General features: G+C 34.4%; 1 protein-coding gene and 2 long non-coding RNA genes across 4 annotated transcripts; all 3 read right to left on the bottom strand.

Annotated features, from left to right (window-relative positions):
- Positions 1 to 20,347: 20,347 nt before the first annotated feature.
- Positions 20,348 to 21,262, bottom strand: LOC107861657. Its single transcript, XM_016706969.1, has one exon. It carries the CDS (start codon positions 21,260 to 21,262, stop codon positions 20,348 to 20,350), a length of 915 nt encoding a protein of 304 aa, XP_016562455.1.
- Positions 21,263 to 32,097: 10,835 nt separating this feature from the next.
- Positions 32,098 to 40,584, bottom strand: LOC107847718. 2 transcript variants are annotated; one of them, XR_001667630.2, is made up of 5 exons: positions 40,280 to 40,584; positions 38,537 to 38,606; positions 32,929 to 33,388; positions 32,727 to 32,851; positions 32,098 to 32,619 (listed from the first exon to the last, which is right to left on the bottom strand). It is a non-coding gene; the product is annotated as an uncharacterized LOC107847718 (long non-coding RNA). The 2 variants fall into 2 exon arrangements; XR_001667626.2 differs by having other exon boundaries at positions 32,727 to 33,388; positions 40,280 to 40,580.
- LOC124886558 lies at positions 34,055 to 35,711 on the bottom strand. The gene is made up of 2 exons (XR_007043922.1): positions 34,697 to 35,711; positions 34,055 to 34,606 (listed from the first exon to the last, which is right to left on the bottom strand). It is a non-coding gene; the product is annotated as an uncharacterized LOC124886558 (long non-coding RNA).
- Positions 40,585 to 72,089: the final 31,505 nt, after the last annotated feature.

The following is a 72,089-nucleotide window of genomic DNA, read 5'->3' as shown; positions in this document are numbered from 1 at the left end:
AAGATGAGTAAGTTTGTATCTGGTGTGTTTGATAGTATGGTCAAGAAGTGTAGAACCGCAATGCTGATTAGTGAAATAGACTTGTCTAGGCTGATGGTTTATGCTCAACAGATAGAGGAGCAAAATATTAAGGAAAGAAAGAGAGAAAACAAGAAAGCTTGGATAGTACTTTTAATTTCAATTAGCCAAAGTCAGAAGGTTATAACCGTCCTCAGTTTCATCAGAGGTCTTTATCCCCGGTACCTTCTTCAGCCAATGCCTCAGTACCTAAATTCAAAAACAACAATAGGGATAGGGCAAAAGGCTCTAATTCCCAGTTCAGTGTTAGCAGTGCTCGTACCAATCTTTCATGTCAAAAGTATGGCAGACACCATCAGGGTGAGTGTAGAGTAGATAGTGATGTATGATTCAGATGTGCCAAGCCAGGCCATAGGATTCGGGAGTGTCGGGTAATTACTTAGAATGGTAGGGATGTGTTCCAATAGGGCCTATCCCATCAGTCATCAGTTCCATCCGATCGCTCAACTCACCAGGGTGCCACTTCCAGTGCTACCAGTGGTCAACATCTAAAATTATATGTTCTTCAGTCCCGCCAAGATCAGGAAAATCTCCTGAAGTAGTTTCTGGTATGTTGCAGATCTTTCACTTACATGTTTATGCTTTACTAGACCCTGGAGCTTCTCTTTCTTTTGTAACTCCTTATATAGCTGTCAATTTCAAAGTCAGTCCCAAAAATCTAGTAGTGCCCTTTTCAGTGTCTACCCTAGTAGGCATCTCTATTGAAGCCAGATAGGTTTACAGGAACTGTCCGATCACAATATCTCAAAAAGTTACTTCAGTTGATCTCGTGGAGTTAGAGATGATAGATTTTAATGTCAATCTTGACATGAATTGGCTCCACTCATGCTATGTATCAATTGATTGTAGAAATAGAATAGTTCATTTTCAGTTTCCAAATGAACCAGTCCTTGAATAGAGGGGTAATACTACAGCTCTTAGGAGTCAGTTGATTTCTTACCTTAGATCTAGAAAGATGATATCGAAGGGGCGTATTTACCATCTTGTACGAGTCAAAGACTCTGACTCAGAAACTTCTACTCTTGAGTCAGTCCCATTCGTAAATAAATTCTCATATGTATTTCCTGAAGATATTCCCGAAGTTCCACCCGAAAGGAAAATCAATTTCAAAATTGACCTTCTCCCAGATACTCATCCTATATCTATTTCACTATACAGAATGGCTCCATCTAAACTCAAAAAACTGAAAGAACAATTGAGGGATCTCTTAAATAAGGGATTCATTAGACCCAGTATCTCCTCATGGAGAGCACCTATTCTATTCGTGCGTAAGAAAGACGGTTCTCTTAGGATGTGCATAGACTACCGTCAGTTAAAAAGGTCACAGTCAAGAATAAATATCTAATTCCTAAAATCGATGACTTTTTAGACCAACTTCAGGGTGTCAGGTACTTTTCAAAGTTAGACCTCAGATCAAGATATCATCTGCTTAGAGTCAAAGAACGTGACATTCCAAACACAGTTTTCCAAACTCGGTATGGTCACTTTAAATTTCTAGCCATGTCCTTTGGTCTTACAAATGCCCCAGCAGCCTTGATGGACTTGATGAATCGAGTGTTCAAGCAGTACTTGGACATATTCATCATAGTCTTCATTGATGACATTCTTAACTATTCTCATAGCTAAAGTGATCATGCAGACCATCTCAGCATAGTGCTTCAGACTCTTAAAGCTCATCAGTTGTTCGCTAAATTTAGTAAGTGTGAATTCTGGCTAAGATCAGTAGCATTCCTTTGTCATATTATTTTCAGTGATGGCATTAGAGTTGATCCTTAAAATACCGAGACGATGAGAAACTAGCCTAGACCCATCTCTCCATCAGATATTAGAATTTTCTTGGTTTTAGCTAGCTATTACCGTCGGTTTGTTTAAGGGTTTTCTTCTATTTCATCCCCCATGTCCAAATTGACTCAGAAGAAAGTTAAGTTTCATTGGTCAGATTCATATGAAAAGAGTTTTCATGAGTTGAAGACTCGACTCACCTCAGGCCCAGTCTTGACTCTACCAGACGGTTCAGATGGTTTTGTTGTGTACTTTGATGCATCCAGAGTAGGTTTGGGTTGTGTCCTCATGCAGAAAGATAAGGTCATAGCCTACACCTTCAAACAACTTAAACCCCATAAGAAGAAGTATCCGACTCATGATCTTGAGCTAGCAGCAGTAACATTCGCCTTAAAGATTTGGAGGCATTACTTGTATAGGGTGTATGCAGATATGTTCACCGATCACAAAAGCCTTCAGTATGTATTCTCTTAGAAAGATTTGAATTTGCGTCAGAGAAGGTTGCTAGAGTTGTTAAAATATTTTGACATGAGTGTTCTGTATCATCCGGGCAAGGCCAATATAGTGGATGATGCTCTCAGTAGAACGTCTATAGGTAGTGTAGCTCATGTTAATGATGGTAAGAATAAGTTAGCTAAAGAAGTTCATTAGCTTTCCCGACTAGGTATCTATTTACTCGATTTAGCAGAAGGTAGTGTATGGGTGCAGAGTAGCTCAAAGTCATCTCAAGTCTCCAAGGTAAAGAAAAAGTAGGATAGAGATCCCAGTCTAGTTAAGTTGAAAGAATTAGTCAGAGATCAGAAGATGGAGGTTTTCTCCCAAGGGGGAGATGGCGTTTTGCGTTGTCAGGGTAGATTATGTATGCCTGGTGTACATGATTTGAGGTAACAAATTCTAATATAAATACATGGGGCGTGTTACTCAATTCATCTAGGAGCCACTAAGATGTACCGTGATTTCTGGGAGATCTATTAGTGTAATGGGATAAAGAGAGATATTGCAGAGTTTTTAGCTAAGTGGTCTACATGTCAACAAGTTAAGGTTGCGCACCAAAAACCTAGTGGGTCCATGCAGGAGTTTAGTATTCCCATGTGGAAATGGTAGAAAGTGAACATGGACTTTGTAATAGGTTTGCCTCGTACCCGTTATCAGCATGACTCTATTTAGGTTATCGTAGATAGGATGACCAAATTAGCTCATTTTTTGCCAGTCCATACCTCTTATTCAGCCGAGGATTATACCAATATCTATCTCAGAGAGTTAGTTAGGTTGCACGGTGTTCCCTTATCTATTATCTCAGATAGAGGTACTCAGTTTACCTCTTACTTCTGGAAAGGGTTCCAAAAGGGTCTTGGTACCCATATCCATCTCGGTACATCCTTCCACTCTCAGACAAATGGTCAAGCAGAAAGGACCATTCAAACTCTTGAGGATATGCTGAGAGCATGCGTTGTTGATTTCAAAGGTAGTTGGGATGACTATTTACCTTTGATTGAATTTACATACAATAACAGCTATCATTCCAATATTCGTATAGATCCATTTGAAGATCTCTATGGTAGGAGATATAGATCTCTAATTGGTTGGTTTGAAGTAGGAGAGGCTGCAGTAGTAGGGCCTTACTTGGTGTTTGATACGTTAGAAAAGATTCAGTTGATCAGAGAAAGGCTTAAGGCTGCCCAGAGCCGACATAAATCGCATACAGATGTGAGGAGAAAGGATCTCGAGTTTGAAGTCGGTGACTATATGTACTTGAAAATATCTCCCATGAAGGCAGTGAAGAGATTCGGTAAGAAAGGGAAACTCAGTCCCAGATATGTTGTTCCCTTTAGAATTCTCAGTCATTTTGGAAAGGTAGCTTACGAGCTTGAGTTGCCTTCAAATTTAGCCTCAGTACACCCAGTATTTGTGATCCAGTTATAGTTGTTCCCTTATAAAGTGTATATAGTTGTACACCCCAGTCGAAATTCTTGATCATCAAGTTCGTAGACTAAGAAACAAATAAGTTCCACTAGTCAAAGTTCTTTGGTGGAATCAGTCCGCTGAGGGAGCCACTAGGGAAGCAGAGGCAGATATGTGGACCAAGTACCCTCATATCTCTCCGCAAATCCAGAGTCAGTAGAAGGTACCAATCTTCTTAAGATTTTCTTTTCTCCATCATGATAAGTTTCAGCTGCACATCATGTTCATATCAGTCGTGTATTCATTATATCAGTTCAGTCATGTATTCCATGCATCAGACATATATGTTCAGTGTGTAAGCTCAGTCCATAAGTTCCCTCAGCTTAACCAGTTTCATTCGGGGATAAATGATCCCATGGGAGAGATATTGTAACACCCCGTATTTCCATAGCATAATCTAATTCCCAATACATGAGTATTCATATATGAAATTTTTTTAACACTAATTATTTTTCAGTTTAGAGCCTGTCATTGAGTTAGAAATTGAATTAGCTTTCCAATGATATAAAATTTGCTCAAATCCGTTAACCAAGTAAGAAGTTATGGTGAATTTAAGTTTTAGTCGTAAAACATCATCATCTTAACCCTCAGTGCGTTGTGTAGTCAGCCCAAATGACAATTGTTAATTTCTAGTGTCACTCCGTGATAATGACGCATTGCGGAGCAGGCCAATTTCCCGTTTGTCAATTTACAGTTGGCCTCCGCGATCATGGTGTGTCGCAGAGATGGCCAAAATCGTATCCACAGGCTTACCACAATGGTGGCGTGTCTCGCCGTCTGTCCAGGTCCCATTTGTCCATTTTTCAGTGGCTTGGAGCGATAGTGGCGCATCGTGCCAAGGCCAAAAATTGGGATGGTTAGTTTTTAGCTTACATTTTAAATTCGTTTAAGGGTATTTGTGTCTTTTTCCTAAGCCCTAAACTCATCCTAAAACACAAAATTTAGCCCAATTAACCTAAATAATCATTCATTCTTCAATAGCTCTCAAATTAAAATCCCCTCTTTCAAGAACAAGAAACCCTAGCTCTCAAAATTCAAGGCAATTCATCAAGAACTCTCCATTTATCTCTTCAAATTCATTAACCCAGGTATGTTAAATATTCATCCATGGAGTCCAAGCAACCCCTTTTAAATTATAAAATTATGATCTTTTCAAGTTATCATATTTTAAAGTATGATTTCATCCATAAATCTCCATGTACTATTGATATTATACCATGTTACCATAAAATTATTGTTATTATTCAATCTTCCATGTTTTAATATTATTATTTACTGAATTAAATCATGATTTAATGATATTATGATGAATTCATTCTATTCCTAAAAATTCCATGACATTCCTATGATTGTTTTAAACCATGAACTACAAATATTTGATAAAATGCATATAAGAGTGATTTAATTATTAAGAGCCTTCATGTTTCGATCTCCAAGTGTTACTGTCATTTCACTATAATTGTTTTGAGTCCCTGGGGTAATGAATACCCAAAATTCATATTTGTTTATTTAGTCTAGTCTCAATACATTATAGAACAGTCTTCAGAATATACTATGAGCACTTCAGAATAGTCAAATACTAGTCAGTTAAACTCAAAATAGTCTAGTATCTCAGTTTCTTTCAGTTGGGAGTGGGACTTAGCACCGAGCGAGTGTAGGGATAGCAGCTTCCCTGTCAGATAGGCAGAGCCATTAGTAACAATCCCTATACTCCAGAACTACATAGCCAGCATGGGATTTGAGTAGTCACCCATTAGATTATGCTGGACTATCTCGCAAGGGTCACCTGTCAGTTCAGGCTTGACACCCTTAGTCCTTTGGACATTATATCAGCTTAGTGGATCCACACAGCCATCGTTAGTACCCGTGGCATGGTATTAATATCCTTCCAACTGGGGTTACAGGTTAGACCCGGATTAACTTAAATTGGGGAATGTCGGTTAGATGATACCACCCACAATCTCAGATATAGTCTCAGTTACCGTCCCAGCTCAGTTATTCAGTCTTAGTGTTATTTGACCAAAACATACAGATTTTAATTTACAAATTTTACTCAGTCCATGTTATATGCTTGGTCATGGATCCCTAGTGTCCACAGATTTTCACGTATCTTCAGTAATTACAGACTGTCAGGCATACTCAATATTTACAGTTTTGTTTATATTTTTAGTACCTACAGATTTTATGTTTCTCTACTCCATAATCTATGTTTTACATGTATAATCAGTTAGTTATTATTATTAGTTCTGTTCATGAAACCATGCATATCAGCCTACCTTATTTAGCATACCAATGCATTCTAAAAATATTGATCGCATACCTTTTCTTTTAAGCTATGATGCATTATATCATAGGTTTTGATGCTCAGTTCCTAGCTAATGATTAGACTTATCAAATCCTCAGTAGTAGCAGTGGTAAGCCCTCATACTTTGAGGACAAGCCCACTTTATTTTATATCTTAGTTAGAAGTTAGTTGGAGTTAGTTGGGGCTTGTCCCATCAACTCATATTCAGTCAGTCAGTTTTAGAGGCTTTTCAGACATTAGAGTCAATTATTCAGTATTCAGATATTACAGTTAGTTATCCAGTTTATCATTATTTTAACAGATTTAGTTATTTATTTCTATAGACTTATATTCCAATTTTAAATTCAGTTATTAAAACCTTATGGCATGTCAGTATTCTTCCGTATTTATGATCATGTTACTCAGTGCTCACAGCAGGTACCAGCTCATGGGTTAGCTTGTGGTCCCTCGGGACTGTAAGCACCATGTGACGACTAAGGTGTAGTCTCGAGTTGTTACAAAGACCCATACCTTCACTGCTTCACTATATAACCCCCATTGAGGACAATTTAAAGCAAGTTTCACATAACCTATTTATTGACTAATGAACCAACCGTTAAGGCATACCATGGGTATCGTCATACCCTTACACGTTCAATCTTATATCTATGCCTTAATAATCACATTAACTTAGGTGAATGCCTCGACCCCTTTTGTTCATTAAATCAAATCATAGCCAACAAAGCTTTCAAAATCAATGTTCACTGTTTAATGCAATGCAATATCATAGGTGAGTAAGTTAAACTGATTGACAATTTCACAATCCAAAGCCATTTACACAAGTGGGTTGAGGAGACACAATTATTCAAAACCAATCCAATTTTAAAACACCAATTTTGGGGGAAACCATGACCCCCTTAGTTTATTCATCATTCCCAAGCACTCCATAAGTTCAAAACCACCAATAAAGCATAAACAATGCATAATAAATCATGAGAAAATAATTTAAGAATTAACCATATCAAAACCCTCAACCACTTTAAAACCCACATTTAAAATCATCAAATTAAACCATTTAAATATATATTTTTCATATTAGGGAAGAGTATCATGCATGAAATATCTAAGTTTATGGAGAGAAATCAATCCTTGGATCCTTAGATGAACTACTTCTTAGAAACCCTAAGTATCTTGACCTTGGAGAGTTTAGAAAGAAGGGAGCATTTTTTATTCCATTATGAATGAGAAATAACCCCCTTAAAGTGCTTTATGGTCATGAGGTCTAAGTAATGGAAAAGAGAAATTGACTAGAATGCCCTTTATGAAAGACTGGAAAAACATCGTCCAGTCGCTACAGGTCTTCTAACGACTCGTTATGACTCTTTACGACTCGCCTCCTCGAGTCGTAGTCAAGATTGTATCCCTGGTCACCCCCCACTGGTCTGGATACACGTCGTACCTTATGCCTCATAACCAGTCCCTACGACTCGCATGCACAAACCGTCATCACGACAGAAACTTTTGAGGAATACATTGATCACCTTAAGACTCATCATGGGATCTTACGACTCGTGAGGTTCTAGTCGTAGTCATAGCAGAAACTCCAGGCCGACCTACTGATCAGATGACGATTGAGCCCTTAAGACCCTTCAAAACTCCCTAGGACTCGTAAGAAGAGTCGTAGTCTGGACAGTGAGGATAAAATTTTAGAAATTTTCAAGGACCAAAAATCCTAGTTGTTACATATATCTTCTTCAAAAAAAATTCATCAGCAAAAGATCTTGACGATGATCGATTTGTGCTAATTACAGGCGAAACTGATGAAGAAGATGAACTTTCCCTTTTGAAAAGTTTTCAGACACTCTGGTGTCTTTTTATATATATTTAGATAGTTTTTTTTTTCAGGTATGGTCAGTTCAAGCTTATTGGACCTCTTTTATGGTTTGAATAAAGGGATAAATATGCAAATGGCTGCTCAAACAAAACTAATTTCATCAAAATGGCCACTGATTTGGCAATTCTAAAATGTATCCATTTTGTCCTTTGGTCGGTTGTTGCTGCCTTTTTCTTTTTCTTTTTTTTTTATTTTTTTCTTATTTATTGTTTAATTTCTAATGTCAATTGTTTTAGTATGTAACACTATAATTATCATAACATACTCATTTTTCTTATTTTATTTTCTTTAACAACATAAGACACATCTTATAACTTATACAGAATTTATACAATAATGATATAAATTCTATGCATATCATATATATATATATATATATATATTCTATACAACAATTTAAACAATCTTTAGCTAGAATAATTACTTAAATGCATGTTTTATACAATAAATATACAGTTTCGTGACACATCTTATACATATACATATTTTATACAGGACCAATACAGTTTCTATACACATTATATATATGTACATTATACAATTATAATACAGTTTCTATGCACGTTCTATATAGTATATATACCATATTAATACAAATCATATAGTATATTGATACAATCCTTATAACAAGTTGATACAGTCCAATGGCTATTAAATGAAAATTATTTAGCTGATTGCCTAATTTTTTGACAAAATAACAAATGTTGGTCATTGTTTTTAAAAATGGCCAGGGGTGTCCTCTTCCCTTGAATAAATGGTCAATTTAGGCCGATTAATTTTTTAAAAACAAAAAATACCCCACTCTCCCATCCATTTTACTCCTCGCACCCCACCACACCCATTTTAGATTCTACAAATTCTTACTCCTCACTCCCCTCCCCAACCCAACCACTCTCTCCCTTTACTCCTTCAAACCTTGCACTCCCAATCTTTTTTTTGGAACTCCCACCCCGCCACATCCTTTTTGTACCTTTATTCTCTTTTTTTTCTTATAATTTTCTTTCTCTTTCAAGATAAAACTAAAGAGAGCAAAATCAACAATGTAAATTGGATAAAATCATCAAGAACTTTTTTTATTAGAACTTATATTTTGTTGATATGAAAACACATTAACATATCTTAAGATTTTTTCAGATAAAATATTGAAAAGAGGATTGTAATTTTTTCTTTTTTGAAGGGCGTAGTCCAATCTTCACTTTTAGTCGATGGAGAAATTTGTTAAAGAATTTGCTGGAGGTTGAAAAAAAGAGAGGTAATTAACGAAAATCAAATCAATGATCAAGGACTAAGAAAGTATTAATGTAGGTTAGAAGAAGGGGAAAGGAGGGACAGGTGGCTGGGCGAGGGTATTCTTTTTTTATTTGGAGGTAGGTTGGGATGGTTGTTTGAAAGCGATGAAAATCGGGTGGGTATTTTTGAAGAAGAAAGGGTGGTGAGGCAACAATATTTCTTTTTAATTATATAAAATACATATTAGTAAAATTATTATTTTTTATATGACTCTAACGTGACAACGATGTGGCGCTAACATGAAATGACATGACGCGAGTGTAATACACTCTCCATTGTGCAAATGATTTATACTTTTAGTGTGGTATTTATTCACGTGAAGAAAAATTAGGAGGATAAATAATTGCACGTAGGGGTGGACATTCAATTTATTCGATTTGGTTGTTTGATATCGATTAGGCTTTTTGGTTTTCAGGTTGACGAAAATGACAACCGTAATGAAAATTGAAATAAATTCAATTTTGTTCGATTTCTACAAATTTGATTCGATTTTTACGAATTTTTATTTTGATTTTGGAGATTAAAGTAGTGATATTTTCTTTGTCGTGACTGGACATTTAAAATTAGTGATTTTTAAAAAAAAAATATTTTTTTTCAAATTTATTTTTTATCCCAAATATAAATAACTTGACATGGATGAAATAAAATAATAGCCGAAAAAATATTATTTATACTAAATATATATAATAAAATATATATATATAATTTATATATATAATAAAATATATATACTATTTATATAATTTTATTTTTTTGGTTTGACTGGATTTTTAAAAAATAAAAATAAAAATCGAACCTTTTAAATGAATTTCTAAAATTTGAAATCGAAATTGATTCAAAAAAACTAAAAAAACAAAAACAAAAATTAAATTTCGATTTGATTTTTTAATTTTTTTGATTTGAACTAAAATATGCCTCATCCTAATTGCAGGTAAAGTTAAAGTGTTAAAGTAAAGGCGAAATGATCTTGAAGATCCTTGTACTTGTCTCCGTTTTTAACCTAGACCCTCCTGCTCACCTCTTTTGTCAATTGAACCTTTAAACTCAATAAAGTACAATATATTAAACCCTTTTAATCATTGACCGAGCTTATGTGGCATTAATATTATTGAGTTGGAAAAAGCATATTTGCACATGTTTAAAAGCACGTGAAACCAATATTTCACCTTTAAAAACATTCAAATTTTAAAGAAAACAATGATAAATTTAAAAAAAAAATCAAAAAAAATCCTTAACTTCTTCTTCTTTACCCCACCCCACCACCCCCAACCAACTGGCCCCACCCTCGTCTTCTTCGTCAGCCCACCACACCACACCCATCCTGCTACTCTTTCTTCTTCAAACATCACCCAACCCATTACCCCCACCCCCACCCCCACCCCACCAAATCAATCCCCAATCCCAATATCTTCTAGAATATAGAAAAATAAATACTTTTCAAAAGAAACGAAGAAATAAGAATTTTATTTACCAATTGCTTTGGTTATGAGGATGTTGCTAGCAATTATTTGACCGATTTTTTAAAATTTTTGTTTAAAATTATAATCACTATTCATCTTGTCAGAAAATTATAATGACAGGTGACTTTATTTTATTTAAAGTATTGAGAGATGGAAGAGAGTGTTGTTGGTTGAAAGGTAGGGTCGTAAGGTACAAAAGAGTGTTGTTGGGTTGAAGCATAGGGAGCAGAAAGAAGAAGAAGAAGAGAACAAAAAAGGAGTGAAGGGTGGGAGGGGAGGTGAGAAAGTTGAAATTGGGGTGGGGGCAGAGGGTGGGGAGTGGGGCGTAGGGGATGGGTTTTTCATTCTTTTGTTTTAAATTTATTTTATGTTATTCATGTTTTATATGTATTTATTTTTTTGATATCTAATTTTTAATGCGTCATGAAAAATGGAAAAATAATGTGAAATTTTATGTATAGTCAATTATAGTATACACACGATAATCGGATGAAAAAAGGATTTTAAATATTATATTTTGATGAGTTTAGAGTTCAGTTGATAAATGGGTGAGTAGAAGGATTTAAGTTACAAATAAAGATAAATACATATGTTTATTAGACCATTTCACCTAAAGTAAATTGGGAAAATAAGTTTAGAATCATTTTTAATGGCTTTTGTCGAAATTTTATAATAAGTGTTTGGAATTTGATCATTCTATGGCCACGTTGCAATTTCCTCTGGAGCATGTACATACCCCTATATGTAGGGTGGATCAATTGTTTTTAATGTGAATTCAATTTAATCTAACATTCTTGCGACCCGTTTGACCTTTTTTTTTTTAAACTAGCTTATTTTAAAAAGTATTTATTTAAAAAAAACACTTTTTTTTATAAGAATCAGCTTGTGTCTAAAGAGTATATTTAACAATATTTTTTAGCAGCAATTAGTGTTCGACTAAATATTTAAAATTAATTTTAAATATAATTTTTTTAAAAGTACTTTTCAAATAAGTGCTTCTGAAAGAAATTGCTTTTTCTTAGCTTTTAAAAAAATAGTTTTTGCTATTCCTTAGAAGCATTTATTTTCTCTCAATAGTTTGATCAAACACCTCAACTTTTTAAAAATAAATATTTTTTATTAAGAAAAAAATACTTTTGAAAAAACCAAACTTGGCCAAACAAGCTATTAGTTTATAATATGGATATATATATGTGTATGAGAATATTTATCAACTAATCCATTTTCTACTCCTGCTTTAATATAGTAAGTGTTTTGGCTATGGAAATCAATTTTTTTTTAGTTGGAGTTGGAGTTGGATTTGTGTTTAACCATGAATATAAATTGAAGTTGTTTTTAAATTTTTGTGAGAAAAATAGGAGTTAAAAAGTGAAATATTTTTTCAAATACAACTTCTTATAACCAAACAAAGGTATTGGGAGATAATATAAGTACCATTGAATTATCTCCCCTCCGAACTAGCTATTCTAACATGGAATACATATAAGTGTTGAGATGACAAAAAGAGTATACCCACTCCTCTTGGAAAAAATTGACAAAAGTATACTTTTGCAAAACTATTTAGCTATATACCCACTTTATTTTTTTAATTTAATTTTTAGGGTTAGGGTGAAAAAAATGAAAAAAAGTTGAAAAAGTGAAGCCCACACGTGGATCATGGGACCATTTCATCATTTTTACAACTTTGCAAATTTAATATAATATACCGAACACCCTCTACTCATTCCAATATATTAATCAATCCTTCTCTCTTTTCTCTTCAACTTCAACTCTTCCTCTACTTTCAAGAATTTTCTCCCAAACGTCATTTTTTATTTTTCTTCTTCTTCAGCGACAAAGGGCTCATTTTTGCATTATAAAATAAGTTAAAATCAAGTTTTGATTATTTGTAGATCCATTTTATCGATTTTTATTGTTAACCATTTCGAAGTGATGTTGTATAGAAATTTTTTTCGAATGTGGTTGATTAAATAGTTAAAATATGAGAATTTTATAGGTAATTAGTTCGATTTCGAAGCAATGATTGAGTTTTGATTCGACAATTTCGATAGATTTTTTAATCGATCACGGTGTTGAATTTAGAAATTTTTGTTAAGGAATTTTGCTTTAGTTCTAGTGTTTTTTAAGCACTGCAGTATTAAATGGTGGGATAATTATTAATTTATTAGTTATTTTGGCTATTTGATTCGAGCAGTGAACTATTTCTGTCCGTAGACTTGTGGTTTATGAAATTAATAGTTAGATGTATGAAATTCTTTTAAAATATGATTGATTAAATAGTCAAAATTAAAAGATTAATAGCTAATTAGTTTGATTTGTAGCAATAGCTGAGTTTTAATACTACATGTTTGATTGAAAAACTTTCGTTCATCATGTTGTGAACTGTTTAATGGTGGAATAATTCTTAGTTATTTTATCTTTTTTATTTGAGCATAATAGACTTGTGGTCTATGAATTGACAATGCAAGAATTGTTGAAGAAGAAGCTGGAGATGGAAAGAAAGAAGCAGCAGACAAAGAAGAAGAAGAAGACAAAAAAGATGGACAGAAAGAAGAAAAAGAAGAAGAAGACAAAAAAGATGTGGTCCTAGATACTGTTGATTTCATCGACGATAATATTTGTGGTGATGAGAAAAAAGACAGTTGAATGCTAATATTGTTAATGTTTAAGATTTTTTTTTTAGAAACAAAGGAGTTGAATGATCTGTTGTTAGGATATGACAAACATTTTTTCATTTTATGAAAATTGTTATAATTCTGCACTGAATCTATTTTTATCAAACTGTATTGTTGCATAGAATTTAATGTGCATTCTGTTGTTATAGCTGATACAGTGTATGATTGACTTCATAGAATGCATATTTAATATTTTGTATACTGTTAGCATAGTCTATCATTACTATGCTACTCAATTTTAAGTTGATGTGTAGTTTGATCAACTATGTTCTATAAAAAACAGTATTAACATTATAAAAAAATATAAGTATTTTTATTTATTCAATCTCACTACATCTATGTTACACCTTTCCAAACAACGAATACTAGCATTATACCACATAACATAATTTTTAGGCCATTCTCTCTTTCTTTGGCTGAAACTAATTACACAGTTATAAAATTTGCGATCTGAATTTGAGTCCGTGCGTATTGTCCTCAAGACAGCCGCATTTTCACAATGATAAATTAGAGTCTCTTTAGAATTTGATGTTTGGGATGCTTGAGACATTATAGAATTTAAAATAAAAATAAAGTGGATGAAATAAAATAATGAGGGATGAAGAACTTTATATATGAAGTAAAAAGAAGTATTAATAATAAAGGAATACAAAATTAGTTGTTTGCTATAGTTGGAACAGTAATGTATTTTTTGAATTGTTGGTGACACTTAATAGACTGTCATTGATCATGACCTATGTCAATCATCAACGAGATATTAAAGTCTACCGCAGACACTCGTAATCGATGGACCCTCAATAACATGTTTAAAAAGAAAATAATTAAGTAAAAAATATACTTGTGATTTGAGAGTCTATCGATTCAATTAGTCTATCATAGACTTACATTGTAGGTAGTGCATCGATTGATCCCTGGATCATTGGTAGATCTTGTTGATGTATGTACATGATTATAGACCCTTACAAACATATTGTTTAAAAATGAATAAATAAATTAAAAATAAATATAGTATGAAATTCTACACATATGAGTGAGTTTAAACAAGAAACATAATCATATTAAAGCTTATACAAATCAGAGGTGGTGAATTAAGGTGTGTATGGAAGGATAGTGATTGAACAAACAATATTCTAAGAGTAATGTTTGTCAAAGCACAAGTATGTTTGAAGATGTTGGTTATATTGGATGTCTACCCATCCACACACTCCTTCAATGACCACCTCCAAATCAAAAGCGTATATAGATGGGTAGTCATCAAATACAATCAACATCCTCAAAACATCTTGTGCTTTGACAAATATTACTTTGAGGATGTTGATTGTTCAACCACTATCCATCCACATAATCCATCAATCATCACCCCCAATTTGTATAAGTTTTAACAAGATCATGTGACGTGTTTAAACTCCTTCATATGTGTAGAAACTCATAATTTATTTATTTTTTATTTAATTATTTATTTTTAAACAACATTCAAGTGAGAGTCTATAACCATGTACATAGATCTATGTGATCTACGAATGATCAAGAGAGTAATCGATGCACAACCTACAGTGTAGGTCTGTGATAGGCCACATGAATCGATGGACCCTCAAAGCACAAGTATATTTTTTACATGGGATTGACATGGGTCAGCATCGATAACAGTCTATTAAGTGTCACCAACAGTTCAAGGTTGTTTATTTAACTAACAGTTCAAGTGATTATGTATTTAAACTTTTTTTTAATTTAATTATTTTCTTTCACCACCCTCAAATCATGTGATTATGTTTTTAAACTTTTTTATTTAATTATTTTCTTTTAAACTATAAGCTACTGATGATTCATCGATTCATATGATTTACATTGATCTATATTTTTGATTGAGGAGTGACAGTGTCTAAGATCGATAATAGTGCATAAAATATTATCTGGTGTAGCGTTGATTGATTTTCTTATCTACGATAGAATATATATGTGATCTAGATTTATAATCACATAATTTTTACTCTTCATGAATTTAATTAAGACAGTCTATAATTGTATTCAATGAACAAGCATCTCCCTAAACACAATCCTCTGAATTTCTCTTATGCTTGACCCTTACCATCATGAAAATGATTTACGCATAGTAAAGCAATCATCTCGGATGAGATTTTATTATATCTGTTCGTGGCGTGTTCAACATCGCACGTGTGAAACCTAACATACTTGTATATGCAAAATTTGTTCAAGGATTCGTACTTTATTGCCCGCAACAACCAGCTGCAACCACGAGATACACATTTCACCTTCAATAATTTGGTGCAGCTCTTCTTCGTAAAATAATTAAAAGACTGCCTCATCGATGCTCCATCTAGTAACTGCCTCATCGATGCTCCATCTAGTAACATTTTTAGCTCTTTCTTGTCGGTGAATGTTTGATCACAATAGAAATTGGTTCCATCGGCGAAGGAATTTCTTGGTTGTGATTCTGTTTCATAATCTTCTTCCATATCTTGCGAGTCCGATGAAACGTATTCCATATTCATAGAATAATCTTTCATATTAATTGGATGATCATTATCATTCTCATAATCATTTAAATCCTCATCGACTGTCGGGCGCTTAGATGGGGGTGGTGATGAATTCAACGGTTCTTTAAAGGGCCTCCTCAACTATATTTATCCTTAAAATAGGCCTAAAGTCATCAACATCCACCATGTACAACGACACACGTTTATCATTATTTATGATCGTAGGATGCACTTTTTCCCTTAAATACATTAGATAACTAATCACCACGTCGCTTGGTGCGCAATCTAGAACCTCACTCTCCATTACGCTTGCAACCAAATCATCATATGAACTGTTGCGACAAACCGCAATGGGCAATGTCAGCTTAGTAAAAGATTGTCATTTCCAACATTTGGGAGTCTCCTCTCATTCTCACATGAAATCAACAGAAACCAGAATAAATTCTGCAATAAATATCCTAGAATTAAGCTTTGGTCAATGATAGATTATGCTGAGGGTCTATGTCGGGATGTATGCACGGTCGATGATTGACGATGACTGATTAATGACTGGGCAGATGTCTGTCCAAAAACTTAAAATTACAAATATTACTTCTAAGCAACGATCGTTGGGTTTATGGAATAAAAAAATAAACTTGAAGTCGCCTAAGCTACTGTAATGTACTTTCTAAAGAGTTTTTGAGTAATGTGAGTGATTTAAAGCTTTTTAACAATGGTGAAAAGTGTGTTTGATAAGATAACAAATAAATGGGGTAATAATGGAGGCAATGGACAAGCTTATGATGTTTGTGGATTGATTTAGAGATGATCGCCGAAAAATATGTTAGAATCAGAGTTTTTTGGAGGGAAAGAATCACCTTCTATTTTAAGCTTTTGAATTATTTTTTTTAATATTTTTAGAAACCTAGATATTTTTGTATTATATAATGGTGGATGATGGAGTGAGTTGAACTATATTATTAGAAACTTGTAGATGAATTTATTAAGTTTGAAATATTGGGTTAAAGTGTCGTATTACAAAATTTGTGGGTGAATTTATTGAGTTGAAAATGTTTGTAATGATGTGGACTAAATAGGGTATATGACAAATTTTTAAAAACTTTTGTCTAAATGGCTAAATAATTTTCAAAAGAGCCTTTTTGGCATACTTCCCCCACTCTATTGGAAGCATATGAAATGTCAAAATAAGTTAAAAGTTAATTGATATGAATATATGTCATTTTTTAATTAAACATTTATAATTAATTAATATATTAAACTTAAGTTGATGACTTTTATATTATTTTCCTTTCTTTCTTGTAATAGGCGCTATTAAAAGATAACATAAATTAAATTTGACCATATAAAACTTATAAAATAGGTATAGCAGTAAATATTTGAATTTTGGGAAGGAATAAAAACATTTTGATACTGTATCTTTTTAAGAAAATAACGTAAAATCAAATATAGTAATAAACATTATTAATTTTGGAAAGGAATAAAACCATTTTGATACTGGGATATCTTTTTCTTTATATGATGTAAAATCATAAATAGTTGTAAGGATATACAGCAAAGATAGCTGAAAAGAGAAACACAAACAATTAGAATTTTTAAGTGATAGTTTTATTGAGCTTACTCTTGACTTAAAATAAACCTATACTTAACAAGAAGAGAAATAATAGACCACAAAAAACTGCTAAGTAGTTTAGATAATGGAAAAATAAAAAACGTCTAACAACTCAAAAGAATAGGACTTCATGCAATAATCCTTGACCAATTCAAAGTCTACTAACAATCCCTCCCTTGAACTGGTTCCTCTTGTCAAGAATTAGTTCAAATTTGAACTTGTGCACATGCCAAGCTCTTCACGCAATTTCTGAAATGCTTCCACTTTGGGAGGTTTTGTCAAGTAGTCTGCAAGTTGATCTTAAGTGCCACAAAATAATAAGTTAACAACGCTTTCTCTAGTATGATCCCTTAAGAAATGAAATCTTACCCTTATGTTCTTAGAACGACCATGTAAAATCTGACTCTTGGACTGCTTAATAGTTGAAGCATTATCACGCATTAACTTTGTACCAGCTATCTGCAAATGATCAATTTCTTTTAGGATCATCCTCGTCCAAATAGCTTGACAAGTACATGCAACAGCTGCAACAAACTCATCCTCAGTTGACAAGGTAATGATAGGTTGCTTTCGGGATGACCAAGCTATTGCTCCTCCACTCATCATAAGCACGTAGCCTGAAGTACTCTTGCAATCATCCATGTCACCAGCATAGTCACTATCAGTGAATCTAATCAGCTCACTAGCCCGCCCCATTTTGTAAAACACACCATAGTTCACAGTACTTTTTAAGTACCTTAATACTCTTTTTGCTGCTGCAAAGTTTATTGTATTGGATATGTCATAAATCGACTAATAAGACTTAAAACAAACATAAGATCAGGACGAGTGGTTGTGAGATACATCAGACTCCCTATTATCTACTTGTATTGAGTTGTATCCACCTTTATGCCATCTTTATCTTTTCCAAGCTTTTGTCCTAAAATGACAAGATTACAAACTGAATTATAATTTTTTATTCCAAATCGGCTTAAAACTTCAGTTGCATACTTTCTTTGGCATATGAAGACACCATCAGGTCTTTGTATTACCTCAATTTCAAGAAAGAACATCATCTGACCTAAGTCTATCATATCAAACTCCTTTTTCATGGAACATTTAAATTCACCCAACATCTCTTCATCATCACTGATAAATAAAAGATCATCAACATAAATACTCACAATGAAAATTTTACCACCCTTTCTTGTAACAAAGAGAGTTTGCTCACTGGAGATTCTTTTGAATCCTTCCTTGATGAAATTGGACTCTATGCAACTAAACCAAGCTCTAGGTGTTTGTTTTAGTTCATAAAGTGCCTTTTGTAGCTTATACACCAGTTGTTCACTTCCTTTTTTTTCAATAACCTTTTGGTTGTTCTACAAAAACATCTTTCTTTAACTCACCATATAGAAAAGCCGATTGGACATCTAATTGATACAATTTTAAACCCCTTTGAGCCGCAAAGGCTATGATCATTCTTACTGTATTCATTCTAGCCATAGGTGCAAAATCTTCAGTATAATCAATCCCATATTCCTGAGTATAGCCTTTAACCACCAATCCCGCTTTGTATTTGTCAATTTTACCAAGCTTATTTAGCTTTGTTTTATAAACCCATTTTAATCTTATTTTCTTTGCATCGGCAGGTAGTTCCATCAAGCACCAGGTCTGATTTCTTTCATTGGATTTGATTTCTTCATCCATGGCTAGTTTTTAATTTAGGATTTTGACAGCTTCTTCAAAGCTTGTAGGATCTGATATCATTAAAAAAGCAATGTTTGCTTCATCTTCTTTAAATAAATCTTCACTGAAAGTATAATATGCCGACCACATGGGTGGACGTCAATTTCTACTCTCCTTTACTACTAGCTCTAGAGCAGCAGTTAATGAGTTATTTTTGATTGGTGAATTTATGTCAGCTTTTGAGACTTCTCTTTCTTGAGCTTTGCTCTCTTCTTCAGTGTTGTCTCCCCAATGTAATTCCATCAGTTGTTCTCCTTCAGAATTTGCATTCTAATCCCACGTACAATCTTCTTCAAAAATTATATCACGGCTAACTATAATTCTTTTAGAAATTAGATCAAACATTTTGTACCCTTTGGATTCACCACTAACCCTGAATAGAACATAACTCACACTTTTATCTTCAAGTTTGGTTCTCCTAGCATTGGAATATGAATATGTCCCATGCATTCGAACACTCAAAAATAATCAACTGATGGCTTCTCTTCACTTCATGCCTCTTTTAGGGTCATATCCTTTATGGCTAGGGTAGGTGATCGATTCAAGACGTGAATCGTCCACCTAATTGCTTCTGGCCAAAAAATCTTAGGTACTTTCTTCTCTATCAACATAGCTCTCACTAAGTTCATCATTGTATGATTCTTGCATTTTGCCATTCCATTTTGTTGTGGAGTATAGGTTGTGGTCAATTGTCTCCTCACTCCATGTTTTTTGGAAAAATCATTGAATTCTGTAGAATTAAATTCTTCTCATCTATCTGTTCTTAAGCAATTAATGGTTATCCCAATTTCCTTTTCCATGCGTGATTTGAAATATTTAAAGTGATACAATGCTTCTGATTTTTTTAAAAGAAAAAAAGTCCATGCTTTCCTAGAAAAATTATCTATAAAACACAATAAGTACCTTTTCAAGCTGCTTGAAGCTGGTGTAATAGGACCACAAAGATCTGCATGAATGAGACCTAATTTTTCAATTGCTCTCTACTGACTCCTTGTAAAAATGGGAGTTCGATGTTGTTTGCCTTTCATGCATGCCTTGCAAGTGGTATTTGGTGCTACAATTTATGGCAAACCTTTCACCATATATTTGTATTTCAAGGTGCGCATGCCTTTGTAACTAAGATGGCCATAACGGTAGTGCCATAAAGTTGAATTATCCATATTATTAATTTGGAGACATCTTGATGCAATATTTGTGGATAAGTGCTCAGCAAGCAAATAAACATTCGATTTGAACTCATAATGGATTTTGCCATATTTCCTCTCTGTGGATGATAAACACTGAAAACACCATCTTTAAATAACACAGCTAATCCTTTTTCTTGAAGTTGCCCATTGCTCAAGAGATTATTTGTGAGTTCAGGAACCCGATATACATCACCAACAGAATAACAAATTCTCTGCAAGAATAATTTCACAATTTCTTTTGCAATAACCTTTATTCTTGTATTATTTCCAAGCTTGACAGTGTGAGAGAAAGTTGTGTCCAAGCTTAAAAACAGTCCTTGATTTCCACATATATGATTTGAGCATCCAAAATTTAAGAACCATGAATCGCTTCTCTTTGCTTCATGTTGTTCTATATAGGCCATTAACAACAACTCTTCTTCTTCTTCTTCTTCTGCATAATTTACTTCCTTGTACAACTTTGGACATTCATACTGAAAATGTCCTAAGTCATGGAATTTATGACATTCAACAGTTACTTTGTTGAAAGTTGTTCTTCCTCTTTCTCTTCCTCGTCCCCTTCTTCTATAAGGTGCTCTCTCTATATTGTTTGTTCCTGAGTGACCTTCTACTTTCAGAGCTTGTTCCTCATCATCATTTCTTGGTCGGTGGAATTTTTGTTCATGCACCACTAATGAACTTTGTAGTTCATCGATAGACATGTTATCAGTATCTTTTGATTCTTCGATGGATACTACAACATATGTGAACTTGTCAGTTAGAGTTCGAAGAGCCTTTTCAACAATTTTCCTGTCAAGCATATCTTCTCCATTGCTCCTCATCGTATTTAATACCATCATCACTCTTGCGAAATACTTAGTGATGATTTCATCCCTCTTTATTGCTAGATTCTCAAACTCTCTTCTTAATGAGTTAAGAAGAAATTTTTTTACCTTCAAATTTCCTCTAAACTTCCGCTTCATTGAGTTTCAAACAATCTTGGTTGTGCGACGGTCTAAGATTTTTCAAAAGTAGTCCGATCAATCACTACTAGAAATTCGATTTTTTGTGATGCCAAAGTACTCGGAATGTAGTTAGAAAATAAGATATCTCCAACGATCTTCTGACTGTTTCAGGGTAAACAACAAACAGCTTGTCGAAAAATTATTTTTGACTATGATAATCGAAAAGTTCCGACAAGTGTAGTCGCAAACTGTAAATTATAAAATGATCAATTAAAAATTATGATTCTGATTAGTGCAGTCAGAATATTAATAAACTAATTAAAAATAATTATTTAATAATTATAACTATTCCAACTATTGTAGTTGGAAAGATAATAAATAATTATTTAATAATTATAATTATTTGGATTATGTAGTCGAAAAGTTAATAAATAATTATTTAATAATTATAATTATTCCGACTACTGTAGTCAAAAAGTTAATAAATAATTATTTAATAAATAAAATCTTTTTGATTACTGTGGTCGGATAGAAATAAAATAATTTTTTCGACTACTATTGTCAGTATATTAAATTGTTTAATTTTATTTCTAATATGTGTCGTTAGAAATCTTAATTTTTTTTAAAAACGTCTTTACTATTCCGACTACTGTAGTTGAAAATTTCTTTTGTTTTGCCAGCGACATGCTCTTTTATTAGTTTACAGCTCTCATATTACAAACAATAACAATATACTTAATGTATTTTACACAATATGATCTGAAAATTACAAACACAATCAAAATTTAAAAATTCAACCACTTTGAAATATCCAAAATAAACTTCGAGTCAAATAGTTCAAACATCCGAAGAAAACTTTAAGTCTAAATAATGTCACAATTCAAAACAAACATCGAGTCAAATAGTTTAAACATCCCAAGAGAACTTTAAGTCTAATCAAAAACAAGAACCAACAACTATAAGCTAATTATCATCAGGTTCACTCCCTTCCTTATCATCAAATACTTGAGGCATGTGCTTCTTGACCAACTCCTCAAATTTAACAAACTTGGCAAACTTAACATCATTAGCTGCACACTGTTGCGTCAACTCTACAATTTGCTTTTTCGTCGCTTCCATTTCTTCAATAGTTTGTAAAGTAGAAGAATTGGGAAACAACGAAGGACTACTCGAGGATTGGAGAACCCCACACCCGTAGGTTCTACCTTTCTTTAGACCACCTACCACAGTTGTCCACATGTTAATCATATTTGCAGGTGATGGTTGGACCATGGTACTATCCTCTGAAGTAGGTTGGGTTTGACGCCAATCTTCTATGCTTTTCTGAAATCCTTCCTGAAAGAAAAATTATAATTTGTCAATATGTAAACGAGCTAAGTTGAGTAATAAGAAAACAATGTATGTAAGAATTATTATCTTACATATGCATTCTTAGCACGCGTTTCGATCCACTCTTCACTTGTGTTGTCCTTTTTCTTCTTATGCGTCTCTTCACAGACCTCAAGAAAAGTTGCCTCTTTTCCCCCATTTAAGTATTCCTGCAAAATTTTAGAAAAGAGATAAATAAATTATGAAAGAAAAATTAATCTCTTGCAGGGAGTTCAATTTTTCCGCAGACTCTTTGTTTAACCTCTCTATTGTAATCCAATAGAAAAGGATTTGTCTTTCCCATTAAACTAGATCTAATACACAATGACTACTACATAAAAGTTAAAGTGATTTAAAGCCAATCCAGAACCCAGAGAAACAAACCTTGAGAGATCCATAGGACTTCGTTTTAATGGTAAGAATGCAGTTTGTGATGTGTGAGTTAGGCACAGGTCATGGGTTTGAGCCCTTCCACAGACAAAAAGGTAAAACAGGTCGCCATATTTAGGATTGTCAACTGAAATATAGCCAGCATTTTCAACTTAGTTGAAAGATCACCCACATCTTAAAATGCGGCAAAGGTAATTGAAAAATAGCAACATTAACTCCAGAAATATTCCTTTAATTTGAAGTGTTGCAAATGAAACTCCAAGTCCATGTACTGGAGTTCGAATTTATACAAGTCCAGCCGCTATAATGAAACTTCAGGACCATGTCTGGAGTTTGAGTTCTATGAAATTTGTATATAATTTTGATACCCTTATATGTTTAGTTAATGGAGCTAAAACAATTTGTTGAATACTTCACAACTCCTGCGCGTGTAACATGAGGATGAGTTTTTTTTCTCTTTTGTCCCCAATCACTTGTCATGTTCCTGTATAGGTTAAAGCTACTAATACTGCAGTATTTATATCCCTATAGTACTAAATCAAAACTTGTTTAATCAATTTTGTTCATTAATGTAATGTTTTGACATCCTTTTCAGTTTGTATTGTAGATTTGTAGTCAGTTTTTGACAAAAATATCAAAGTAGGTAAACAAAGTTTGATCCTTGGGATGTGTCTTATGGATTACTTTAATAATTTTACTTTACTGTAAGTGATAGTATTATACTTTGTTGCTTTGTTAGAATTTTTACAAGTTAAACTCCAAGATCGTACCCCGAAGTTTGAATTGACAAGAACTAATTATGTTCAAGACTATACATTCAATTTATTCTGATAAATTATTTTAATAGAGGATACCTCCTCTCAATTATTTAGGATTGCAATTTGTATCTGTCATGTTTGGTTACTGACTTATAGAAAGAAACAACTAACTAATGGTAATAACAAATACATTTGCTTATTAAACACTAAAGCTAGATTCAAACTTGCAACCTCAATCCCAAAATATACACGCAAGAATTAAAACCATAAACCACATAATAACCTTTGTCATGCTTTCGTAAGTTTCGTTTAATGAAACAAACCCAAAGATGGTGCTAGTAGATATCAGTAAACAACCTCAATCAATGTATCTCCTGAGGCCTTATATCCCTGAGCCTAAATCTTGCATCTTTGAGCACATTTACTTTGTCCAGGACAATTCAATAGTATTTGGAAAGTCTGTATACGAGTCTAGACATACTTTTGGGGAAATTCTTGTGATAGAATCCCCTGTAGAGGGTTATAATATTGTGATAGCAGTACCCAATTCAGGTGTTATAGCAGCACTTGGATATGTAGCCAAATCAGGGGTACCATATCAATAAGGCTTAATAAGGTCACACTATATTGGCAGGATATTTATCGAGCCATCCCAAAAGATTAGGGATTTTGGGGTGAATCTTAGGCTCTCACCGATTAAGGAAGTATTGGAAGGGAAAATAGTGGTAGTTGTGGATGATTCAATCATCAGAGGGACGACATCGTCAAAGATTGTGAGGCTGTTAAAGGAAGCAGGTGCTAAAGAGGTCCATATGAGGTTTGCAAGCCCTCCACTTATAGATTCAAAAGAAGCAAAAGTGAAAGAACTGTTTCCAAACTGCTTTACCAAATTGCAGGAAGGAATAACAGAATCTGGTGACAGAGCAATACGAGAAAGTGCCAAGAAAAGTACAACCATTGTAAACTAAATAACCAATTACATCCTAGACCGGATCTGGATAAAACATATAGAGAAAAAGATCCAAACTTTTGGTGAAAAAGCACAAAAATAATGCTACACAAAAAGTGCCAAGAGAAGGACAACTATTGTAAACTAAAGAAAAAAACACATCCTAGATCATATCTGGATGAAACATAAAAAAAGGTCCAAACTTTTGGCAAAAAAGCACAACAAGAAAGCTACACAGAAAAGAGAAAAACCAAAGAACAAACTTTCAAGAACTCTAAAGAACAAACTTTCAAGAACTCTTAAGTGATTGAAGAATTCAGATTAGGAAACATAAATCCTGAAGACTTTCTCTTTTTGAAGCTACCCAACTTGAACAGTAAAGATGTAGATGCTTTTGAATATACAAACAGTAAAGATGTAGATACTTAAATATATTACCAGTCTTCGTAGTGAAATATTGAGATTTACCTTCTATTTTGTCATTTTTATTAATCGTAGAATATTTTTATTTTTCCTTTTTTACTCTAAGAATATTTTACATTATTTATTTCCTTTTAAGTCTAGGATTTATTAATTAAAGAATATTTAATCTTATAGCTATAAGGAAAATATCATATTTTCCTTATTTATTTTATTTAGTTTCTTATAAATAGAGATGTACTCTTCTATTTGAATCAAGAAAAAGAATCAATCAAGAGTTTTCATTCAGTTTCTGTTCAATTTTCTTTCTTGTCTTCTTCATTCTATAACAATGGTATCAGAGACTTCATCGATCCTCATGGATTTGTGAATTTATTGAAGCAAAACTGTCAATCATTTTTTAATCCATACCTATTTTCAACCTACATTTAATCTTACTTTTATTTTTAACGTAAGATTATTTTCAACCCTCACTTTTATTTTTAACGTAGGGCTATTTTTAATCCTTTTTAACCCATATTATTTTAAATCTTATTTTTCAAACCATGACAAGCAATACTCTCTCTTTCAATGCCCCACAAACCTTCACTGGTGAAAATTATCAAATTTGGGCAGTTAAGATGAAATCTCATCTTGAAGCTTATGATTTGTGGGAAGTTGTACAGGAAGAAAAACCCATACAACCACTCCCTGCAAATCCTTCTACTACCGAAATCAAACTTCACTCAGAAGAGAAATCGAAAAAATATAAAGCAAAAATTGTAATTCAAAATTCAGTTGTTGATTCAATCTTTTCTAAAATCATTGCATGTGAAACAGCAAAAGAAGCTTGGGCAAAACTTGAAAAGGAGTATCAAGGAAGTGAACGAGGCAGACAAAATCAAATTTTAAATTTGAAAAGAGAATTTGAATCTCTTAGGATGCAAGAAGTAAGACAATTACTAAGTATTTTGACAAAATTTCTTTAATTGTCAATACAATCAGGTTGCTTAGCGAAGATTTTAAAGTCAATAGAATTGTTGAAAAAATTCTGGTGACTATTCCTGAGAGATTTGAGTCCAAAATATCCGCTTTAGAAGAGTCTAAAGATCCCTCTGTCATCACTCTTGCTGAATTGATAAGCGCTCTTCAAGAACAAGAGCAAAGAAGAGCTTACAGGGAAGACAAAGTTGTTGAAAGTATTTTTTATGTGAACCATCAAAAAAGAAAAGTTGATTATCCACCTTGCAAATATTGCAAAAGAAAAATACACTCAAAAAAATTTTGCTGGTGGAGATCTGATGCATTATGTGGAAGTTGCAAACAAAAAGGTCATGTCACAAAAGTATGCAAGTTCAAAGACACTCAAGATAATTCAAAAGCATACTTGTGGAAGAACATCATGAAGATGAGGAAGACCAACTTTATTAGATTGCTGCAACAAAATTAAGGAAAAATACATTTTTTATAATTAAGTGTTCAAACTCAAGTTGGATACACCAACTTGAGTTTGAGGGGGAATGTTGAGATTTACCTTCTATTTTGTCATTTTCATTAATGGTAGAATAATTTTATTTTCCCTTTTTTAGTCTAAGAATATTTTACATTATTTATTTCCTTTTAAGTCTAGGATTTATTAATTAAAGTATATTTAGTCTTATAGCTATAAGAAAAATATCATATTTTTCTTATTTATTTTATTTAGTTTCTTATAAATAGAGAAGTACTCTTCTATTTGAATCAAGAAAAAGAATCAATCAAGAGTTTTCATTCAGTTTCTGTTCAATTTTCTTTCTTGTCTTCTTCATTCCATAACACGAAACTCATCGAACCTCCGGTGTGCAAGGAGTCACCCATTTTAGAGGCTCTATTTGTCTTTGGTCGTTCCCTCCTTGCCTTATATTCAGGAGTATCTGATAGACTTACTATGAAAAAACAGTAGATAAAGAAACAAATATTGATGTTTTATGCTAGATATTCTGATATTACAACAATAAATCTGAAAACAGTCACTAGGAAACTGCTAATACTGTTAGAGACAACCTAACACATATGATATCCACTAATACAGTACATACTACTAAGATTACACAAATTCTAGCATTCCTAGACATTCGAGAGGCTAGAACTCTCCCAGAAGATTCCCTTTTCTTTTCTAAATATATGTGCCTACTGTCCTGTTCCTTTTCTACAGAAAAAACCACCCAATACATGTGTAACTGTTTCATGACAGTTACTAGTTTCCCAATTATTTATTTTGGCCTCCTAGAATAAGTTTTTATAACTTGAGGTACATCATTACCCGCCCCTATAAGAGTCACCTTGTCCTCAAGGTGAAAGTCAGGAAATTGCTGATTAATGATTGTATATTCCTCCCAAGTGTTCTCAAATTCTGGTAGGGTCTTCCACTTGATTAACACTTCCCACTTACCATTGATTAGCTTCCTGGTTTGCCTCACTGCTGCAGGTTCAACTTAAAGCTCCAATTCTTAGGTAATAAATGGAGGTAGGTTTTGAATAGGAGTAGTTGGAAGCAAGCATTTTCTCAACTGTGAAACATGGAACACTGAATGAATTCGAGTTCCAACCGGTAACTCCAACCGATAAGCTACAGGACCAATCTTTTCTAGAATCTTGAAAGGGCCATAAAAACGGGGACTGAGTTTTTCATTGATCTTCTTAGCCAAATAACGTTGTTTACAGGGCCGAAGTTTGAGATATACCATTTCAGCAATCTCAAAAATCACTTCTCGATGATGTCGATCAGCTTGATTCTTCATTCTTTGTTGTGCTTGCAGCAGATGTTCTTTGAGTTCAGTCAAGATTGTATTTCTAGTGCGCACCTGCTCATTTACTTCTTCTACCGCTGAAGTCATGTCATCCATGTGAAAAATTGATGATGGATCCCTTCCATCTAATGCCTTAAAGGGCTTCATACCTGCAGATCTGTTAAAAGATGTATTAAACCAATACTCTGCCCAAGATAACCAGTGGGACCATTGTTTAGGATTTTCTCCTGCCATACAACGGAGATATGTGTCCAAACTTCTATTCACGACTTCCGTTTGCCCATCGGTTTTCGGATGATATGAAGAGCTATAGCATAAGGTAGTACCTGCTATTTTGAATAGCTCTTTCTAAAATTGGCTTATGAACACACGGTCACGATTAGACAAAATAGAGTTAGGAAATCCATGCAGTTTAACCACTTCCTTAATGAAAACGGCAGCCACATCTTTAGCATTAAAAGAGTGTGAAAGTGGAATAAAATGTACATACTTAGTAATACGATCCACCACAACCAATATAGTATCAAACCTATGGGATTTAGGAAGGCCAGTAATGAAATCCATAATTACATCCTCCCAGACATGATGAGGTATAGGCAAAGGTTGAAGTAACCTTGCAGGACTCAAAGTTTGAGACTTGTTCTTTTGACAAATTTCACACCTGGAAATGAAGTCTTGCACATCCCTCTTCATACCTTCCCAATAGATATTCTCAGAAAACCTTTTATATGTGCGAATATACCCCAAATGGCCTCCTATAGGAGAAGAATGAAATTCTTTCAATAGATCAGGTATACGAGATGATCCTTGTGGCAAAACCAAGCGTCCTTTGAATAGTAGACATCCATTTTTCAAGCTGTATTTGTCATTTGTTTGCTGTCCTGAGATTAACTTCTGAAAATTAGTAGTCATTCTGGTGTCTCCTTGTACTTCCTGGTCCCATTCTTCCTTGTCTTCATATTGCCAAATTGAAAATGCATATAACTCTGCAGATTCCCCGCATCTTGACAATGTATCAGCCACTCTACTTTCGGCACTCGGTTTGTACTTTATCTCAAACTTATATCCCATGAGTTTGGAGACCCATTTCTGTTGATTCTCATCCATGACTCTCTGTTCCAGCAAAAATTTAAAGGATTTTTTATCTGTTCTAATGATGAAATGATAGCCCATCAAGTAGTGATTCCACCTTTTGATAGCTAACACAATAGCCATTAGCTCCCGTTCATAGACCGAACATTGCCTTGCTCTAGAAGAAAGCATTCGACTAAAATAAGCGACAGGCTTACCATTTTGCATTAAAACTGCACCGACACCAAATCCCGAAGCATCAATTTCAATTATAAAAGGCTGAGAAACATTTGGCATCGCTAAAACGGGCACTTGAGTCATAGACAACTTCAACGCTTCAAATGATTGTTGGGCTCGTTCTTCCCATGAAAAGGCATCCTTTTTAAGTAAATCAGTCAAAGGGACTACGATCTTACCATAGTCTTTGACGAATTTTCTGTAATATCCAGTGAGTCCCAAAAATCCCCGCAAAGACTTGATATCTTTAGGAACTGACCAAGATATCATACTCTCAATCTTGGAGGGATCAGTTTGCACTCCTTCAGAGGAAATAATATGGCCCAGATATTCAAGTTTAAGCTGACCAAACATGCACTTTTTTTAGTTGATCACCAGTTGATTCTCTTTGAGAAAATCCAAAACAACCTTGAGATGCCCAAGATGTGAAGCATAGTCCTTACTGTAAATTAAAATATCATCAAAAATACTAAAATAAATTTCCACAAATAATTCCTGAAAATATCATTCATCAGTGATTGAAAAGTCGAGGGTGCATTGGTCAAACCAAATGGCATGACCATTAACTCATAATGTCCCTCATGTGTGCAAAAGTCTATTTTTTCTTCATCTCCAGCTTGAATGCGAATTTGATGATAACCCGACTTAAGTTCCAACTTTGTAAATAGGGTGGCTCTCCCTAGCTCATCCAGTAACTCATCAATGCATGGTATTGAAAATTTATCGGGAATAGTGATATCATTAAGAGCCCGATAATCCATGCAAAATCGCCAACTTTCATCCTTCTTCTTAACCAGTAATACTGGACTAGAATATGGAATAGAACTAGCCTTAATAATTCCAACAGTCAACATCTCCTTGACCAAACGCTCGATCTCCGCCTTTTGAGAATAAGGTCGATATGGATGAATGTTCGGTGGTTGTGCTCCAGGTTAAAGAGCAATAGCATGATCCTTCGAACGATGTGGTGGCAGACCCAAGGTTTGCTCACCTACTTCTGGATAATCACATAATAACTTTTCAATCTCCTTTGTTATTATAGCATCTTCATTTTCACTTCTTGTTACCTGATTCAACTCGACCAAAAATCCTTGGTTCCTTTCTTTAGTAATTTGGTCATAGATTTGAGTGATACTACTGTTCGAACCATAGCTGGATCCCCTGGAAGCAACACCGATCTTTCCGCATCATTGAATTTCATGGTTTAAAGTTTCCAGTTTACCCTCATTTCACCTAATGTGACCAACCATCCATCCCTAGAACCAAATCAGCTCCCTTCAAATCGAATAGAAAATATTGTTGGTTGATTTGGATTCTTTGTACATCCATCCTTACCTCCCTGCATACTTCATTCCCGCTAATCTGTTTACCATTACCAATTACTACTTCAAAACTTTTGGTCTTCTTAATAGGTAATTGGAGTTGATGAGCAAGGGTGGAAGATATAAAATTATGGGTAGCCCCACTATCGACCAAAACAATTACGTTGTGCCCATGAATCTTCCCTACGAATTTCATTGTTCTACATCCAGTAAGTCTCATGGCTGAATTCACATTCAACACCATTATAGTACCCTTTGTTTCCTCTTCAACTAAATCTTCTCCAGCAGGCTCAAAGAATTCTTCTGTATCATCCTCATTTATGTTGGGTGTCTCTGAAACAATCCATAGGTTAAGCTGCCTGTTTTTACAACGATGATGGGGGCCAAATTCTTTATCACATCTTAAACATAACCCTAATTATCTTTTTCGAGCAAATTCTGAATCAATCAACCTTCTAAATTGTCCCTCGGATTTTTCCACTGAAGAGTTAAAGCTAGTCGACTTTGTGGCAGGATGCAATTGTTCCGTGTTATGACTTGTTGTTCTGACTCTTGGGTCCCGCGTTTCAAGAACGTTTGCAACACGATGATAATTGGTTCTAAACCCAACCGATTTATTGTTTGAACTTCCTCTGGTTGGTTCAAATTTAGAACTATGAACTTGTTGCAACACAGAATTGCGATCCTCCACCTTTTGAGCCATCTCCATTATCTCCCTCAATGTTTGAGCCCGTAACAGCATCACTTCTGCTCGAATTTCCTCTTTCAATCCATTCAGAAATGCTCCTGATAACATTTCATCAGATGCCTCAGTCATAGATGCTGACACCTTTTCAAATTCTTCACGAAACGCAGCAACTGTGGTAATCTGCCTCAACCCAATTAAGACAACATATTGGTTGATCTTTTGAGTATCATGAAATCAGTTCAACAACTCTCTTTTGAAGTTTTCCCAGGTTGACATTTGTTGCCGAGATTTCATCCGATAATACCAATTTAAGGTTTTTCCTTCTAAACAAACACATGTTGCCCGTAATTTTTCCATTTCAGAAATTTCATTCACTGCGAAATATCGTTTCACTCTGAAAATCTATCCTAAAGGATCCTCTCCTTCGAAAACTGATAATTGTAGTTTCCGAAACTTCTTCCCATCTTTTTTTTCAGTTAAGTTGACATTGTTTCCTTCTTCTTGGTTTCTGATGGATTTGGTTTGAGAAGGAGATGCTTCTACCATCATAGTTCGTCCTTGGATTTCAATTCTAGCAAGAGACTCATTTCATGGAACCATCCTTCCAATTTTCTGACATCTTCCCTTACCCCTGTCAAATTAGTCTCTACCTGTTTAACGCGTCCCTCCATTTTACTCACCATACCAGAACGTTACTGCTCTGATACCAAATTGATAGACTTACTACGAAAAAACAGTAGATAGAGAAACAAATATTGATGTTTTACGCTAGATATTCTGATATTACAACAATAAATCTGAAAACAGTCACTAAGAAACTACTAATACTGTTAGAGACAACCTAACACATATGAAATCCACTAATACAGTACATACTACTAAGATTACACAAATTCCAGCATTCCTAGACATTCGAGAGGCTAGAACTCTCCCAGAAGATTCCTTTTTCTTTTCTAAATATTTGTGCCTACTGTCCTATCCCTTTTCTACAAAAAAAAACCACCCAATATATGTGTAAATGTCTCATGACAGTTACTAAGTTTCCCAATTGTTTATTTTGGCCTCCTAGAATAAGTTTTTATAACTTGAGGTACATCAGTATCCCATTTTTCCAAGAACTTAATCGACATATCATTTGTCAGCCAACCAGGTTTGCAATTTCTTTCGGGCCTCATACAAGTGTTCTTTGATCCGTAGAGCTGCTTTCAACTTGAAAATATCTTGTATTTCATTTTCATAAAAAGTCTTCCATGCACACTTTGTCTGCAAAAAAGTTTAATATAAAGTTATGAAATGAGTTGATGAATACAAAGGTAAATTCATCATTGATAGCATAATGAAATGGTAAATTCTTTGAATTCTGATTATACCATAAACTGTTTCCACATAAGAATTCTGATGTAGTAGCGAATCTCGTTCCAACTATTCCACGGTTTCGTGAAAATGGTTTAACTGCTTCTATAACCATATGTCCGCCGACATATGCAACAATGAACTTGCAATAAAATTATATTAGATCATCTTAGCTTTCAAAAATTTTAAAAATTAAGGAAAAACATAAGGGTTACTTACCTATCACCATCAGGGACGATAATTAGCCTCTCGTGGTTGTCATATTCTAATACCTCTTTAAATTTTAGATTCTGGGAAGCACCTGCTGTAGTATTAGTCATTGTAGCCCTATCAGTGGATCGTGATGTTGATGTGCTAGGACCTCCAATTCTCAATCCAGAAAGGCTAGTTGTGGATAATGCTAAAGGTACAGATGAAGAGCTACTATGCAGACTATTATGGGAAGAAGAGGTGTGGAACTTGTCAGATGGTAAGGGCATGAAAAATGCATTTGGTAGTGAAATAGTTGACCTTGGGAGAGGAGAAAGATTTTTAGTAGCTGGTTGAAGAGTTGTGGTAACAGGTGGTGGTTATGGTGCTTTATATTGACCTGCAGGAAGATTATCAGGTCATTTCTTACCTTTCTTACATCGTTCATTACCATGACCTTTCGATGTCATTGATTTTATTTACTAACCACCTAAAAAAAGAAAGAACACCCAAATTAGAAAACAAGTTTGTTTCTCATAAAAGAAAAATTGGACATACAAATCAGTTGTGCAATGAATGACAAGAAATAATTACCTTGTGCCTGCAACAGATAACAACTAAGATTTCTCAACCATTAATAATTAAAACGATTATCCTTTTCCATCATTTCAAAAAGTCTTAACATAATGGATAAATGCAATATAGTTAAGTAGTACCAATTGAACAATACAGACAACACACATTTATTATAGAAATTCACCACTACTATTTAATCAAACAACCAGAAATGTTCTTACTGGCACTACAACTATTAACAAAGAAAACACACTATATTGTCAAGTAAAATAGCAAAAAGGAGCAGCTAAAATATAATTCAAGACCCTGTTACTGCACATTACTACTATTAATAACAACTCAATCCTCATCGCTTATTTCATAGTCATTCATCAATTCTTCCTCATCACTTGTTTCATTTTCATCAAGTAACTCTTCCTCGCTTGATTCATTTTCATCAAGTGACTCTTCCTTGATTATTTCATTTTCATCAGTTGGATCTTCCTCGTCGTTTTCCCCGGATGTTCCTTCTTCATAATCATTAACATTCAATCTAAGTTCAAAAGGATCAAATTCTTCATATAGGCCTTAGTTATGCTGCAACTCACCTGCTAATTCATCATCCACCCTTTCTTTAACACTTGAAATGTCATTCTGATATGCTACATCCAATGCATCCTTACTTCAACTCTACCCATGGGCTTCGTTTTTATAACTACCCGCCATGCAGATTTATTATTACACAAAGGATAAGGAGCGTAATACACTTGTTTCACATTTTGTGCAATGACAAATGGATTATAGAGTCCATACTCCCTCATACGCTTAATTTCAACTATTTTGTACTGAGGGTGCACCTTTGTACCTAACCCAGGCGTAAGATCTTACCACTTACACCGAAAGAGTACCCCAACTTTTTCTTTGGACAACCAACATGATAATCGAGTTCTAAAATCTCTTGAAGCACACCATAATAATCAACACCACCATCACCTTTCACCCACACCCCTTTCTTGCTCTTAGAGAACTCTTCTATATGAAATATGTACCCATTGACAGAGTACCTAGAAAACTTTTTGACTTTAGCATCAGGTCCCCAAGTTATATCACGTAAAAATTAGCCATTTGGGTCAAAATTAACTAGATTATGAACCTATAAAAAGTTCAACAAAAGTTAGAATTTAAATATACATAAAACTGAACAAAAGTATAAAATCGTGTTAAATATTAAAGTTACACTTACATATTCTCTAAACCATACTGAAAACATAAGATAAACAGCAACATCCCCATGTAAAGCCACAAAGTAGCTGTCCGACGAAGTTATGATTTTCATTAGTTAAAACTTAGATAGTCCTTGAATGATTGTCATTAATACAAATATACTCACTTATAAAAAGGCAGGACCACGGACAATTTAATAATACATGTGTAGTAGCTGACTTAACCTCATTCAAATATCGAAGTGGACCAACTTTCAGCTTCCTTTACCTTCCTTTACCTTCCTTTACCTGGTTGATTGAATATTGAAAATGGCAGTGCTGAATGATTTGTATTGTATCAATCACCATGCCTATTAGTTTGGTTTCTTAGAAATGGTAAATCATGTCAAAATAATATGAACAAAAATAAGAGGTCTCTTAGCCAAATAAGCCCCACATATTGATCCCTTAATTCGAGATCTATTTTTTTATGTTCTGCTTACATTTGCCAATGGTCCTGCATAGTATGATCTTTTAGATGAAATAATTTTCAATTAAAACACATAAAGGTAAATGTTAAAAGTCAATACCTCTCAAAGGGATACGGTCATCTACACTGAACAGGCACTCCAAGTCGTGCCTCTTACACGAGGTGAATTGAAAGATGCTCCATAACATTAAAAAAAAAACAGAAGGAAAATTTTTTTCCAACTTGTTTAAGGTTAAGCGAATATTGATATTCATCAAAGATAGGTTCTCCTACCTTAATGTGTTAGAACATAAATTTTTGAAAAATGAGCTTATCTCTGTTATGAGCTTCCATATACTATCGGGCAATGCACTAAGGGGTCGTTTGGTAAAGTGTATTGGCAAAAATAATGCATGTATTAATTAATATGTTTTATGAATACCTTGGTTGATACAATCTTTAGTCAATGTATAACTAATGCAAGCATTAGTTATACACTATCTTGTGTATTAAGGTGTGTATTTCTAGTACCACCCATTTTCTATGTATTAGTAATGCAAAATCTTTAATACATGCATTAACTTATTAAATGACCTTAATACCCCTCAATTTTCCTCTCAAAATATTTCACCATTCCTTTTCCCGCCATTTTAATTTGCAATAGTGAATCTTTTCAAAACATTTCAAAAAAAAATTCCCACTATTTTAATCTACAACAATGAATAATTGATCTAAATAATTGTAACATATTTTTGCTTTGCTTCGAGGGTCTTTAAAAAGATTAAAAAAATTGAGACTATTTCTTAATTTTACGTCTTATATTCTATTTTTGTTTCGACTATGTTAATCCGTTGGCATAATATTTCATGCGCAAAGACGAAGGTCTTGCAATTAATTCGAAATCTCTATATACTAATTTAACAATACTAATTATATTTGAGATGGAAAAAAAAATTTGTTGCAAAAAAGTGTACAAAATCAAAGAAGGGTATTTCTATAAACAAACATTTCTTTTATAGAAATTATGTAAGATGTATTATTTCTTATACATCAAACCAAACAATGTATAAGAAAAAATACATGCATAAAATATAGTGTATTAGTAATATTTGCATAAGTAATACAAGCATTACTAATGCAAATATTACTAATACACTATATTTTACATTGATCTTATACTCTCTACCAAATAACCCCATGAAAATATGACAGTCATGGCTCTTCATAGAGGTCAACTTCCCTTCCTTCATGTCAACACACCTTGATAAATTTGACACACATCCATCTACCATTCTCAAATTCTTATCTCAATCACAAATCACTCTTCTATCATCTAAAGTGAATGTGTAACTGGCCTTGGGCTTCTAAATCTTAATATTTAAGTATGTCAGGTACAACTCACTACGCCGATAATACTCCTTTAAGTCCATCCTGGCCTTTAAGTTATCTTTTGTTTTGTTACTTACATCCATCACTGTATTAAATAAGTTGTCAAAAAAATTTTCTCAATATGCATGGCATCCAGATTATGAGGCAAAAGACTATCCTTCCAGTAATCTAACTCCCAAAATATGCTTTGTTTAGTCCAATTATATGTAACACCATAACCAAGTATCCTGTATGGTGGAGTCTCTGTGACCTTAGGCAGATTCCTAACTCTATTCCAAATTTCTTCTCGCGACAAGATTGGTGGTGGCTCCTTAAAATCAGATTTATTCGTCATAAAATAATAGTATTTCTCCTAAACTCATGTTGCATTGGCAAGAATCGATGGAGGCAGTCAAACCATGAGTTTTAACCCCCATGTTTCAAAGTTTTTTTGTCTTCCATACAACAAGGGCAACCTAACTTGCCCGCAGTCGACTACCCAGACAACATTCCATAAGTAGGAAAGTCATTTATAGTCCACATCAAAACAGCACGCAATCTAAAGTTTTGTTTCATTGATACATCACATGCTTTCACACCTTCCTGCTATAATAAGTTCAACTCATCAACCAATGCATGCATGCAGATATACATCAACTGAAACTTTTGGATTGCGAGGACCTGAAATAATGCAAGTTAGAAATATATACGGACTTGTCATACACAATTCAAGCGGGAGATTATAAGGAGTCACAAACACTGGCCAACATAAATATGGCGTAGCTGAGACAGAAAATGGAGTGAATCCATCGATATATAATCCTAACCTAATGTTTCTTGGTTCACTAGAAAAATCTGGATACACACTATCAAAATGCTTCCACGCTTCTCCATCTGACAGATGACATAAAACACTAGGTGGTCTTTTATTTTCATAGTGCCATCTCATATAAGGGGTAGAGCTCATTGATGCATACAACCTCTTTAACTGTGTATAAGGGGTAAGTAATGCATCGACTTCACATGAAACTTCTTCCCTTTGGCATGTGTTACTTCCTTATAACGAGGTTGATTAAAAAATTTGCAATGTTCTAAATTTGCATCTTTCTTATAGAATAACATGCAACCTTTCTTGCAACAGTGAATCCTCTTTGATGAAAGTCCTAACTTAGAAACCAACTTCTTTGTTGTGTAGAACTCTTTGGGTAAGTCAAGTTTATTTGGATTAAGTTCATTCATAAGTCCAATGATAGAATTCATGCCTTCTTGAGATATAGAATAATCTGACTTAATTCTTAGTAACCGAACGACAACAGATAACTTAGAATGCACTGATCCTTCATACAATGGATGACTATCTTCCTTTAACTGTTCATAAAAGTGCTTAGCCTTATTATTTGGTTCATTTTGAGCCCCTGAATGTGTCCCAAAAGCATCCCTGACCACCTCACCATATCGTGAACTTTCAACATTATTCTCTTAATGGACTTTCAACATAATTCTGAAAAGCAAAATTATTAGCAGCACTACTCTCTCCATGAGTTGTCCACACAGTATAATTTAACATAAATCCCTTCTTATAAAGATGTAATGTTACAACATCTAGACTCAATCACTTGCAACACTTGCATTTCCAACAAGTACACTTAATTGTCCCTTCAATAAGAAAATCATTAAGTGTCATTGCTTTAGTAATAAATCCAGCTACCCCATCTTTATATTCCTTCCTCAACCCCCCATGGTTAAGATAAGTTCTATTATACATCCATGTACGATCTTCATTTTCCATCTACACAAGAACAACAACAATAACAATAAAGAAGAGAAACAAAAGCAAGAGAACCAACTCTTATTGTTCGCTTAGTTTCAATAGCTATTTATGAATTTTTTCAACCGTTATTGTTCTACCACAACTCTTATTGGGTGTACTTTTAAACTACTCATATTTTTAGAAATTAAATAGAAAATCAGGAAGGAGCTAGAGTGCAAACAACTTTGAAGAAACTTAAAGTAAGTTTCTTTCTTAGAAGAATATAAGCTATACCTGTCTTTCCCTTGAATTTAACCTGGAAAAGCTTAAAATAAGCCCTTGTTTTCTGGACTTTGAAGAAGGCCTGCAACATAGTTTATTAACAGTGTCAAGCGCAAGAACGTGCATCAGAATGCCTTCTTGTGTTGGTGTGTACTAAAACAACAATGCAACATTGAAAAGTGTAAAACAAACCACAAAAATGTAGCAAATTTACTCTCTTATAAAAATAAGATACTGTAACAACAAAAAAGAATTGAAAAGTGTAAAATAAAACCACAAAAATGTACCAGTCTATGCTCTCTCTTACAAAAAATCAACTACTATAACAACAAGCAAACATCAAAGGAAGTAAGTAGCTTTCAGAGTTCTTTTTGACATGTTATAAAAGAAACTTAAGCCAAGTACCTAGAAGAAGCACATTTCCAGATGTCATACAATTCGTATAGACAATATTACTCCTGATCGTATTTTGCTCCAAAGTCGTTAAACAACGTAAAGCACTGTTGGTTATAAACTAATGAACAAAATGTAAATCCTCCCATAACAATTCAACATGAACAACAAAAAACAAACTAATTAATAAAAGGAAGTAAGTAGCTTTCAAAGTCCAACACCAAATTCAGCATGGATAGAAATTCAAGATTCTCACAACAAGCTGTCTGTTTGTGCAGGCAATCTCCTGAAGAAACTTCAGGGCACAGAAGGGAGTTTCTCTCTGAATTTTGGGTGCCTCATTGTATAGTGGGAATACACTGGGTTTGTTGTTGTTGTTGTTATTGTATAGAACCCCATAACACTCACTACAACTTCAAAAGGAATGACATATAGCACTATTGAAGCAACCAAATAGAAGATAAGAAAAAGAGCAGTAGCTCTTGGATCTCTCCAACTTAAGAAGTTATAAAAATTTTCACTTTGATTAGATAAATCTCCTGCAACAGCTTGCATTCTTGATCCAATGCATCTTAAGATCAGCCTCGGGAAACATACGAATAGGAAGAATATGATTTGTATTAGCACTGTTGCAAAAGGGTTCTTCTAAGTGCAAATCCCATTAAACTATTTGCAAATTGCAATTAGGAAAATGATACAATCTATCCAAACATTCTAGCATTCAATACAACACAAGACATTATGAAACAATATGTGACAACAACAACCTCTACAATCCTTCAATCCAAAGTCGTTAAACAACGTAAAGCTGAAAAGTTGAAGATTATTACCTTCCATGATCATATATATATTTTAGTGTGTCAAGTTCCCAAATGCGTGACTAGCAGAAAAGAGGAAATTATTATCAGGACTAAGAGCTAAAGCAGTTACTGGTTCAGAATCACCCTCCAGGACTATCATCGATTTCCCAAACACGATTTTGATTGTGTCATTAAAGCAATGATGTAAGGCACTTCTTCATATTATTCTACTATAGCTATTGAACAAAAATCTCAAACTCTCCCATGAAACGTTAGCTCGGTGGATCTCTTAAATATAGGCAAGTAAAACAAATCTAACAAAACAAATTAGCATTGAATTTTTCTTTGCAAGCAAAACATAGTCCCGAAAAAGTAATTTTCAGCTAAAACATCCCAAATTTCATAAAGCCCCGGCTCCCTTCACTCAAGAAACAATCCAAAATCGATGGAACAAATATAAGTGGATGCAGATATAATATTAACTCATGGTCCCCTAATCATCCCAATATTCTATTTCTCTTAATAAAAGAGCGAGGAGCATAATGTTGAAAAGGTAGTATACCTCTTAAAGGAATTTCAGGTCACGAGCAGAAGTGAAGATGGGAATACCACTGTAAATATATAGCTGCTTGAACTTATTCCTCCTGCACCTGCAAATCGATATGCCTCTGCTTTTCTTCTGTGTAGATTGCACACACTTGTAGCCCTTCTTCAGTGAAATTGACAACTCACCGTCGCCATTACCACTAAACCGTAACTGTCACCGCCAAAGAGAGAGACAAGGCAGTGAGAAGAGAGGGTAGTGAGACCCTAGTTTAGAGAGAGACCAGCGAGAGAGAGATAATCGGGAAAGCATTTGATATGTTTAATTTATATTTTATGTAATTATTTAATAATTAAATATAAATTTTTGACTATTTCAATAGGTTAAAATTTAATATATTTAATTATTTAACATTTCTGACAACAGCGGTTGGTTATATATTTAATATATTTAATTATTTATTATTTTCAACTACATCAGTCGGTTATATATTTAATACAATTAAATTATATATTAAATTAATTATTTATAAAAAAATTTGACTACAATAGTCGGATTATAAATTCACTGTCGATTAATCTTCTTAAAATATTCCAACCAAAATGGTCGAAATTTTATTCAAATTAATTTTGACAATTTTAATATTCCTTTTTCGACTACTGTTGTTAGAATATATATTTTTTAGAATTATTGTCGTCAGAAATAGTATCGAAGAAATATTTAATAAAAATTAAAAATTGAATATTTCAATTAAAGTAGTTGGAAATTTTTCAACTGACTTTTTTTAATCGAAAAAATCTGAATTTTTGGTAGTGAATTGTCTGAAACAGATAATGTTTGACTTGGCGATCCTTGATTCTAGCATCGTCGAGTTGTACCTGTTGTGCTTCAGTCAGTCTCGTTCTTTGTTTTGGCTTCTCAAAACCAATTTCCACCAAGCTCTATAGTCCTTTTGCCCTAAGCAAATTTTTCATCAGTTCACTCCAGTGGTCACGGTGATCACCAAAGTGAGAGATATCTGTCAGAGTCTTGTCATCACTTATTCTCTCAGCGTTTGATCACTTGAAGATTCTACTTCATTTTCCACAAACTCAGTCCAAGCTCTGATCCCAAATATAAAGATATACAACAAAGATAGCTGAAAAGAGAAACACAAACAGTTAGGATTTTTGAGTGATAGTTTTATTGAGCTTACTCTTGACTTAATGTAGACCTACACTTAACAAGAAGAGAAATAATAGACCACAAAAACTGATAAGTAGTTAAGATAATGGAAAAATAGAAAACGTCTGACAATCCAATAGATTAGGACTTCATGCAACAATCCTTGACCAATTCAAAGTCTACTAATAGTAGCAGTAACAATTTATATTTTTTTTTATACAAATATAATAACGTCAATGTATATGTATATGTATATCAGTATATGTCTCACTTTCAATAAAATTTCCAAGTAATTCAATTATTTCTAATATTTGCAGAAATTAACTTACGATGTTTCGACAATTTAAGAAGAAAAAGAAAACATGGAAGCTAGCAAGAGTCTTGATGACCCAAATTAATCACCTATTAGGACTAAAGTGGCAACCAACTTCAGTCATTGGACCTAATTTAGTAATATAAGTAAACTAAAATTTCAATTTCTTCCCTTCGAAAGAAAAGAGTAAGATAAATCACACAAGAAAAGAAGAAAACTAGTTTTCCTTTCAATTAAGTTACACATGCTGATTTTTATAGTAACACGTTATTTACTATTATTATGAAGTTATTATTTAATGTTTATTATATAAAATTTTCTCTAATTACATATGAGTGTTTGGTATGAAGTAAAATATTTTCTCAAAAATATTTTCTAACTTTTTTCATGTTTGGCTGGCCTAAATATTTTGAAAAATGTTTTTCAAATTAACTTATTCTTCTCAAATTTAAGGAAAATTACTTCCCTACAAAAATTAAGAAAAACATTTTCTAAAACTCTCTTTCGACCTCACTCTCAATTTGAAATATCCATACAACTCTCAAAATCACCCACCCCTATTCCGATCCCCAATCCCCTACCACCACAATCCCTACCACCCTCATCCAAAAAAATATTTCAAAATTTTGCTTGACCCATCCCCTACCTCGACCCCCACCCCCTACCAGCCCTCTCTCTAAAAGAAATATCTTTTTTAAAAAAAGATTCAAACTTTTTAATTAATCTATTCCCTACCAACCTTCCCCCCCCCCCCCCCCCCCCCCCCCCCCCCCACTCCCCAAAAAAAAATTTGATTTATTTCTTAAAAAAGTTTCAAAACTTTTTTCTTACCCCAGCCTTCGTACCCAATCATTTTCATTGTTTTTTTATAAAGATATACAAATACTTTTAGAAAATATTTTCCGACTTGCATAACGAATACAAGAATATAAGTAAGAAACAACTTATTTTTATAGAAAATATTTTTCTCCTCTATATCATTTTTTCGGGGTCAAAAATTATTTTTCTAAAAAGTTTTTTCTACTCTTTAGCTAAACATTAATGTATTTCCTGAAAAATATTATTTTCATTCACCAACCAAATACTAGAAAATATTTTTTGAAAAATATTTTTTACTCACCGACCAAACATAAAAAAATAAGTAAGAAAATAACTTGTTTTCCATGGAAATATTTTCTAGAAAAATATTTGTCATGAAAAATATTTTCCTTCATGCCAAACACACCCTATAAATAGCGTCATTATAACAAATATATTTAATACTCTCTCCGTTTCAAAAAGAGTGATCTAGTTTGACTAGGCACGAAGTTTAAGAAAATAACAAAGACTTTTGAATCTTGTGGTGTTAAATTAAAGATATGTCAAATGTATCAAAATGTCCTTCAATCTTGTGGTCTTAAACATGTCATGTGGAAAGTTAAAATTAAAAAATTGTTAAAAAGGAAAGGATCATTCTTTTTTACGGACTAAAGGAAAGTAGGTCATTATTTTTTAAACGGAGGAAGTATATTTTATACGGTTAATACATAAAGTAAAATGAACCTCCATTTCCATTTTCTCTATATTTTCCCTTGTATTTTTCGTGGTCTCTCAGTCCTTTTCCTTGTCTTCAATCTACAGGAAAAATAAAATAAGATTCTACAATAAATGTTTCTGATACATTGTTGATAAGTTTGTTTAGGAGGAAGGGGTATTACTTCTTGTACTAGGTAACACAAAAGGACGTAATGAAATAGTGTTGTTGTCGTTTTAGTTAAGTAGTAGTGTTTGCAACAAATTTTATTTTGATAGAAATAAATTGCAATCACAAATAAAATATGAAGGAATAATAATTTTTATTGATAAACGATATAGGTACAAATCCGTTCCTTCCTTAATTTCTTTTTCTCAATTTGTCCGTAATTCGAGGATCGTTAGCAGCGTATTTCTCGAACGTAGGATGATCTCTTTATGAATAGCCCATGATTTTATGTGATATTCGAGTTTTTGATCTCTTTACGAATACCCAAGAGTTTATGGGATATTCAAAATATATTCGAGATGTTTGATCTCTTTTTGAATATCCCATTAATTTTGTGGGATATTGAAGATGATTGATCTCATGATGAATATAATTTGTGGGATATTGAAGATGTCTATTCAAGAGAACATTTTCCCTTGTATATTGGAGGAATTTAGGATTTGGGGTTGAGTAGCCTCCAAGTTAGATTTAGGGTAAAGTAACCTCCAAGAACTCTAACAGAAAGTGAATTCTTTAGAGTCCACAAATTTCGATGTCTACAATGACCCTACTTCAAAACTTATGGAGTGTAGAATTGATGAAACTCAAAGACGAGTATTAAAGTACATATTTACGATTTTACGGCTATAGATTTGCACATCTGATTATGAGAGAAGAGATGAAGGGCAAATTTGGTCCCACGACGTGCCAGTTTGTTTTCAATAAATTTTTATAGTGACCAGTGGCGGACCCAGAATTTAAAGATAGTGGGTGCTTAAAAAAATTAAAAAAGCTAAAAAAAATAAAAAATCACTTCAATGAGGTTCGAAGCCGAGGCACCCCACCTTCCAGTGGAGCACCTTAAGATCAACCTAAATGCAAGTGCACTCAACACACTTTTTATTTAAGTGAGTGCTTTTATATGTTTTATATTTATTTTCATATATTTTCTATATAATTATACCTATTCCACATCGAGTTTAATGGGTACCGGAGCACCCGAAAATTTAACGTAGGTCCATCCCTGACAATGACAGAAATAAATTGCAATCACAAATAAAAATATGAGGAAATAAAATTTTTTATTGATTATGTGGGTACAATTCTGTTCCTCCCTTGATTTCTCTCTTGATTTTCTTCTCCATGATTCGGGGGTCGTTAGTATCATATTTCTTGAATGTAGAAAGATTTGGATTTGATATGAATTTTATCCATAATGTAAGGGCCGTTAGTGGCATATTTCTCGAACATAGAAAGATTTGAATTTAATATCCATGAAAGGAGTATTTGGATTTGGAGTATTTAGATTTGGTGGATCTTCTAGACGTATTTGATTATCAAGAAGAAAGGATTTTGGATATATTTCATGATTTTATGAAATTTTGGAGATTGTTGATCTCCTTATGAATACCATTAATTTGTGAGATCTTGAAGATCTGGATCTCTTAATGAGTATCCAAGAGTTTATAACATATTCAATATGTTTTGATCTCTTTATGGATATTTCGATGTTTTTACGAATATCCAAGAGTTTATGAAATATTTGAGATATTTGATATCTTTATGAATATCCCATAATTTTATGGGATAGAATTTGTCGAACAATAAAAATTTGAGATCAGAAAATAAATAATTGGAACAGTAAAAATATTACAATAATTATTTTATTGATTTCAGTATGTGGATGTTATAATCTCTATGATTCATCTAATTCACTTTTTAAAATATAAATTTAAGGACTTCGAGCTTGATCTTAAATTTGAACTTGATTTGCAGATTTAGTCTCGACTTATACTTGGTTTCAAAGGCTTTTAGGCTTGTTCTTTAATCTTATGGTCTTGATCTTTAATCTCAATGAACTGGATTTGAATGTTTGAGCTTTGTAGAGAAATTGAGGCGTTTGATCCATGAGTTTTCTCTAACTTCTTGCTAGAGTTGTTGGTCCTTTTCTAAATTATGAGACCCCTATCTATAGTCGTAGAAAGTAAAGAGTCATGATGAATATGAACTTCTTTTGACCAGTCAGATTCAAGTGACATAACACCTTTTATGGGTTTGTGATTTCGCTAGGTTTGCTGCAACATTTTGACGTGTGACATGGTCCTATTGGCTCCTTCACTTGACTTGTCAGTCATTCGACACGTGGCACTTATTTGAGCCTTTAGAATATGATAATATCTTGAGCTTAGCAAAGTGGGTTCATCATTTGTAACCCAAATCAATGGGCTAGCTCAATAAAAATTGGACTTTAATTAAATTCATACATGTTTGGATTTAAATAATTAATCTAATCATATTAATCCGTAATATTTATTTGGGACTAATATATTTTGAATTTAATATAAGTCAAATTTCATACGGATTTTAATTTAATAAAATTTCATTGCCCACAAAGTGCCCGCTACTTCAAGGCTGGTCGAGTGTACACTTTAGAGACTAGACTTGAAGTTTGATTATTTAAACATGCTTCCTTAGTTCTACAAATATTTTCATACATATGAACATCCCATTTCATTAGTTTAGAAAATTTAAAGTTGAACCATGCAATTTGCATATTGATATTGTCTCTAAAAAATTTTCTTTTTAGTCCTGAGTAATTTTATAAATTTCTACACGTAAGACCATTGGTGAGATATGATATCCAACTCCAACAATGAATTTCTTAATGATGTCCACTTCTACTAGGATATCTTGACTTTGTTCAATTTCAAATAAATTTTGAAAAACTTTTCACCGCATTACTTAATCAGGAATAAAACTCTCTCAATTTGAATTCATATTGGAGATGAAAACCCTTCTAATTTGAATTTATGTTGTAGATGGAAACAACATCCAATTTGAATTTATATTGAATAAGGAAACAACCTCCAATTTTAATTTGAATTTACTAGTTTAGGTGTACGCGCCACACGCGTGTACCTCAACTTTACAAGTTCAATTCAATAAAATCATTTAAGGTATAAAAAGTATAACGGTCTTTCAAAATGTTTAATTGTACTTTTTTTTGTTGGTTAGCATCTTCACATTTAGACTGCTTTTAGCTATTATCTAATTCTAGGGAAAAGTAGAAATTAGCCAACCAAAAAGCATGTATATTAATTTATACACAAGAAAGCTTACATAGAAAAGTAGATTCCTCAAAAGATATTTTTGTCAACTAATATTTATACTTAGGATTTTACAATAGCAGGTAGTAGATTAAACTCAATTTACAATAAATAATGTACTTGATCCGCCTTCGAACTAACTTAATTAGTAAGCCCAAAATTAAAAGAATTGGCTATAATCCTAAATTTATATGTTCATCACTCACACAAAAGTTATGCATATCAAAATAACACTTATTATAACCTTATATTCAGAACTCAACCAATAAGTTTAATTAAAAATCCAACTATAATAACAACGAAATAGTTAAATAACATAATCAAAACAGAGTTATAGTTAAACAAAGGAAAGAAAAAAATAAAAGAGATAAACATTTGCTATTTTTGACCACTTCATTCGGTGGCGACATGCTTTTTCTTTCATTTTTCGATCAAAAATTTTCTACTGGAACCGAAACATGAGAAATTATCAAAAAAGAGAATACATTATTAGTTGTTGATTATTTAATCTTAATTTATACATAATCTTTAAAGTTAGTAACAAAAAGAAATAAAGAAAGACCGAGAAGATGATAATAATGAATACACACAAACACACAAAAAACACAACTTGAATTAATAATGAAATAAGAAAAAAAATAGAAGTAGAGTTATGTTTTTTGTAAATTTTGATCCAAAATATTACTTAAATAGAATTGTATAAATTTTTTTTTATATAAGGTAAAATTCTAAATGATTTAGTAGTGTTAAACATTATGAATTCTAATTTAAATTAAATAACAAACAAAAAGAAGTTATAACTAAAATTAATTGTGAACAAAACTTTTACCTACATACGTGAATGAGAAATTCTGTTGACCGATCAAATGGTGTTAGACATTCCTCGACTCTAGTAGTTCTAGAACGATCGCTTCTTATTTCCTATTTATTCAACCCAAATAATTAATTTTTCATCAACTTTAGGATAAAGATTATCACACAAATAACAACAATAATATAGTTATAGTTAAATAACATAATCAAAACAAAGTTATAGTTAAACAAAGGAAAGAAAAAAAAGAAAATAGATAAACCTTTGATATTTTGGACCACTTCATTCGGTCGCGACATGCTTATTTCTTCCAATTTTTAATTAAAAATTTACTACTGAATGAGAAACACGAGAAATTATCAAAAAGGGAGGATACTTTGTCAGTTGTTGATTATTGAATTAATCTTAATTTATATATAATCTTTAAAGTTAGTAACAAAAAGGAATAAAGAAAGACTGAGAAGATGATAATAATGAATACACACAAACACACAAAAAACAACACTTGAATTAATAACGTCATAAGAAAAAAAATAGAAGTAGAGCTATAATTTTTGTAAATTTTGATCCAAAATATTACTTAAATAGAATTGTATAAACTTTTTTTTTATATATATAAGGTAAAATTCTAAATGATTTAGAAGGGTTAAATATTACGAATTCTAATTTAAATTAAATAACCAAACCAAAAAAAGTTATAACTAAAATTAATTATGAACAAAACTTTTACAAAAGAATACATACGTGAAATGAGAAATTTTGTTGACTGGTGGAAAGGTGTTAGATATTCCTCGACTCATGTAGTTCTAGCACGATCGTTTTTTATTTCCTATTTAGTCTACCTAACTTACTTAATTTTTCAACAACATTAGGATAAAGATTAGTACACAAATAACAACTATAATAGTAATTTTCCTCTAAATTCAACAACAAATTAGAACAAGTTAAATGTATAAGAAATTCAAATAGCTTCATTTCGTAACGTCAAAAAATACTAATTAGTTAGACGTATTTGAAATTTGAGCTATTTTATAATATTGAAATCAAGTCTCGCACAATTGTGACATTTAACTATTCAGAGAGGTTGAAAGTTACTTCTTGCGAAGATCGGTTCCCAATAAAATTCAAGAGAAGTTGAGAGTTACTTCTTGCGAAGATCGATTCCTAATAAAAATCACTACGATCTACTTATTTTCAAAGCTTACAATAGCTAATTTTCAGAAATCATAAACTCAAAATCGTAAACAAAACCTCAGTTTCCTGTATGTGTGGTTGCTGCGTGTGTATGTTATGTAATGTGTATGGTCATCCTCTTTGGAGGGTTATATGTGTGTGGGTATATATAGGTGTTAGTTTGGGGGGAGGGTGTTGGTGTTTTTGTAGGATTGGGATGAAGAAAAAGTAATTATATAGGGATGTGTTTAGGTGACGTGGGGGAGTAAATTGGGGTAGTTTAGCTGGCTTTGGTTTGTGATTAGGATTTTAGGGTTTCTATAGGTGTAGGTTTAGGTAAGAATGTCTAGGATTGTGTGGTTGCTATATACTTGGAACGGGAGCAATTAAGTAGGCGGTAATTGTGAGAAGATTTGAGAGAATTTAACGTTAATTAGGATTAGTTTAGGGTATTAGGCGGTGGAGGATTTGAGACGTGGGTAGGGATTGCATTAATTGAATTTAAGATTTACTTAAGATACAATTTTTAATTAATTTAAAATTCTTAAATTTTAGGTATATAATTCAAATAAGGAAAGGTTTAAAAATTAAATTTTGATGAATTTTTAAGTTTAAAATTTTTTTAAAATAGTAAAAAGACGTTTTTGTTTATTGCAGAGTTTTTTAATGATGGACAAAAAGTTCAAATTAATTTTCTAACGGTCTTCAAATTTTTAATATATTATAGGTTATAGATATTAGAGATGAAAACTCTTCCAACTTGAATTTATATTGGAGAAGAAAAAACCACCCTACAACTCTATAAAAGTATGTAGGTTTCCCACTTTTTCAATATCAATTTTGGAGTTTCCAAGCCAAGAATAATGTTGAGGTAATTTCTTTCCCTTCTACTTTTGTTTTTATTTTTCGTCACCTTTTATCTAGCCCAGTATGTTAGTGGTAGAAAATTCATATCTCATTGTTGGAGTATCTAAATGATGAACTGTTTGATATTCCAGAAATTAGACTTCAAGATATGTAACATATAAAAAATTTAGATTTAAAATAATTCAAAATAATTCTCGACATTTTTTTGAAGTTAGCCCTAAATTTTATCATGCTGAAACTTTTAGATCTGCATATGTTTGCCAAAACTTCCATATCTTGAAGTATGAAGGACATAATCACAAGCAGCTTAATTTTTGTGAAACTAGACACAAAAATCTATAACATACCCAAAATTCATAATTTAATACCTTCTAGATCTTTTCAGGTGCTATCCCAAATTCAGCATTAGATTTTGATACACCAGCAGTTTCAGATTTGCACGATGATACCAAAAAATTTATATCTCAATGTGAGTATCAAAATCATGATTCGTTTAATTTTATAGATATCATAAACATTCATATATAACATATTAAAGATTTGGAGTTTAACTCCTCTTGGATTATTTTAGATTAATTTTTGAAGTCTATCCTATATTATGTCTGACAAAGAATTTCAGATTTGCATCACCCCACCAAATAATTTATATTTTGATGTGGGACCATCCCCATCAAAAGGTGTTTTGATTGTTGCAAACAAGATTTTGAAGGGTTTATTCTCACCAAAACATCCTTTTTTTAATCCAAGTTGGCGATATACGACTTTCAAGTTCTGAATGCTCTGACAGGTAACATCTCTTCTATTTGTATTTTCTTTGTATTATTTTTTCCTCTCCCTTTTTACAGGATTGAAACAAATGACATTCACGATGGGTCAACTTGAGGTGCGAGAGTTTAAATTCGCCTTCATCACATTGAGACCAAACTACTTCGGCTTTAAGTATGGTTCATTTCACCAATGTACTTATGCAATGGTTAGCTTTAAGTATGAACCCTTTCACTAATATAATTATGTAATGGTCAGCTTAAGGTGTGAGAGTTTAACTTCACCTCCGTAACCTTGAGACCTGACAAGTTCGCTTCAATTTTTGGTCTTTTGGAAATATACTTACGCAATGGTCAGGTTTAAATATAGGTCCATTCACCAATGTACTTATGAAATGGTCAGCTTAAGATGCGAGAGTTTAGCTTCCCCTCCTTCACCTTGTGACCTAACAAGTTCGGCTTTAAGTTTGGTTATTTTGGCAATATACTTACACAATGGTCTTCTTTAAGTATGATCCATTTCACCGATACACTTATGTAATATTTTTCTATAAGTATGGGTCCGTTCATCGATGCATTTATGCAATGGTCTTCTTTAAGTATGAGCTCTTTCGCCAATGTACTTAAGTAATGGTCAGGTTAAGGTGCGAGAGTTTAACTTTGCCTCCATCACCTTGAGACCTGGCAAGTTTGACTTCAAGTTTGGGTCTTTTGGTAATATACTTATGTAGTGGTCTTCTTTAAATATGAGAATTTTGTAGTGGTCTTCTTTAAATATGAGAATTTTCACCGATGTACTTATGCAGTAGTCTTCTTTAAGTATGGGCCCTTTCATCGATGCACTTATGCAATGGTCTTCTTTAAGTATGAGCTATTTCACCAATGTACTTATTAAGTATGAGCCCTTTCACCAATTTGGCATTAAGATGGTGACTGTGCAACAATCGGTTTAGGTGTGAAGAAGCAAATATTGTCCACCTTAAGGCATAAAATTTTTTAGATCCTTTTAAGGATAAATCCACGAAAAAGACCAGCTTAAGGTGCAAAATGAAAAATCTTATCCACATTAAGGAAGGGGAATTTTGAGCTCCCTTTTAGGATTAACCCATGAAAGGCCAACTTAAGGTGCAAAGGGACAAATCTTGTCCACCTTAAGGCATAAAAATTTTGAGATCTTATTAAGGATAAACCTGTGAGAAACCAACTTAAGGTGAAAAGGGATAAATCTTTTCCATTATATGGCATGAATTTTTTTTATATCTTCTTAAGGATAAATTTGTAAAGAGACCGGCTTAAGATGCAAAGGGACAAATCTTGTCCACCTTAAGGCATGAAAGTTTTGGAGATCCTTTTAAGGATAAACCAGTGAGAGACCAGGTTAAGGTGAAAAGGGATAAATCCCGCCACCTTAAGGTATGGAAATATAAGAGGCCTTGATTTGAAGACTTGGAGATTTTGTCAACTAACACTTGCAAACTTGGCTATTTGGGCGGCTCAACTTTCAAATTTGGTGGATTTGGCAACTTTAGCTTGCAGGCTTGATAAAATTTTCTTACTTTAACCTACAAGCTTGGTATATTTACACCCTTAGTTGTAATCTAGGAGAACTTTAGCATTCCAAATACTATTGAAAGAACCCCTTTTCTTTTCGTCGGGTTGCCCCATTGAGCCACAAACATTTGGAGTGAGTCAAATTTAATTAAAATATTTTCATACTTGGCATTCGTATGGCGAATACTGCAGGAATATATTTTTTTGACACTTATGCAACTGAAATCAGAATAAAATTCTAAGCGCATACGTACCTTGATAAAGAGGACAAGTCACAACATAGTTCTGGTTAAGTGTTTTCTTTTTATTTTTTTTGCATTCTAACTTTTGCCTAGACTGCCTCTTTTAAGGTTTTCAATCTAGCGAACTTTTTTTTTCTTGAGACGTACATAGTTTATACTCTTGTGGGCCAGGAATAGAGATGCAGTTTATACTCGTACCTTAAGGAGTGCCATCTTCCTTCAAAAACAGTACTTCATCAAGAACTTAGAGTTGATAGGGCCAATTTTCACTCCATCTGCATCGACAAGCTTATAAGCATCATTTGAATATACTTCTTGTACGACAATGTGGTCCATCCTACTTTGGGGTGAATTTGCCTCCAGACTTACGAGTAGTAATAATAGGCCTTCTTACTACAAAGACATACTATCCAACTTGGAAGTACCTCAATCGAACTCGTTTATTCAAAGCATAAGATAGGCGGGCTTGATAACACTTAAGATTTTGCTGAGCATTTAGCCTCTTCTTATCAAGAGCTTCTAACTCAGCAAGACACAACTTAGCATTTTCTTCATCAATGAGTTCTTCTTGAACAGCCAGTATTAAAGAAGGTATTTGACACTCAAGTGTTAGGACTGCTTCAACTTCAAAAGTAAGTGCATATGGGGTTACTTGTGTCGGTGTGCGGTAAGGGGTTCTATACACCCACAAAACTTCTTCCACTTATTCATGCCAATGTTGTTTGAATTTGGAGATGACTTTCTTCAACAGTTTGCATAGAGTTTTATTAAATTATTAAGCTAGATCATTGGCGGCAGCATGGTACATAGAAGATTTACACTGCTTGAAAACAAAGAGATCACAAATCTCATTCATTAGCTTGTTATTAAATGGCTTGCCATTTTCAGTTATTATATACTAAGGAATTCTAAAGTGGTAGATGAAATTCACCTGAATGAAGTTTGCAATATTCTCCTTCTTTACTTCTTTGAGAGCAATAACTTTGGCCCATTTAGAGAAGTAATCTGTCGCTTCCAAGATGTATAAGTGTCTACCAAAAGATTTTGGCACTGGTTCAATAACATCCAATCCCTAATCATTGAATGGACAGGATGTTATAGTTGGGTGCAATACTTCAGGGGGTTGATGTATGAAATTCGTATGGAATTGGAAAGCTTTACATCTTGTAGCATATCCCAAGAAATCTTTCCCCATCGTTGGCCAATAATACCCCATCCTTTTAATGTAAAAATAGAGTTTTGGTCTAGACTGATGAGATCCATAAACTCCCGAGTGGGCTTCTTGCAAAGCTTGAATTGCTTCTTTATCTCCTAAACACCATAAGAGTACTTCTTCAAATAATTTTATGTATAGTGTGTTTTTGTAGTAAATAAAGGTAGGTGCACCATAACAGATATCGGTCTTTTTTCTTGGATCCTCTAGAGGTATCCCATAACACAAGTAGTCGATGATAGGTTGTCGTCCATCTTTCTTCATAGCTTTAGACATAGCGATAAGGTTCTCAACCTTATTTTCTATATAATCATCCTCACTCAGCGACGATACTACCTATTCTTGGAGAATATAATTCGTGGCTGATTCGAAAGAGTTACAGCTGAGGCTAAAGAAGCTAGGACATCAGCTTGCTTATTTTCTATCCTTAGCACATGCTGGAGGGTTACTTCTCCAAGCCATCCTATCAGGCTTTCTGACTTCATAGCTTCCTAAAAGCTGCTTGATATTCAACAACATTATTGGAGCAATGATTTTTCAAAGAAAAAGAGTTTGGGATGACTTCTCCTTATGGAGTGACAAATATTATACCAGAACCAACTCCATCTCGATGTGCGGCACTATCAAAGTATATCTTCCATGAGGGTCTGACTTCAATAACCATTGCATCTTCATCAGGAAGTTTATCAGTCAATTTCCAATCATCAAGTATCGGGTGGTGTGCCAAAAAGTCTGCCAATGCTTGTCCCTTTATAGCCTTTTGGGGAATATACACAATCTTAAATTATTGAAATTGAAGGTACCACCTTGCAAGTCGATCATTAAGGACTGGTTTTGACATCACAAACTTGATGGGATTTTCCCTAGACACAAGGCGAACAACATGAGCTTGGAAGTTGTGTTAATATTTTGGATTGAGAAGGCCAATGCCAAACATAACTTTTTGATCGGAGAATAATTCAGCTTATTTGGCATCATCATTCTACTTAGATAGTAAAGAGAGTTTTCTTTGCCTTATATTTTCTCATGACAGTAGTGCTCCAATAGACCTTTTTTGTGCCACGATATAGAATATCAATGGTTTTCTAAGTATAGGTGCCGCAAGAATTGAAGGTTTCATCAAGTATGATTTGATACTTAAAAGACCTTACTACAAACTTGGCCTCATTCTAAATGAGTGTCCTTTTTCATAAGAAGGATAAATGATTGATATTTTTTGGCCAAGTTTGAGATGATCCTCCTTAAATATGCTAGATTTCCTTACAGACTTTTTAACTCATGAATGTTTTGAGGCTCGAGCATTTTCAAAATCACATCAATCAATGCCTCAGTGTCGTATAATGAAGCCAAGGAACGTTCCTGAAGTGAATTTGAATGCACCTGTCAATGGATTCATCCTAAGTTGATATCTTTGAAGCAACTCAAATACCATTCTTAGGTCTTTTAAATGGTCATCCATCTTTCTTGATTTTACCACTAAGTCATCCACAGAGCACTCAAAATTTGTATGGAGTAGGCCATCAAAGGTGTTTTACATAGACCTTTGATGAGTGGCACCAACGTTCTTCAAACCAAAAGGCATCACCTTGTAGAAATAAATACCTTTAGGTGTACAAAATACAGTGATCTCTTCATCCTTTGGTACCATGTGGTTTTAGCTATAGCAGATGAACCATCCATGAAGGACATTGACTCATAACCATTAGTTGCATCAATCGTCAACTCTAGTATGGGGATTGGAAATCATCCTTAGGGCAGGCATTATTGAGATCCCAAAAATTAACACAAACTCGAATTTGGCCATTCTTCTTTGGAACCTAAATAATACTTGAAATCTATGTGGGGTATGACTTCATGAATAAAGCCAGTTTCAATGAGTTTGTTAACCTTATTTTTTATCAATGGAACTAAGTCTGGCCTAAAGTAACTTTGAGCTTGCTAAATTGGACGAGCACCATTCTTGATCGCCAACTGGTGGACTGCTACTTTTGGCTCTAATCTAGGCATCTCCTTATAACTCTAACTGAAGAAATCCCTAAATTCTTTGATGACTTCTCTAACGCTTGTTGCTTTTCTTCTTATTTAGAGGACCCAACCTCTCGAACATAGAAGTTCTTGCAATTGATTCTTCAAATCGATCAAAGACAGAAGGACTGTTGTTGGCTGTAGTAGACTCCTCTTCTATAGTGATATAGTTACTCACTGCCTTTCTTATGGATATGCAAATTGGAGATGGCTGCATGCAACCTAGGCATTCATGTGCTTGCCTGTTGTACCTTCTGATGAAAGTTTACCCAACCTTAATGACTCGTTAGAATTATATCTAGCCTTTTTAAATAGCTTGTATACATTTAGATTGAAGCCCTCTTTTATACACTTCATAGGGAGTGTTGTCTCTGGTAGAGGATTTTTAGCCACAAATTCTCCCAGTTTCCTTGAGATTAGGTTTATTGTTGCAATCCACTTAATAGGAAGAGTTATACCTCCCAGAACATTATCTTGGGCATAGGATGAATGATCTTTTTTTTTTTACCTTTGGTAGAACAGGAGTTGCCATCTTTTTTTGTAAATGTGATGTTTCTTTATTTGAAATGGAGAGAGGATTCTTGGTGGTAGTTTTTATGACATTCACTATGACCTTCTTAGCTTCAAGATCATCACACTTGGTCTTGGTGATATCATCAACCCTTTTCCCATTCAAAACATAATTCTTCAAGTAGAATTCCACATTGACAAAGTGTTACTTAGGTTTAGTGAATGGTTTATCATAGGCAACTATCTTTCTTTCCACTCTGCCTTTGAGGTACTTCAAGAATAGACAGTAAGAGGATGATATAATTTAGTTCTCGTGTACCTAAGCCGACCAAGCAATATATTGTGTGAAATTTTTGCATCGATCACATACATCAGTGCATTTAATCAAAAATCATCCATATGAATCCCCAACTTGATAGATAACATGGCCCTATGACCCCCTTGGTAGAAGACTTGGATAATAAGTGGCTTTCGTCCAGTTCGTCATTAGCAATGCCAAGTTCTTTCATTGTGCTGATAGACAGGATGTTAACTCCGGATCCCTCATCTATCAAGATTTTAGTTATCTTCTTTCCTAGAACTTGACCCACCATGTACAAGGGATAATTTTTTAGGGTTTCTCCTAGCAAAAAATCATTATTTGTAAATGTAATTTTTGTATCACACACATGTGCCTTTTGATGAAGAGGTTCAGTAGGCTTTTCAGTAGATGAAGGAACTTGTATGGGTAGATTTTCACCCTTTACCCCCTCTTTGCCTTTATTAAAACAAGATGCCTCAAGGTTGACTCGAGCCATTTTTACATGGACTTAGGTTTTCTATCTTCTATTCTTGGGGTACGTAGATCCACCCATCTTCCAAATTCATAGGATGCCGTGTTTTTTAGTGGTGAAGCTCCATTACCCTCGTCTTTTTTGAAAGCTCAACTAGCCTCTACTTTTTTAATTTCTTCACCATCATACTTCTAGTTGGATACTCGGATGACTTTTTTTATAGACTCATTTTCTTGTATATGCACCTCACTCATCTTCTTGTGTATGCGCCTCATCACCATAGTCTAACCTACATCGTCACCTTCATCAACTGAATACTTGTCATGCTCTAATGGTTCCTCATTATGCTCTTCAATGCAAATTTGGACCGGATCGAGTGATCCAAAAGTAATAAAGATTTGATGAGAACTGGCCTTCTCATCATCGAAGAAGATCTTCTTCTTATTTGCCAGTTGCAGGATTTTTTCCTAGAAAACAAATATTTCTCCAGAGGGTGACCCATAAGCCAATAATACTTACAATAATTTGGGTCATCAGTCCTTCCAACCTCATCGGGTTGCTTTATCTCTGGAAGTTCAATGATATTATGCTCAAGAAGTTCATCGATAATCTCAATAGCATCATAATCAAGAAAGGGCTATTTCTTTTCTTGAATCTCCTTTAAATTTAACTTTTGATGTAGACATGCTCGAGAAGTCATCTTCATGCTTTCCTTCCTGCTCACCTTCATGGTGAACTTCACAGGAGACACATCGACATTCATAGATTTCTTATTGTCATTATTTGGGATAAACTTGCCCTATTTTTTGGGTTCTTGCTTATCCTCTTCTTTGAGGGTCATCGATAAGCGCTACTAGCATGGCTCGAACAGGGGCCTATTCGTGATGGGTATCTTAAGCCCGCGAAGGACCATTGACCACCCCTATTAACCTAGCTAACTAGAACACAGTAAACTAGCAATAAATAAATTATGAACATATATCAAGATAGAGCTGAGTTTTGAACATACAATAAGATATAACTGTGTTTCAATCATATTAAAAGATATATAAATCAACAAAATAGGATCTAGGTATACACAATACCAAATCCACCCATATCCTATTGCCTATAAAAGCCTCTAAGAAATTAAATATCAACCAAGGTCGGGGCATGCCCTTGACTATAGCGAAAAACCTACTAAAATAGTCTAAGACATAAGAAAATACAAGACCATAAAATGAGGGCCTTCCGGAGAATTAAAGCTCACCCTTTCAAAGCTGACTCATGAATAATCCAGAAATCACCTATCATTAACTAAGAAAATAGAAGTGTCTTCGGACCCTACATCGTGTAGGGATACAACATTTGATGATGGTTAGTGGGGTGGCTCTAATGTGTAACTCAATAAGGGATAAAATAATGACATGATCAAATCAGTCCAAAATAATTCAAAACCATATGTGCATATTCATATGCATATACATATATATAAAAGATGATGGGATAGAAATAAGTTTTAGCATGAGAATTAAAATATTAGCCTGGACTGTATAGCTTGACCATCATGAAAACACCCACAGGATATATGGGTCCAGCTCTCTCTACTATATGGTCCCTAGTGCGTGTTAGCCGCACGAATCAGAGATATCATAGAAGACCGGGGAATCTACGACCCTATGTTATCCATGATACATATATCAATAGTGTGCCATAAGCATATGGTCATCAAGACCAACCTTCACGCCGGCAAATGTGAGTTTCCAATATAAGTCCCTCGGGACCTCCACTTTCATGGATAGCTACATAACCCTCTTTAATCCTAATTATAATATTTACATATTCCCTTTTATTGGACCATGATCATCAATTACGACATAAACTATTGGTATCATCATACCAATATGCTTGCAAGCTATTATCAACCTGCCATTCCAATTATCATCACTTGGGGGAATCCACTACTCTTCAAGCTCTAATCATTCATTCATATGGGGGAATCCATGACTACTAGGTTCAATTATTCATTAGCTTAGGGGAATTCATGACCCCCAAGGTTCAATTTAAAACCATTATGTTTCATTAACTATATCATGCAATAATTCTAAAAGTAGTTTAAATATGCATATACTCATGTTTCAAAGCCAATTCCATAAGGTTGGGTTGAGCTCATTACTAATTCAATTATCAAAATTCATAAAGGTAGGAGAATTCATAACCCCCATAAGTTTATCAAATCAATTTGGGGGAATCCATGACCCCTATTCTAATTCCCATACCCATGCATCGAATTATTTTTAAAACTATTAATTCAAATGAGGAATGATCAAAAGAAACCATGGGAAAAACAATTCAACCATTAACATCCAAAAATCCTACATCCAAATTCAAAGCCAATAATTAACCACATGGATAACAAATTTAAACATATGCTTTTAGAAAAATAAGGTTTAGGGAAGAGATACATGTTTGAGATATCAAGAGTTATGGAGAAGAAACCAATTGTAGAGCCACAGATGATCAAACTTAAGAAACCCTAGTTGTTCTTGAATCGGGGATTTGATAAATTAAAAAGTATTGTATTATGGAGTAATAAAGTTTTATGGGGTCCCTTAGGGTATTTTAGACCGTGTATTACTAAAATACCCTAAGTTTGACCCTTGGAAATTTCCTAGGTTTTGAATTCTCTGGCCATCATATGACTTATGCCTACTAGTTGTATGATGTGGGTATGACTTAGAAGCCCAGGTTGTATGTTACACAGTGTGTTCTAGGATACTTACTGTCCAAGGCACGACAAGACTCCATACGAGTCGTATGAAGATGGTATGAGTGAGTAGGGCTAATCGTATATTAATCAGTATATAATCTTGATCATATATTGCCTAGGGTATGACTATAGGGTACCATTCATATGATGTTGATACGAGTTAGTCCATAAACTCGATATTGGACAGAATGGTAGTCTAACTTTCTACCTAGGGTACGAATGGAGGGTACCACTCATATGATGTGGGTACAAGTGGGGGGTCCAAACCGTACCCTCCTATGGTAATTTTTACAGTTTAAGTTGGGGAAATTCTTGAAATTTCCCCTCTTAACCTCTTTTAACTCCTTGACTTAAGACACTTTTGTGACTTTATTTACCCTATCATTCTCAATCAAAAACACTTTAAACACTCTTAAAACTCACTCAAGCTTTTTTGTTCAAGAAAGAGGCTAGGGTTTTCTCAAGGTGGTCAATTAAGGCTTTGTTTTTTTTTATGTTTAAGGCATGTTACTCCTCCCTCATTATTAGTTCAACTAAAAACATATTTTAATGAATAGTTTTCATGGTTTAATTAGGGTTTTATTTAGTTTTGGATTATGTGTTGGGGGTTTTGGTTATTAATGGTTGGATAACATTTTCCCATGTTTTCTTATGGTTTTCATGTTATAATTGCAGAATTAAACATGTGATTTCACAAGAATGGTCAATTAGTTCTTGGTTTTGGTTTTGAAAACTATATGCCCTCAGTATGTTTGTTAAAATGCCTATGAGATTGGTTTTTTTCACATAGTTTGACTTTTATTGAAAACCTTGCATTGCATAATATAGTAATGAAACTTAAATTGATTTAAATGGATTGAAAAGGCCTTGGTTTCCATGGCTTTAGTTTAATTGAAAATTCTATGGGGTACTTGAGAATCCCCTAAGTGTTAGGTAATGACATTGCTTGCAATCTATAGTTGGTTTGAAGATACCACTTCATAATTCCTTGGTAATTAACTCTTGGAATTGGTTTTTTGGTTATATGCTAAAGGTTTTAATTGGGTAATAATAGCGGGTTATGATAGCTAACCGTGAAGGTGTGAGTCCAATGGACGGACATTGAAAACTCATGTTTACTGACATGAGGGTTGGTTATAGTGACCATGTACTTGTGGGGTTCATGGGAATTCCCTAATTTATACTTGTATATATGTATCATGGAGGGAGAAGGGTACATGAGAATCCCCAACCTTTATGATATCTGTGATTCATGCGGCTACACGCACTAGGGCCCATTCAGAGGGTCACTGGACCCATATAGCCCATGGGTAGTTTTAGGATAGTCAAGCCCAGGTTAAGTTTTTAAATACATGCTAAACTCGATTCTCTTTTCTAACATAGAATATATATATATGTATGGATGTGATTGCATCTGGTTATTTACTTGGTTTTAAAGGTTGGCATTACTTTATCCTTACTGTTGAGTACATGTTAGCATTCACCCGCTAACCCATCTTTGGGTGTTATATCCCCACACGATGCAGGAACCAACCATACTTCTGCTCTTACTCAGTGACTTAGATTCGAGGATAATAATTGTGCTATATTGAAGTGGTGAGCTTCCATACTCTGGAAGACTCCATTTCATGTTGTGGATATTTTTTCATACTTTTATTTATTTCTTGGTCTTTGGTTTTGGCTATGGTCGAGGACATATCCCGACCAGATGTTCTTTGTTTTCGATTAGAGGCTTTGTGTGACCACTTTAGGCATGGGCAATGTCGGTATTGGTGTCAGCCTTAGCATTGATATTAGTATTGCGATAACATCGGTTGGATGTTTGGTTGGATATTTGGTTGTTTATGGTTATAGATTTTATTATTATCCTTTAATTATAATTATTTTATCTTGTTATATTTTTGGAATTCATCTAACATAGGGTGCAAGGCGGTTATGGTTAGGTATTAGGGGTGATCTCTAGTCCCGGTTAGGCTTGAGGCACCCAACACAACTAGGCCCTAATTTGGGCGTATCAGATTGGTATCAGATCTATAGGTTCATGGTCACTTAGAAGTCCATAAGGTCGTGTTGAGTAGAGTCTCTTTTAAGGGCGTGTAGCATGTTACACTCATAACGGAGAGGCTACAAGGTATTTAGGAATGTTTCTCTTTCTTGTGTTTTATTTTTAAGCTGTAGAGTCTAAGGTCCTGAAATCTTCTCTAATTCCTATTTGTTTGCTTTTTAGATCATGCCTCGACGATCTGAAGCTCACAAAAACTACTTTGTCCCAACTGAAGACAATACTGATGAGTCACGCTCTACTTCTGGGATCCATACCTAATCTAGGGATCCAATTCCTAATTGTCCTCCTAGAGTTCCACTGATTTCCTTTAGTCTATCTTAAACTTCTCAGGCTGAAGTGACGAACGCTGATTTTGTCAGTCCATTCATATGTTAACGCAGTTTGTTACTACTCAGTTTCTTTTACTCCATCTTTTGAGACTATAAGGGTTGTCCAGTTCATGAGGTTGAATCCTCCAACCTTTACTGGTGTTAGGGTTGAGGAGGATACTAAATGTTTTCTGGATGAGATAGAAAAGATTTTCTGCGTTATGCATATGATGAATGTGAAGGGTGTAAAATTTGTTGCCTACCAGCTTATAGATATGGCATTGATTGATATCGTGAATGGTATATTGAAACTCTTTTCTCGTGATATGTATTATTTACTTGATTTGGGGTTCACTCTTTCTTATGTGGCCCTATTTGTAGCTGTTCATTTTTGTTTTCACCCTGAGCATGTTTTAAACCCTTTCTGTTTCTACCTTGATAGGTGGCTCTGTAATTGCTAAAAGAGTCTATAGGGTGTGTGTGGTATCTGTTGGTAGTAAATAAACTTTGGTGGATTTTGATGTTATATTGGGGATGGATTTGACTCGTCCTATCGTCCTTAGATTGTCGGACCCATAAGGTTGTTTTTAAATTTCCTAATGGGCTAGTTAGTGAGTGAGAGGGTGGTTCCCTAGCTCCTAAGGGGAATTTCATGTCATATCTTAAAGATCAGAGATTAATCTCCAAGGTATGTTTCTATTATCTGGTCTGGGTTAAAGATTCTAGCTCGAAGGATCCTTCTTTGCAATCTGTCCCTGTGGTAAATGAATTTTCTGAGGTTTTTCCTGATGACCTTCCTTGTGTTCCTCTGGATAGGGAGATTGAGTTTGGGATTGATCTTGTTTTGGACACTCATCCTCTTTTATTCCCCTAAATAGAATGGCTCCAACTAAGTTGAAAGAACTTAAGAAGCAATTAAAGGATCTTTTAAATAAAGGTTTCATCTGGCCTAATGTATCCCCATGGGGTGCACAGGTGTTATTTGTGTGTAAGAAGGATACTTTTCTTCAGATGTGTATTGACTACTAGCATTTGAATAAGGTAACGGTAAAAAATAAGTACCCTCTTTCAAGGATAGATAATTTATTTGATAAGTTGCAGGGTGCTAAGTTTTTCTCTAAGATTGATCTTTGATCCAGGTATCGTCAGTTAAAAATTAGGGAGGAGGATATCCCTAGAACTGCTTTTTGTATCCGGTATGTGCATTATGAGTTTCTGTTTATGTCTTTTGCGTTGACCAATGCCCTAGTAGCATTTATGGATTTGATGAATAGAGATTTCCACCAGTTTCTAGACTTATTCGTTGTTGTGTTCATAAACTATATTTTGGTGTACTCTAATAGCGAGTTGGATCATGCATATCACCTCTATGTGGTGTTGCAGACCTTGAGAGAGCAGCAGTTGTATGCCAAATTTTCGAAATGTGAATTCTGGTCAAACGATATCACTTTTCTAGGGTATATCATTTCTAGTGAAGGGTTCATGGTAAATCCGCAGAAGGTTGTAGTAGTTAAGAAGTGGCCCAGACTCACGATTCCAATCGATATTCGAAGATTCTTGGGTTTAGCTGGTTATTACAGGAGGTTTATGGAGAGTTTTTCTTCTATAGTTTCCCCATTGACTAAGCTGACTCAGAAGAAGGTAAATTCCTCGTGGTCCGAAGCTTGTGAGTGTAGTTTTAAAAAGTTGAAGGATAAGCTAACTTCGGTTTTAATTTTGACTTTGCCTGAAGGAACTAATAGTTTTGTGGTCTACTGTAATGCATCTCGTGTGGGTCTTGGGTGCATTTTGATACATTATGTTAAGGTGATAGATTATGCCTCTAGGTATTTGATGGTGCATGAGAGAAATTATCTAATTCATGATTTGGAATTGCTAGCTGTGGTGTTCATGTTGAAAATATGTTGTCACTATTTGTATGGAGTGCATGTGGATATCTTTTTTTACCATAAAAGCCTGCAATATGTGTTCACTCGAAAAGAGCTTAATCTCAAGCAAAGGATGTAGGTTGAGCTACTCAAGGATTATGACATGAGTCTTTACTACAATCCAGGTAAAACTAATATGGTTGTTGATGCTCTTAGCAGTTTATCCATGCGGAGTCAAGCTCATTTGGATAAGGATAAGTGGGAGTAGTAAAGGATATTCACCATTTGGCTAACCTTGGAGTTCGTCTCTTGACTCTGAAGATGGAGGTGTGTTCGTTAAAAAAGTGGCATAGTCATCTCTGGGTGCTGAAATCAAGGAGAAATACGTGTTAGAGCATATATTGATAAGAATCAAAGGTGATGTAGCTCAGAAAAAGGTGCTGACCTTCGAGATTAGTGGTGATGGTACCATGGAAGGTTATCTGTTCCTGACATCGATGATTTGTGACAAAGGATCTTGGGTAAAGCATATGACTCACACTATGTTGATCATTCTGGTTCGACAAAAATGTATTATGTCCTTAAGAATATGTATTGGTGTATCAATATGAAGAAGAATGTAGCTAAGTTTATGGCCAAGTGTATGGTGTGTTAACAAGTGAAAGTTGAGCACATGAGGCTCAGAGGTTTGTATCAAGAAATTGAGTTGCCAGAGTAGAAGTGAGAAGTAATCAACATGGATTTCGTCACCGATCTTCCTTGATATCGGAACTAATTTGATTTGGTTTGGGTCATCATAGATAGGATTACAAAGTCTGCTTATTTCTTACCATTGAGTACTAACTTCTCGGCTGAAGATTTGCAAGGTTGTACCTTTATTAGATTATGAAGTTTCATGGAGTGCCTGTCTATATCATCTCTGATCATGGTACGCATTTTATATCTCACTTTTGGAAGTTGATTCAAAAAGGTTTGGGGACCAAGGTGAGTCTTAGTACGGCTTTCCACCCGCAGTCATATGGCTAAGCAGAAAGGACTATTTAGACATTGGTGGATATGCTCCGTGCTTATGTGATTGATTATGGTGGTAGTTGGGTTGAGCATTTACCTTTTGCGGAGTTTGCCTATAATAATAGCTGCCACTATAGGATTAGAATGGGTCCGTTTAAGGCCTTGTATGGTAGGAGGTATAGGCTCCTATTGGGTGGTTCAAGGTTGGTGAGGTGGAGATGTTTGGCCTGAATTTGGTTCTTCAAGCCATAGAGAAGGTGAAGGTGATTCAAAATAGACTTAAGGTTGTCCAAAGTCGCAAAAAGTCTTATACAAATATGAGGTGAAGAGAGTTAGAGGTTGAGGTTGGGGATACGGTGTTCTTACAAATGTCTCCCATGAAGAGAGTGATGTGGTTTGGGAAAAAGAGAGAGCTTAGTCCCTAGTATATTGGTCTTTACTTGGTTTTGAGAAGGGTTGGTAATATTGCGTATGAGTTGGAGTTGCCTTCTAGTTTGAGCTCCATTCACCCGGTGTTCTGTGTTTCTATTTTGAGAAAGTGTATGGGCGATCTGTCTCAAATCGTGCCTATCAAGGATATTGGTATTTTGAATTATGAGGAGGTCTCGGTTGACATCATAGATTGGCAGGTCCCTCAGTTGCGGACTAAGGATTTAGCTTTGGTTAAGATTTTTTGGAGGAACCACAAGGTTGAAGAAGCTACTTGGGAAGTGAAAGAGAACGTGAAGTTCAAGTATCCGTTCCTGTTTTCTTCTCAAGAAATTCGTGCGAAAGGTATGTGTTCTTCATCACCTCTTTGTTTTCTAACTTAGTTAAAGGAAAGATTGATTTCCTTGCATCTTTATTTTATAACTTGGTTAAATGTTGGAGTAGGGGTGTTTGGTGTTTAAATCATGCTTGTACTGCTCTGTTCCATCATTCAAGGACAAATGATCCATGTGGAGGATAATCAAAACACCCTGAGTTTGACCCTTGGAAATTTCTTGGGTTTTGAACGCTCAGGCCATCATACAACGTAATTCTACTAGTCGTATGATGTGGGTAATACTTGGAAGCCTAAGTCATATGTTGCACAATGTGTTCTAGGTCACTTACTGTCCAAAGTACGACTAGACTCTATACGAGTCATATGGAGATGGTACGAGTGAGTAGGGGCCAATCGTATCTTAATCAGTGTGTAATCTAGATCATGTATTGCCTAAGGTACGACTATAGGGTACCATTCATATGATGTTGATACGAGTTAGTCCAAGAACTCGTATGTTGGAAAGAATGGTAGTCCAACTTTGTGCCTAGGGTACGATGGAGGGTTCCACTCGTATGATGTGGGTACGAGTGGGGGTCCAAACCATACCCTCCTGTGGTAATTTTTACAATTTAAGTTGGGCATTCTTTACATTTCCCCTCTTAACCTCTTTTGACCCCATGACTGAAAACACTTTTGGAACTTTATTTACCCTATCATTCTCAATCAAAAATACTTTAAATACTCTTAAATCTCTCTCAAGCTTTTGGTTCAAGAAAGAAGCTAAGGTTTTCTCAAGATGGTCAATGAAGGCTTTTAAGGGTGGTTTGTTTCCGTCTTCTTGTGTTTAAGGCATGGTACTCCTCCCTCGTTGTTAATTAAACTAAAATCATGTTTTAATAAATGGATTTCATGGTTTAATTGTGGGTATTCTTTAGTTTTGGATTATGTGCTGGGGGTTTTGGTTATTAATGGTTGGATAACATTTTCCCATGTTTTTATTATAATTTTCATGTTGTAATTGTGGAATTGAACCTGTGGTTTCATGGGAATGGTCAATTGGTTCATGGTTTTGGTTTTGGTTTTGGAAACTATATGCCCTCAACATATTTGTTAAAATGCCTATGAGAATGGTTTTGTCACATAGTTTGACTTTTATTGAAAACCTTCCATTGCATAATATGGTAATGGAACTTAAATTGGTTTAAATGGTTTTAAATGGATTGGAAAGGATTTGTGGCCATGGCTTTGGTTTAATTGAAAATCCTACGTGGTACATAGGAATCCTCTAAGTGTTGACTAATGACATTGCTTGTAAGCTATAGTCGGTATGAAGACACTACTTCATAATGCCTTGGTAATTAACTCTTGGAATTGGTTTTCTGGTTATATGCTAAAGGTTTTAATTGGGAAATAATGGCGGCTTTTGATAGCTAACCGTGAAGGTGTGAGTCCAATGGACGGACACTAGAACCTCATGTTTGTCGACATAAGGCTTGGTCATGGTGACCATATACTTGTGGGGTACATAGGAATCTCCTATGTTGTACTTGTATATATGTATCATGGAGGGCGACGGGTACACGGGAACCCCCGACCGCTATGATATCTCTGTTTCATGCGACTACACACACTAGGGTCCATATAGGGGGTAAAACTGGACCCATATAGCCCATGGATAGTTTTAGGACGGGCAAGCTACACTGCCTAGGTTAAGGTTTTAAAAGAATTCTAAACCCGGTTCCCTTTCCCAGTATAGAATATATATATGTATGAATGTGATTGAACCTGGTTATTTACTTGGTTTGAAAGGTTGGCATTACTTTATCCTTATTCTTTAGTACATGCTATGCAGGAATCGGCCATACTATTCCTCCTGCTCAATGACTTGGATTTGGGGACAACAATTGTGTCAGATTGAAGTGGTAAGCTTTCATACTCCAGAAGACACCATTTCATACTTTTTTTTTATTTCTTGGACTTTGGTTTTGGCTATGGTCGGGGGCATGTCCTGATCGGATATTTTTTTTTTTAGTTAAAGGCCTTGTGTAACTACTTTGGGCATAGGCTGTGTTGGTGTTGGTGTCAGCCTTGGCATTGATATTGGTATTGGGGCTAACAATGGCTGGACATTTGGTTGGATATTTTCTTAGTCATGGTTATGGATTTTGTTATTGTCCTTCAATTATCATTGTTCTATCTTGTTATATATTTGATATTTATCTGACGTAGAGTGCAGCGCGGTTATGGTTGGGTATTGGTGGTGGTCTCTGGTCTTGGGTTGGCTTGAGGCACCTGACTCAACTAGGCCCCGGTTCAAGTCATGTCAATTATGTTTGGGGAAAGAGGGAAATGATCAAAGTGCCCTTAAATAAAACACACAGGAAAAACTATTGCCAGTTGTTACGGGTTATATCACGACTCATGACATCTAGGTATGAGTCGTTTCCTGGACTCAGGCTTCCTTACTGGTATGGTCATAAGTCACACCCTATGAATCGTGACTAGACCCTATAACTTGTGGAGTCTTAGTCGTTACAAATACAACAACCTTGGGCCATCTCACTGGTTCGATCACGAATCCCATCCTACGAATCGTGATCTCACCTTACGACTCATGAGGTCCAAGTCGTGACCTCAAAAGAAACCATGGACAACTTACTGTTCAGACATCGATTGGACCCATATGACTCATGAGGAGTCTTTACGACTCGTCACCTAAGTTGGACACTGGACCGTGAGCTCAAAACTCCATAATTTTCAGAGGCCAAAATTGGGGTGTTACATTCTCCCCACAGGATCATTTGTCCCCGAATAATGAGTCAAGGCATTCATTAGCATGATTATAAGACAGGAATGCAATCACAAAACCTATAACAAAGTTAGACAACAAAAGAGAAGGAAAAACGCATACCTTAAGCACGATTATCCAACCAGGGGAACAAGAACGAATATTTGGACTTCATGTCCTCTTCAGCTTCCCAAGTAGCTTCTTCAACCTTTTGATTCCTCCGTAGAACCTTTAGCGAAGCTACATATTTAGTCCTCAAATGATGGACTTGCCTATCCAAAATCTTAATAGGAACTTCCTCAGAAGACGAAGAATCTAAAATAACAACACTCTCAATAGGTACAACCAAAGAAGCATTACCCACCCACTTTCTCAACATCGACACATGGAAAATCGGATGAATGGAACCCAAACTCGAAGGAAAATCCAATTCATAAGCAACATTGCGCACATTCCTCAAAATTAAGTATGGGCCCACATATCAGGGACTAATCTTTCTCTTTTTCCCAGACCTCATTTCTCCATTCATAGGATACACCTTCAAGAACACCCAATCGCCAACATCAAACTCCAACTCTCTTCGCCTTACATCTGCATAGGACTTTTGGTGTCTCTGAGCGGTCTTAAGCCTATCCCTGATAACTTTGACATTCTCCATGGCTTGGTGAACCAAGCAATCTAGTCTCACAAACCTCAAACCATCTAATAAGAGATCTACACCTCCTACCAAGCAGTTCCTCAAAAAGAACTATCCCAATACTAGAGCGATAACTATTATTGTAGGCGAACTCGATGAGAGAAAAATTATCCACCCAACTACCTCTAAAACCAATCACAGAGGCCCTTAGAATATCTTCCAAAGTCTAAATAATCCTCTCTACTTTTTCATTCGTTTGATAGTGGAAAATGGTGCTAAGGTTCACCCATGTGTCCAAGATTTGCTGAAACAAACGCCAAAAGCGAGAAGAGAACTAGTACCTCAATAAAAATAATGGAAACTGGGGCACCTTGCAACTTAACAATCTCCTAAACAAAAATCTTAACATAATCCTCTCCAGAATAGGTAGTCCTCATAGGCAGGAAATGAGCAGTTATCCTATCCACAATGACCCAAATGGAATCAAACTAATTGCGAGACCGTAGAGGACCTATAACAAAATTAATCTTGATAACCCCCCACTTCTACAAGGGTAACTAAATCTCTTGAGACATGCCGCCAGGCCTCAAGTGCTCAATGTTCACTTACTGACACACCATACACTTAGCTACAAAACTGGCCACATTTCTCTTCATGTTGTTCCATCAATAAATCTCTTTCAAATCATGATACTTCTTTGTCGAACTAGGATGAACTGTATACCTCGACTCATAAGCCTCAGCCACAATCCTTTCCTGCAGGAACACATAATCTACCTTAGTACCTTAAGATACCATCACCACCAATATAAAAAATCATCAACTTCTGCTGACCCACATCATTCCTAATCTGTATCAAGGTAGGTCCCAAAACCTATTTCTCATTTACTTTAGTACCAAGAGATGACTTCACTTCATGTTGAACAATCACACCTCCATCCTCAAAATCTAAAAGTCAAACTCCAAGATTAGCCAACCGGTGAATATCCTTCACCAATCGTCGATTTTCCTCATCCACATGGGATAAGCTCCCTATAGACAACCTGCTAAGAGCATCAACAACCATATTAGTTGTACCTGGGTGATAATGAAGACTCATATCATAGTCCTTGATCAACAAGACATCTCTTTTGCATGAGATTCAACTCCTTCTAGGTGAACACATATTGCAAGCTCATATGGTCTGATAAATATCAGCATGCACTCCATACAAGTAGTGATGCCAAATCATTAACGCAAATACCATAGTGACTAACTGTAGATCATGAGTTAGATAATTCCTTTCATGAACCTTAAGCTGCCTAGAATCATAAGCCACCACTTACCATATTGTATAAATACACAACCTAGTCCTATGAGAAGCATCACAGTAAATAATAGAATTATCAGTTCCCTCAGGCAGGGTCAAAACTGAGGCAAAAGTCAACTTATCCTTCAGCTTCTCAAAACTAACCTCCCAGGCATTGGACCACAGAAACTTTACTTTTTTCTGAGTTAACTTAGTCAATAAAGAAGCAATAGAAATGAAACTTTCCACAAACCTCCTATAATACCCAGCTAAGCCAAAGAAGCTTTGAATGTTCGTTGGAGTTGTAGGTCTAGGCCATTAATCGCCTCAACTTTTTTTATAGATCCACCATGATCCCCTAACCGAAAAAAACATGACCCAGAAAGGTCACAACATTCAACCAAAACTCGTAATTAAAAAATGTATCATACAATCGTTGATCCTTAAGTGTCTGTAGAACTACTCGAAGTTAATTGGCATGATCCTTCTCACTCTTAGAATATACCAAGATGTCATTAATAAACACGATCATGAAAAATACAATAACTGTCTAAATACCTAGTTTATCAAGTCTATAAATCCAACCGGAGCATTAGTCAAACCACAGGACATGCCCAAAAACTCATAGTGACCATATTGAGTTTGGAAAGCAATCTTAAGGATATCTGCCTCCCTAATATTCAACAAATGATAACGCGACTGATGATCAATCCTAGAGAAATATCTAGCACCCTGAAACTGGTCAAAAAAGTCATCAATCCTCAAAAGAGGGTATTTATTCTTCACAGTTAGCTTATTCAACTACCAATAGTTTATACACATTCAAAGAGACCCATCTTTCTTAAGCACAAAAAGAACGAGAGCACCTTATGGAGAAATACTTGGGCTAATGAATCCCTTATCAAGAAGATCCTTTAATTACTCCTTAAGTTCTTTCAACTCAGCCAAAGCCATTCTATATAGATAGATAGAGATAGGGCGAGTATCCAATAGATGATCAATCCTAAAGTCTATTTCTCTATCGGGAGGAATACCAGGAAGATCATCGAGAAACACTTCAGGAAACTCATTAACAATAGGAACATATTATAAAAAGAAACCTCAGAACTAAAATATTTAACCCGAACCAGATTATAAAGACACCCTTGGAAATTAAATTTCAGGCTTTAAGATCAGAAACAAATCTTTCCTTAGGAACTAGAGAACTTCTTTCCCACTCAATCACTAGTTCATTTGGGAATTGGAAACTAACCTTTCAGGTCATACAATCAAGAGACGCATAGCATGAGTGAAGCCAATCCAACACCAAGATCACATGAAAATTCACCATATCTAACTCTATCAAATCCACTAAGGTCACCTTATGAATAATGGACACCACAAAACCTCTATAGAATTTTATAGCCGCAATAGAACCATTCATTGGGGTAGACACAAAGAAGGGATTAGAAATGTACTCAGGATCAAAACAAAAATAAATAGCCACATAAAGGGTCACATAAGAAAGGGTGGACCTAGGATTAAGTAGGAAATATACGTCATGAGAGAAAAGTTTCAACATATCAGTAATGATATTCGCAGATGCCTCAGATTCCTAATGGGTGGAAAGATTATAAAGACAATTCTGACCAGTGCTTGTACTAGAAGTAATATCTTTTGGTGCAGAAGTTGATGAAGTAGCAACCAAAACCTTATTTACTCTAGAAGTAACTTTAGTTGGATAGTATCGCTATAAATTCCTCGACTGACCACAATTATAGACCCTATTTCTCCTATAATCACACTGACCATAATGAAGTTGTCCAAGAAATAAGAAGGAGAATAGATTAGGCTGACTAAGCTCTCCTAGATTGAGACTGGAACCTTGTACCTTAAATTCATTGTTATTCTGAAAGTGAAGATCACTAGACATCTTAGGATATGGAGCACTAGCCGTAGAATATGAACACGAGTTTCCCTAAGTCCTCTTCTTGCCTCACTTCCTACCATCTCTACTATTTTTCTGCTGGCCTCTACCCTGTACTAAATATCTGAACTTTTTATTCTCTCTCTTTTATTTTTGATTGTTTTTTTCATCTTTAACCTGCTACATATACACCACGAGCCTAGAGATATCCATGTGATTATTTAATAT

The sequence above is a fragment of the Capsicum annuum genome, chromosome 8 (genome assembly GCF_002878395.1).
Source record: "Capsicum annuum cultivar UCD-10X-F1 chromosome 8, UCD10Xv1.1, whole genome shotgun sequence".
In the NCBI taxonomy this organism is placed as follows: Eukaryota; Viridiplantae; Streptophyta; class Magnoliopsida; order Solanales; family Solanaceae; genus Capsicum; species Capsicum annuum.
This window is presented reverse-complemented; position numbering and strand designations above follow the sequence as displayed.

Coding starts and splice junctions, on each gene's coding strand:
- LOC107861657 (XM_016706969.1), bottom strand. CDS start 21,262: ATGAGGAGCAATGGAGAAGATATGCTTGACAGGAAAATTGTTGAAAAG.